This window comes from Argopecten irradians, chromosome 4 (assembly GCF_041381155.1).
Source record: "Argopecten irradians isolate NY chromosome 4, Ai_NY, whole genome shotgun sequence".
Classification (NCBI taxonomy): domain Eukaryota; kingdom Metazoa; phylum Mollusca; class Bivalvia; order Pectinida; family Pectinidae; genus Argopecten; species Argopecten irradians.
In genome coordinates this window covers 16,748,554-16,808,962 of record NC_091137.1, presented here as the reverse complement: position 1 = coordinate 16,808,962, position 60,409 = coordinate 16,748,554, and the positions used below count along the sequence as shown (strand labels likewise).

The following is a 60,409-nucleotide window of genomic DNA, read 5'->3' as shown; positions in this document are numbered from 1 at the left end:
ATGGAATAAAACCTGAGTACCCGAACAGAAATCACCAGCAGTCATCACCTAGCAATTGCCAAACATGGATTCAAACTCATGACCCAGAGGTGGAATGTTTTTTGAAATATGTCGTGTCATCTAAACTGCTGAACTTCGAGGCTCGTCTACAGACTCGTTACATAAAATACAATGAGAAATAAAGCAGGGAAACTCATAAATTGTTTCGACAATTCTTCTTTGTATTGATTGATATTAGCGTGACACTTGATTAGCAGAGTACTTCTTCATTTCGTTTTAGTAAGAGTGTTGATATCCCTTCTATGGTAACAATGGTATATATAGACATATTCATATATCTGTTATTGAGTAATATTCTGTGTCAGGATATAGGATGACCCCTTGTAGGGCACAAGAAAATATCTTAAACATATAAAGACATGTCTCATAGTAAATATTCTCTATACAAACTTCAAGTGGTCTGTTCTTATGACAAATATTTAACCAAATTTGGTAGAGCTCCAAAGACGTAAGTTGTTTAACCTTGAGTCCTACTGTACATGCATTGGCTTAAAGGCGTTATCTGACTCATACGGGATATTAGTAATGACGGCGGAAAACGGAATTAGTCTGTACATGTACTTAATTATTTTTTGACGTTTTAAGTTTTGCGTTGGATTCTTTTAAATGTTTTTTTTTTAATTAAATCATTTAACATTTGTGATAAGTTATATACAGATTATTGAATTGGACTATTCTTGTAGATAATATTACAAATAAAAACCACACATTCATTATAAAATATACATATTTAAAGATACTGAATTTTATTATTTCGTAGTTGTCACGCAACAAATGCAATATTGATACACCACGATCATCAACGGGTTAAATCTGACAGATACTCCAAATGCCTGAAATTAAAGATCCTTATCATTTATCAAGTATCTGACTGATTTTGTGATCTGGAAAACTTGTTTATGTTATATGAATGATGATTTCCAAACCTGATCTGTGAAACGATTCCAACGAAAAACGTGTTGATGTTATAAGATCAATTTCAGATTATGTGTAATTTGATATGTACAGACACAAAAGCCATCATCATGTTTAATACTGACCGTTTCACCTGTGTCGGAGTTTCACCCCAAACCCACCTTGACCGTCCGGTAAATAACCTGCTGTTTACATACATGTACATTGTCCTCCATGAAACGTATCATTCGCAAAATAGCTGTTTTAGGTGAAACCCTTTTAAATGAATTTGACAAGGTTATTCGTATTGAATTTTATTTATCTTAGGTAAATCACCCAGACTTAATTATATTCTGATCTCTCTTTCTCACACTATTTATCATGAATTCAATGTGGCGTGTAGTCTTTTCCATGTAGATGTTTACTGATTTTTATTAAAGCTTGTTTATATAAAACCTACACGGGTTCAATCATCGTTATTCAACATAGTTATAAAATGAATATGTATTCCTTTTTATACTGTTTTCTGGTTTTGTTGCAAAATATTTCCATTAAATCTCTTCTCCGCATCCCGTCTTTGTCATAGAATCCCCAAGTGATTCAATCGTGACTCATCGCCTGGTACGGAAGCTGTTCCATTTATATGATTTAACGCCAAAGGTGACATCATGTCATTTCATCAACATTTAAAAATTGACTTCCATCATATTAAACGCAATTTGAAATCATTTTTCAAAGTGCGTTATTTTTCAAGGTTGACTTTAATACACTATTTTCATCACCAGCCAGTATTGATACCACGTCATTTCATCACCAAGCAACATTGGGTTGATATGAAAAAGGTGTATTTCAACCTCGGAATCACAAAATGTTGTAAAGCCCGAGGCCTAACGATTTGTTACCTTTGGTTAGAAAATCTCTACCCTTCATATCCACATATAAATGAGTAATACATGGCAAACTAAAACAACCACGAAATCTTACTAGTGTGTATAAAATAAAGAAAAGAAAGCGCAAACAAATCACGCCAATTCACAATTGATAACTGGTTTATGAATTACTATTCTATTACAACGATGAATAATTGTTGATCTTCATATGGATGTTTAAGGTTTCCATATTAATCAATATAACCTCGGAAAGTATGAAGATAAGTAAACATCAACAAAGGCTACCACATATTAAACTTCAATATCAACAATTCAATAAAAATAAATATGGCCAGTTTAAGCGTTATGCCGAGAAAAACACGTTTTATCAATAAAAGTTCTAATACATGGTGTACAAATTAGGCAATATTTCAGTACATGCGTATGAATTACTAAATATGCAAAAATATTTAGTAATACTTGTTAGCCTTTCCGTGGAGCTAGGTCACTGCACCCAGGTATCGCAAGTAAGATCAAACTACTGGGTCTTTTCAAATTTAAATGACAATATATGAAAACAGACATGACGAGACAACGAGTATTGTTAACTTTCATTTGGAAATATATAGTATGAGTAGTTGTCATGCAATTACTCCCCGTGTAGAAAACTAACTTCCTAACTTCAACCACCCTAATCGGGAACATTTATTTTCCGTACAGATACATGTGTATTGCAGACAACGCCCCGGTACTATTGTAAAATGGAGACTGTACAGTAAGGTGGTAAAAACACCATGCTTTCTACTTCAGGGCCATCAACCCTTACCTTTTAAGGGTTAATGACGTCAGATAGACACGTCACAGAGAACTATAAAAAGGCAGATCATTCTTGATCGTTAGGTCTTCGAAATAAATTTGGGAGTAATATTTTCAGGAACTGACGATGTCGCGTTTCCTGGAGGTTGTGTTGGCGTTGGCCATCACAGTGACTTTTACCAATGGCCAGTACTTTAGCCAGACTAACACCACTAACAATTTCCCCCAGGACATCTATACAAAAGGAATTATGAATTTCGCCACGTCCATTTCGTCAGGTTTGAATTTCTCTAGCAATATAAAGGATTCGTTTTCATTCCTGAATAGGACATCGAACATTTTAGACCAGATAGATTTCGATACAATTTTACAACTACTGGAGTTCGCTCAATCTAAGAATGTCACAATTCCTGGAGTAGAAGGTGCAGATTTGGATATGTTATACAATGTTCTAAAGTTTCTCCAGTTTCTGTCTTCATTGGGCGATTCATCAATATCATCACCTGCCGTTGAGGGGCTCCTGACGGGGATGGGTGCGGGATTTACAGATGTCACCAGACCGATTATAGATAATATTCTTCAAAATCTCACTTTAACTGCGGGTGAAGATGTCACAGACATCCTCACTGAAATCCTCGGTAACGGTCCCGCTGACCTTCAAGCTTTCCTGGAAACAGCCAACTTAAGCAATATGACAGTTGACCCCGCTGCCATGATAGCATCCCTCGGTGTGTCCCCCCTCTGTCTCCAGGATCTCGGATTAATGATGACGTCACTTACACAAGGCTCGATGACAGCTATACAAAGTAAGCCCATTAAATATCATTCTAACACACAAATTGTTTGGAATGTTTATAGGTCTTGAGTCTTCGAGAATGAAAAAGAGGGAATACGATGTGTAATAAAGTAATGATTTAGGTTGAACATACAAAAATAAGCAACTTATTCGGTATAGTACACAATTGTCATAAATATATTGTTGTCGCGAAAACCACAGAGACAAATATATCTTCAAGGACACGAAATCCACGAATAATATTAATTCTCAGTTATTAATTTTTGAGGCTTCCATTTGTCACTTCATATTTTTCAAAGTGAACCTAACATAATCTTATTCTTTGAAAAAAAGCTCAATTAAAAAAGCAAATAAGGAAATATTGAAACCTATGAATCATATCAATATATCTGTAGTAGAGACACACATAATCAAAGAATGATGTTTTCAATATTCTAAAGACTTGTGGCCAGAGTACTATATACCTACTATATCGGATGATGAAGTAAATGCTAATCCATACAATATATTCCATGTTCATTTCAATATATGTGCTTGATATTTCTCGGTTTAAGGTCAATTCCTATTGAAATATAAAGACAGTATATTCTATAATGCATTCTGATGACAACAAATGAAAAAGAAGACGAAAAAAAAACTTTATTAAAATAAATAATTTAACGCAACAGTATAAAAAATATGAAATATACGTCCCTAAATAGTACAGTATACATTGTCAGTGTTTGCCATAAAAGTGTTATGGATGTGTTTGTTACACAATATGATTGTTCCAAAAACAAACGTTTCTATTAATGTATGTACTGTCCCTACTTTGCAGTGCTAGACAGCATGGGAAAGCTCCGGGCGGGCATCCTCGACGGTAATGTGTATTTCCCTGGTAGATATGACCAGTGTCTTAACATTGAAGCCTCCGAGTTCACCACTAGGTACTGCCTAGTCAGTGTCCCGGCATCAATACAGGTAGGGATTGATTGAAATCATGGAATGAATGATAAAATAAACAAAACAAATTTTTGATATTAATTGATAGTAATACAATGTATCCCATTATTATGATATTTGTGATTTTTTAACCCGGCGCATAAATAATGAAAAATACGGTATTTATTTATTAATTTATTAATTAAAAGATTAACTGATTGATTGATTTAATTAATAAATGAATGAATGAATGAATGAATCAATCAATGAATCAATCAATCAATTAATCAATCAATCAATCAATTAATCAACAATCAATAAATGAATGCATGAATGAATGAAATAAGTTGCTTTAAAGCACTTCGACACTCTGAAAAAACCCCACATATTTTGACATTTTGCATGATATGTCATATGATTTACATTACAGGGATTCCCACTTATTATGAAGGAAGGTCTTTGTGTTCCAGCTACGTGTGGCGAATATGATATGATTACACTTATCAATGCATGTAAGTGATATAATTAATATGAAATGTCATTGACTTCGATGTAACAGCTCCAGATCACATATTTTCTGTATCCAGTAAGGAGGTAAACTACTGTTGAGTTAACGCGCTTGCGGCAAACGCGTAATTCTCATCTAAAAAAATAAAACAATGTACGTGTATATATATGTAGAAACGTCACTAAGGGTGTTTATATAATGTACGATTTTGTTGAAAAGACGATCAGCTAAAGTTTCACCACTTTTGTCTGTTTGAGCTTAGCTAAGATGTATTTTCTCTTTCCGTGAATCATTAAGAACATAGCATACGCATATAGAATGTGCATTAAATGTAGTGTACAGATTACTTAGACTTTAATATTAATTTGCATACTTACAAAATGTATTTTCAAGTCTCATTATATTTTTAATTATAGAATTTCCGTATAAATGTTTTTATATTATTGATGTTATAAGGAATAACCGCCATTTTATCAGCCTATATTACCCCATGACGTAATATATGATATGGTATCATTTTCTTTCTTTTGTGACGTCATCAAGTGGCTTCCAATATTTCGAAACAGTCAGAATATTGTTATTTTTCATAAGTAACTATGTACCATTATAATACGATTAAATCAATCATAACTAAAAATAAAAATCTTTATAAATCGTTAACAAAGCTGAAACGTGAATCTCTGCCTGTGGCCATGGAGATTATTTTGATACCATTCAATGTCAGTAAGGCATTGGCGCGTTCTATATTCACATGGGTCACTTGATCATGATTTAGAGTGAAATGTCAATATCGCCTTTGTCAATTTCTCCTTCTCCCATATGATGAATCTGCTATGTTCTTTTCTATAAGTGTGGCAACTCTTGTTCAACGCATGCGCCTGTTTTATACTGGGTAACTTTGTTTGCACTTCGCGGCCGTGAATTATATGCTTATGTAAATGAGTATATATAACGCCTACAGCTAGTGTACAAGGAGTGTTAATATAAAGTTGTATAGTTAGCTTTGAATTTCAAAGACACACCTGTGAATGTTTGATAATATGAGATGATTATAAGCGATATAACATGCTTGTTTTTGTAGTGTTGTCATCAATTCCCGCCGGCGATACCCCTATATACGCATCACAAGCATCCTGCAGCCCCACTGAAACTGCATATGACACAAAGGCTATCATTGCATTGTAAGTTTCAAATTATGCAATGAAATACAGCACTTTATGTAAAAGGGAAAGGGAAAATGCAAAGTAATAAACAAGGCTGAAGATTAATTAAAGATGCTCCACCGCTGACGAATGGTATTGTTTCTCTATCAAAACAGCAGCAAATGAATTAGTAATTTTCTTCAGTAACAAAAGCTACTTATTTTAATTCAAGATAAGAATATAAAATCATTATTTCCGTCCCGATAAAAAATCCATGGTATCATGCCCTATATGGAATGAAATACTGATTACGCATTTAATTATTTAATGTGTAATTTTGTGTAAATTAGACACGTATATACACGATTAAATATCAGTTATTGGTCAAATCAAGAGAATCGATTAAGCTCTGTCAGTGGTGGAGCATCTTCATCCTTTGGCGAACACATAGATATAGGTCAAACTTATGTCAAATCACAATCTATTACGACTGTTCGACGAAAATCTACCCCTGTTTTATAAAATAAGAGGGTTGAAGACATGCATTGAAATATTCATTCTAAACCTACGTGTAACTCTCTTCCTTCTCCTTCTTTTAAATACTTCATAAGAGACATATAATCTAAGAGATGCGATATTCAAAAATAAAAAGGAAATTATCCATTTAAGGTTCTTTTTAATTTTTTTTCACCTTTTTATTTACTGCCTACTCACTTTTGTCGAGAAAACTGACAAGTCATTTAAGTGTAAACATATTTTATTAAAGCAAAGGAATGCGAACAATTAATTAACCGTAAGATATTTCTATGTAAACTGTACCGTAATTACTTAATCATTGTATCCTGTTACTTGTAGGAGTATTTGCGGATTTTTTGCATTCCTGATGGTAATTTCGACGGCTTTTGACATACTACGAAGTCAATGCCGGAGCAACAAAAAGACCACAGAAAAATGCCAAGAAATCCCGAAGACAATTCATGACGTTCGAGCTCCGATACCTGAGATCAGTGAAGGTGAAAAAAAGACGGAATTTCCCTCCATTATCTATTCAATTGACTCCGAAGAGTACAAAAAGTCTGCAATGACCGACCACGTTCCGAAGATATACCCGACCGCTCCTACCGAAGACCCTGAAACTGCCCCACCAAAACAAAAAGAACAAAACTGCAGCGATGGTTAGCTTACACAATTATTTTTTTCTGTCTTTTGTTTTATTTGTCGACGGTAATGAACTTAAAGTATGAAGTACCGCTTATACATGATGTTTCTTGAATGTACACATGTATATAACATGTAAGAATACCTTAGGAATTGATATTGCTCACGTCAACAATGCAAAGTAACAAATAGTCGCCGGTTTTTGAAATATATTAAACAGTGACATAACATATAGCGATGTACCCAAGCTTTTGTTACAACAGAACCATTTAGAGGTATTATATTCTAACAATGATATTGTGGATACCCTGTACTTTCCAATATAGATTTAGAAACATTATAATTCGAGCATTGTTTTTATCCTCTCTTTTTCTAGAAATATTACAATCAAATCCATTTTCGCAGCATCTAAGATTTACGAAAATATCAATACTTGAACTCGACTTAAAAGAAAATTACATCCGGTTACTGATACTATACGCTATCGGGTTGGCTATTTTATTTTTACGAATAATTGTATCCGAGGAATTCTTTATATTGTTTAATTATGTCGTTTTTCATCTATTTTAAACTTATTCAATCGTTGTTTTTAGCTTATCATATTCAGTAAGCTGTGTGTAATGGCAAATATATGAAAGCCCCAATACAAAATGGCAAATAATGTCAGCAATATGTATTTATACTGCAAAAAAACATTAATCATTGAAGTGTCATTTTGCTATTTAGGAATCCTGGTGAAACTACTTTTATCCTTCTCCGTGTGGACCAATGGGAAAAAGCTGTTAAATACCGAACAAGGAGGTGCCCTCGGGGCCATTAATGGAATACGTTTCCTCAGCATGGCCTGGGTCATTCTCGGACACACGTATTCATTTACCGCCGTCTATATCCGTAAGTCTTCAAGGATTCTGCTATCAAAATACCTCGAAAAAATCACATTATGTTGTATTTGTCTAGCTTTATGTAGCTCAATGAAATTATTGTATCTTTCTAAAAAAAATATACAAAAGTTTGTCTTATCAAATAACCTCGATCGTTAGAACATAAATGAAACGTAAAGTTGATATTTGAAAACAACAAAATAAAGATAAACTTTTACCATCCATGCATATTATTTTGAGAAATAAAGTGTATATTAAACCCTTTTTTGGAATTTTATGAAACTCATTTGAATTGCTTGCCAAATTTTGCGCAGATTACAAATTACCAATCGACATATTATTTGAAATCACAAAGATTTTAAATTAAAATACCATATTGTGTCACAAAGATTTCTTCAGTACTATTACAAATACGGTTGAAAAAATATGTACAAAAACTTCCCCTTTAAATTTACATTGTATTTGTTCTGTATTTGTGAATTTGTACAGAAACCTTCCCCTAACTTTGTTCTGTGTTTGTGAATTTGTACAGAAACCTTCCCCTTATTTTGTTCTGTATTTGTGAATGTGCACAGAAACCTTCCCCTAATTTTGTTCTGTATTTGTGAATGTGCACAGAAACCTTTCCATAATAATGTTCTGAATTCTGAATGCGCACAGAAAACTTTTCCTATTTCTACTCTGTGGTATCCCGCTGGACCTTCATGGTGATACTCAATGGCTTGATGTCCGTCGATACTTTCTTCACTATGAGGTAAGCGTTCTTGCATAATCTTCATTTTTCCTGTCATATTCAAATTTTCTGTATATTTCAGCAAGTTCTTCTATAAAGGAGTTCCGCTGTGAAGTTTTCAATGATCAAAATTAATCTATAGAAACCTTATTGACGTCAAACCTGCAGCTGTTTTGTTTATTTAAAGATTAAAATCTGATTGTACTCTAAATAAACCGCAAAGCCGTTTATGATGAGAGCACACTCAGATATTTGTGTTATATCTCCATAACATAACAAATTTATTCAAATTAATCCTTATAATCAAATTTACTATAGATAATCTCTTCAATACTCAAAATTCATTTTGGGACTCTTTTGTCTATGAAATCATTACGCCGTCATTTTTCCTTTAAGGGCTGATAATTAAAGTATTAAATTTTTAAGCCAATGAAAATGCTCGTAACAAGCAAAATTGAATTATAAAGGAATGAGATATGTTGTAAGAAAAAATTAACACAACAATGTCATTATATTCCCTGCTTTTCTTTTATCCAATGTGACTTTAACGTTTGACATGAATTCTATACAGCGGCCTACTCGTGGCGTATGTGTTCATGAAAGAGATGACGAAAGAAAAGGGAAGGATTAACTGGTTCTTGTTCTACTTTCATCGATTTTGGAGGTAGGCCTTTTATCAAATTGATTATTGAAATAATAATTATCAGCTTATGATCTTTTTAACGAATATATGCAATGGAATGGATGCTAATTTGTTGTTCATTGTTCTTCGTTATTTCATTTAATCTGTTTTTCTCATAGACTTACCCCGGCTTACATGCTGATATTGATGATCAGTGCCACGCTAACTCGTTACCTTGGCGACGGACCTGAATGGCCGAAAGACGGATTTGAGATCGATTCCTGTTCAACCACGTGGTGGACAAACCTTCTGTATGTGAATAACTTTGTTCACTCTGATAAAATGGTAAGTACGGAAAATAATTAATTCTCTTTCGGAAAGTTGTGATTATTTTCGATGCAAATAATGTATTCTCACCTATTCCAATGAAATGACTACTTGATTTTCAGGTGGGTGTAGTTATTCTTTTCGATTACTTAGTAACCACGATTCATATTACATGTATATTGAATTGTTGTCTCGTTGTAATTTTCCTTCCTTGGTGTATAAGAAAATTCTCATCAAACTTTTAAATGTTAATGAAATGCTATCGATGTTATATCGTTGTTTGAGATATAACATAGTATCCGGGTAAACCTTTTATTTGTAATGGCTTGATGTGACGGTTTCAGTGCCTGGGAGTAACTTGGTATCTAGCCAATGATATGCAGTTTTACATAGTGAGTCCGTTGCTGCTTGTTCCTCTGTATTTGTAAGTACAATCTAAACGAAACTAACCTTCCTGGCTCTCATTTAAATATTCGAATAAGGTTTATTGGTAATTAAAAGTTTAATATTGTCATTACCAAACAGTTAGATAAATAGGAACAGTAATGATTGTATCATTTTAAAACAGAATGGCTTTGTTGTTCGGTGAATTTGTTCACATAATATCTTACGAACGTGACTCATAAAATATTGGATATTATGAAAAGGTAATAGATCTAGCAAAGATACACAAATATTCTAGACGTACATAATCTGTCGTTTTAGTCCTAAAGATGGCGAAAGACCATGGTTATGTTTAAAAAAAACTACAGTGACGTCGCGCACAATGTTCGGTCACTTTTATGTAACGTTATTGAATGTAAAAGATGTCATTATCTTATAACATGACGAGCGCAATTGACGTCATTTCCGACATTCGGCAAACCTGCAAGACAAAGAAAAAACGCAATTTTTCGAATACTTTTTTGAATTTTCAGTAGAGATTTCGCACACGTATATTTGAGCAAAAACGTATTTTTTTATTCTGAATAGAAAACATACTTCCTAATATAAAGTCATTTTTCAACGTCGTGAACTTGCGTGATAGAACAGTCAATCTAAAAATTTCATTTTGTGTCATTTCTGCAAGACAAAGGTTTTGTTCGATAAAAAAGTAGAACGACGTCGCAGTCTATATTTTCTGACATGTTATTAAAATAGAAGAAAAACGTATTTTTATATTAACAATTCATGTCTCTATCTCATGTATTAGTACCGTTTTGTACTGTGTGTATTTGTGTTTTTTCACTTTATTATCTTTTCTCTTCGGATCTGTCGATCGGCAAGTCTACAAACAAAGTCCACCATTTTGAAGTATGACGTCACAATTCATTATAACGAAATGACATTATGATAGTTCGTGTTTGGGGAATCTCTTTGTCAAATTTTACCGCCATGTGGTGTTCAGTATGACCACAGTGACACTTTAACTGAAACCGCATACAGGTGCGTGTTACATCTGTCGCGCCAAAAAACGTCATTTTCTCAACAAAAACACATCAATAGAAAAATAAATATTACAAATATTTTGATAAAAGTCCTCCCGTAATTGAATAAATATATCCTTTCTGTTTTTCAATTTAAAAAAATAGTATTGCGCTTATATTATTTTACTGTTCAACGCTTTTTCCAATGAAATTCCGGCGTGACGTAAAAGTGACCGAACATTGTGCGTTATGTCAGTGTATCATAACACTGGTATAGGACTTTTCGTAGGAAAATAGAATGGATTCAATTATTTTGTATTGGCTTCATTCAGCCATGTCATAAGTATTACGGTAAAGCCGGCCATTTTCGTGATATTTTTACGAAATCGCGGGTCTTGGGCATGGTCGCGAAAATCTGATCCGTAAAATAACATGCAATAATTGATATATAACATGACGCTACCCAATTTGGAACGCTACCCGAAATGGATCACTTTTAAAATATGTGATACAGAATTTTCAGTTTACAATCTAAACTAACAATAACTGTCCTGAACAAAAATTAAGGTGCTGGCTAATAACTGTGACAAATTTAATATGTCATTTTCTTTCCAGTTGCTTACTGTATGTTTTTAAAAATGAAAATAATGGAATTTTGAAACACTCCAGGAAACGACGTTGTGCGACAACCCTAAAAACACCATATATTTTAAATTAGAAAAATAATTTCTAAATGAAATATTTTAGAAAGACATGTGATTTGAATAAACTAAAAAAATGTTTGAACTTTCTAATATGAATTCAAACATTTTTACCTGGACATTTATTAATCAAACGTAATTTACGAGGTGTTTCATTTTGGATACTCAAACTTGCTGAAACACAGGGCTGGACCGGGCATGCTTTCAAGCTCTGTATTTATAAATATATGCATTGCTGACAAATAAGCAAATCATGAAATTAAACATAAAAGCATCTTTTTGTGGAATATTAAGGAAAAAATCTGGATTAAAGCACAAGTAAGAATTTTTTTACAATTATCTTCAAAAAATGTTTCAATTAGGGTAGCGCCACGTTACATGCTCTTGATCGCGAAGGTTGGTTTGCTAAAATTTAATATTCGGTCATAATCGCCAAAAATAGAAAAAAGTCTGACCCGCGAAACAAGTCGAATATACGGTATTTTACAATAGCGAATTTGTTTTTACTTGTAGTTTTAAGAAGATAGGGGTCCTTGTGGTCGCTGTGGCCCTGCTTGGCGTGACTGTTACCACTGCTGTCATATCGGCTACAAACGATCTGCCCATCACAGTCGTCGACATGGTGTAAGTGTATCGTCATAACATCTAATACAAGCGATCTGACAAGCTTAGTGGTAGAATTTATGTGTGTTAATCTTTATTTCTACTAATAAAAAAGTTATACCGAATATAGCCATGTACGGCACGGCACAAATGCAAGTAAATATTACTATTTACTATAAAATATACATTTGTGATTATCAAAAATTGTCCACAATACACTAGTATAGTACTTTTATTTATCACATACATTAACATAAAATATGGCTTTATTACACAAGTCATATTCCCAGAAGAGTAGTCTGTTTTAGAACAATTTAGTTAACAATCGAAATAAATTAGGCAAAAATCTTTCAGAACAGACATGTAGTATGAACATTTGAGTGTCTTTAATCATAAACTAGTTTCCTAAAACTAATTTTATAATGATAATATTACAGGTCTGGATCTGCCGAGTACATGGAATTGTATTACATCAAGCCATACTGCCGGATGGGACCATACATTGTTGGGATGCTCACTGGATACTTTCTCCATCAAAAGGGACTGAACGTAAAAATTAACAAGGTGGGTTATAAATAACTATCTCAGTTACAGAACGGAAACCTTATACATGTACTTTATACAGATAATTAGTTTTAGACTCATCAATGCATTTAATTCCAAAATTACCTACGCAAAAAATATTCAATTTATTAATAAGTTGAAATGCAATAATGTTGTCACGAAAAAGAGTTCCAGTTGAATTTCTGGTAAATAACGGTAATAGTCGAGAAGTTCCTAACTTACAAAGCATGATCTGTGCATCATATCTTTGTAAGAAAAACATGTTTACGATTTTTGGGATCGGGGCTAGTGTAAACGTAAATGTTATCTATAAAAATTTGATAACGAAACATCAGGTTAATTAACCACGGGTATATGGAATTCAGATATAAATCCATGTAAATGTCATTCAAAAATATGATATAGAACCATGTGTTCCAGAGGAGTGTACGGTCTTTGTATGTTAACTATAACAACCCCCTAGTGACAACAACACATCCATAAAGAATATCAAGAATTAATGTAAATGTCTGGCCTCCTATCACAAAATGAAAATAGAATTCCAATGATATTATCATGCCAATATTAGAACTTCCTTGCAGTCGTGATATACTTCATTCTATACTGCTAATATTATCGTTATTAGCCGACATTCGTTGGAAAACACGAACAACCAAATTACCTTATACACACAAAAATGTTGTAAGCAACATGGCATTATCTGTGGACACGCATGTTTGATTGTAACAAAGACAGCAAACTATATTAAAATTTGATCAAACCTCAAACAGAAAATATATTCTAATAATTTTAACGTTATAATTGAAACAAAACAATTCTTTTATATTGGTCATAAATATTTAGTTAATGGATAATGATTATTGCATGAATCATATGAATTCAACAAAATGTAATATAAAACTTCTTTTACTTTAAGTATTGTATACGTTCGTCATATGTGAAATGTAATTTTATTTTCAGTATGTGAATTTCTTCATCTGGGTGGTAGCTACAGTTGTGGCTTGCCTAATTGTGTATGGTATTTATGATGCTGCAAACGGAGACCGCGTTGATGTGGGAGTAGCCGCCCTTTATAATTCCACTTCCAGGACTTTGTGGGGAGCGTGTGTTAGCTGGGTGATATTCGCATGCGCCACCGGAAATGGAGGTAAACCGAATCTTTATTTCATTGAAAATCATATGTTCGTTATCTTGATCTTATGGAAGACATATTTGCAATATAAAGAAAGAGAGAAAGTATTTTTTAGATTAAATTATTTATTTATTCATTTATTAATTTATCTATCTATTAATAATAATCATAATATATCTTTGATAGGTTTTGTGAACACTATTCTATCGTGGAAACCGTTTATACCACTCGGTAGACTAACCTACTGTGCCTATCTGATCCATATGCTTATTATGATGATGAACCTTTTGTCTCTACGAGAGCACGTCTTCGCGTCCGACACAGCTTTCGTAAGTACAGCAAACCTCAGCACAGCCATTGTGACCATTGTGTCCGAACTATAAACGTAAAAAGATATTATAATATCGTCGAACACGAGCTTTATTATAGCATTTAAATAATGTCATATTTTGAAAATTCATTTATTTGGTAAATATATAAGTAAATAATTTCCTGATCGTTCTCTATAGCTATTCATTAAAGATAAATATTAGATACAATGTATGCTCTGATTTTCCACTATTTTTAATTGGCTAATACATGGTCACGTGACTTTCATTATATAGCATATCGACTCGGTATTTCCATTTTTAGAAACACAGAGTTAATATTCCTTTGTGAAGAAATGACATATCTAGTATAAAAAGTTAAGGACCTTTGTATCGGTCCAATTTAAAATAATGGCCTCGGGCTACGACCTCGGTCATTATAAGACTGAAGAATGCAGCATTTGGCTATGCAGTTCGCAAAGGGTTATTAGCATTTTTAGAAACACCGAGTCAATATGCTATATATTGAACGTCACGTGACCAAGTATTAGCCAATAAAAATAGTGGAAAATCAGAGCATATCTAATATATTTAATCAATTACAGATCTATTGCTTCCTTGGTGTTATCGAATGCATCTATATTTAATTAGTTACATATGTATCTGTTCCTTGGCTATATGTTATATTTAATTAATTACAGATTTATCTGTTCCCCTACTATATGTTAAATCTATATACAAATTGTATTTGATTAATTACAGATTTATCTGTTCCCCTACTATATGTTAAATCTATATATTTAGTTAATTACAGATTTATTTGTTCATCTACTATATGTTAAATCTATATATTTAGTTAATTACAGATTTATCTGTTCCTCTACTATATGTTAAATCTATATATTTAATTGATTACAGATTTATCTGTTCCTCTACTATATGTTAAATCTATATATTTAATTGATTACAGATTTATCTGTTCCTCTACTATATGTTAAATCTATATATTTAGTTAATTACAGATTTATCTGTTCCCCTACTATATGTTAAATCTATATACAAATTGTATTTGATTAATTACAGATTTATCTGTTCCTCTACTATATGTTAAATCTATATATTTAGTTAATTACATATTTATCTGTTCCTCTACTATATGTTAAATCTATATATTTAGTTAATTACAGATTTATCTGTTCCTCTACTATATGTTAAATCTATATATTTAGTTAATTACAGATTTATCTGTTCCTCTACTATATGTTAAATCTATATATTTAGTTAATTACAGATTATCTGTCTATATATTATCATCTGTTCCTCTATATAGTAATCTATTATTATTATACAATTTATCTGTTCTCTACTATATGTTAAATCTATATATTTAGTTAATTACAGATTTATCTGTTCCCCTACTATGTGATAAATCTATATATTTAATTAATTACAGATTTATCTGTTCCCCTACTATATGTTAAATCTATATATTTAATTAATTACAGATTTATCTGTTCCTCTACTATATGTTAAATCTATATATTTAATTAATTACAGATTTATCTGTTCCTCTACTATTTATAATCAGATTATTATAATACAATTTATCGATTTCCTCTACTATATGATAAATCTATATATTTAATTAATTACAGATTTATCTGTTCCTCTACTATGTGATAAATCTATATATTTAATTAATTACAGATTTATCTGTTCCTCTACTATGTGATAAATCTATATATTTAATTAATTACAGATTTATCTGTTCCTCTACTATGTGATAAATCTATATATTTAATTAATTACAGATTTATCTGTTCCTCTACTATATGATAACTCTATATACATAATTAATTACAGATTTATCTGTTCCTCTACTATGTGATAAATCTATATATTTAATTAATTACAGATTTATCTGTTCCTCTACTATATGTTAAATCTATATATTTAATTAATTACAGATTTATCTGTTCCTCTACTATATGATAAATCTATATATTTAATTAATTACAGATTTATCTGTTCCTCTACTATGTGATAAATCTATATATTTAATTAATTACAGATTTATCTCTTCCTCGGCTACATGATTATGTCCTACATGGTTGCCTTCGTCCTCTCCTTGGCGTTTGAAGCCCCAATGATGGCGTTAGAAAAAGTCATATTTCGACGAGGAGGTCAACGTAAAAATGCGAAAGCTAAACCTAAAAAATGAAACCGTGCCCTTGAGTCATGAACGCGAAGAAAAATTGTTACACATTCATTATCTTTGAGATATATAAGTTCGTCATGTTACATCTTCTAAATCGAGTTAAACAGTATTCCATGTTCCGATTCGGTTAATTCAGAATGTTTTACATTTTGTGAGGCTAAAGTTGGCTTATTACAATATAATTTCCTGTGATTCCAATTGTATCTGAATGACTGTCGTAATTATATTTCATATGTTTATCATTACGTTGCTTTCATGTAAGCAATGACTTAAAGATATCGTGATATGTTGTTTTTGTACTAAGAATTTAATAAAATATGCTGTTTCATATGTTTATCATCACGTTGCATACATTTAAGCATTGACTTTAGAATATCGTGATATGTTGTTTTTGTACGAAGAATTTGATAAAATATTCTGTCATTTTCCTGATAAATTAATTAATTTCAACAAAATTGTATTGATGTACATACATCAAATGGATTTGACATCGGGCTACGCCTACTCAAGGCCATTCCAATATTAACATCATTATATACACTCTGCATTCATTAAACATTGTATTATCAACTATATATACAAATAAGATATTTCATTTTTTAAGTAAGAATTTAAGCAAATGTTTTGTGATTAACTTAATCTATTATTTTAAAATGGATTGGACATCACGTTACGCCAAAGTATTTCAAATCAGTTATCAGCATTATTATATACACTCAACATTCATTATATTATCAACAATATGTACAAATAAAATAAGAAACAATACACTAATCAATAGCTAAAAAGGGACAACTCCAACTTCATTTTTAGTATAATATATATTGAGTTTAATTCAAGCAATTTATTATTGAAAAGTACAGAACATCAGAATGATTTCCCAGTACATTATTAAATCGAACAGAACATCAGAATGATTCCCGCGTACATTATTGAATCTTACAGAACATGAGAATAATCTTGGGTACATTATTGAGTTCGTACAGATCATCAGAATGATTCTCGCGTACATTATTGAATCTTAGAGAACATGAAAATGATCTTGGGTACATTTTTGAATTGTTCAGAACATGGGAATGATTTCCTAATACATTATTGAATCATACAGAACATCAGAAAGGTTATCAGGTACATTATTGACTCGTTCAGAACATCAGAAAGATTCCCGGGTACATTATTAAATCCTCCAGAACATCAGAATGATATCCAATTACATTATTGAAGCGTAAAAATCATCAGAATGATTCCGAGTACATTAATGAATCGTACAGAGAAAATGAATTTACATATATTTTTCGATTTTTTTCTTCTTTCACATTTTAACATAAACTATAAAAATTGTGTTTGCAAACTGTGTGAATCCGCGTAGTAGTTTCTCACAAAAGTTTCCAAACAAAATTTATTTCATAACCCGATGAAGTTACAAAATAGTTACATCAATGCTTATTACTATTTTTCAGACTACTTGGTAACATAAAAAAAAGTTTTAAATTACGATTCCATTGATTTTCAAATGGATAATATTTTTCTAAAACAATACGCAACGTCGATGGCTCTATTGTGACGTCAGGATAAGTCGGGTTTTCGTGACATTCTATGAATATATATTTGCCACCCAGATTGCAATCTAACAAAGTAAAACAGAATGAACGTTTGAATTTCCCGCTTAAGCCATTTAACCTGAACAGCCAAGATCTATGTGATAAAAAAATGTCCCCAGTATAAAAAATTGAAAGGACAACAAAAACCCATTGTTTTTCCATAGCTTTTCAGTTTCCTACTAAAAATACAGACATATAACAGTTTTTTTATAGTTTCAAACAAACTGGTTCATTCAACTACAATGTCAAATTTCCTGCGCGAACTAACTTGGTGTTAATAAACAGATCTCCCATTCTTGCACATACAGTAAGAGTTAATAAACCAATTAGTCTGGGCTGCATGTGTTGACTCGCAGTGCAGATCTTGATAATCATTAGAGCAATGAGAGTATCTATGGTAATAAGTAAATATTTATAAATGTATGTACTGCTGGTACGTTAACAAATAACAAATCATGAAAATAAAACTAAAGGCATGTATTTGTTGAATGTTAAGAGACAAAACTGGATTCAAGCACACGTTACAAAATTTGGATTAAAAAGTGTACTAATTTAATTAGTGATCTAACAGCTACCACACCTGACAATTGTACCTTGTGTCCAATTTATGTGCATGTCTTGCAGCCAAATCAGTATCACATAACTCAACATTTGGACATGTCTTACTTAAGTATGGCAAAGACAGTATCACATAAATCAACATTTGGACATGTCTTACTTAAGTATGGCATAGTCAGTATCACATAACTCAACATTTGGACATGTCATACTTAAGTATGGCAAAGTCAATATCACATAAATCAACATTTGGACATGTCTTACTTAAGTATGGCAAAGACAGTATCACATAAATCAACATTTGGACATGTCTTACTTAAGTATGGCAAAGACAGTATCACATAAATCAACATTTGGACATGTCTTACTTAAGTATGGCAAAGACAGTATCACATAAATCAACATTTGGACATGTCTTACTTAAGTATGGTAAAGACAGTATCACATAAATCAACATTTGGACATGTCTTACTTAAGTATGGCAAAGACAGTATCACATAAATCAACATTTGGACATGTCTTACTTAAGTATGGCAAAGACAGTATCACATAAATCAACATTTGGACATGTCTTACTTAAGTATGGCAAAGTCAGTATCACATAAATCAACATTTGGACATGTCTTACTAGTACAAATATGGCAAAGTCAGTATCACATAAATCAACATTTGGACATGTCTTACTTAAGTATGGCAAAGACAGTATCACATAAATCAACATTTGGACATGTCTTACTTAAGTATGGCAAAGTCAGTATCACATAAAACATTTGGACATGTCTTACTATTTGGACATGTCACTTAAGTATGCAAAGCAGTATCATATCACATTGGTTTATATGGCAAGCAGTATCAAACAACATTTGACAGTACTTAAGTATGGCAAAGTCAGTATCATAAATCACATTTGGACATGTCTTACCTAAGTATGGCAAAGACAGTATCACATTAATCAACATTTGGACATGTCTTACTTAAGTATGGCAAAGACAGTATCACATAACTCAACATTTGGACATGTCTTACTTAAGTATGGCAAAGACAGTATCACATAAATCAACATTTGGACATGTCTTACTTAAGTATGGTAAAGTCAGTATCACATTAATCAACATTTGGACATGTCTTACTTAAGTATGGTAAAGTCAGTATCACATAACTCAACATTTGGACATGTCTTACTTAAGTATGGCAAAGACAGTATCACATTAATCAACATTTGGACATGTCTTACTTAAGTATGGCAAAGTCAGTATCACATAACTCAACATTTAGACATGTCTTACTTAAGTATGGCAAAGTCAGTATCATATAAATCAACATTTAGACATCTATTAAGGGCAAAGTCACACATAAATACATTTGGACATACTCACATAAATCAACATTTGGACATGTCTTACTAAGTCTTACTTAAGTATGGCAAAGACAGTATCACATAAATCAACATTTGGACATGTCTTACTTAAGTATGGTAAAGACAGTAACATAAATCAACATTTGGACATGTCTTACTAAGTATGGTAAACAGTGGACATGTCTTACTTAAGTATGGTAAAGACAGTATCACATAAATCAACATTTGGACATGTCTTACTTAAGTATGGTAAAGACAGTATCACATAACTCAACATTTGGACATGTCTTACTTAAGTATGGTAAAGTCAATATCACATTAATCAACATTTGGACAGTCTTACTTAGTATGGCAAAGTCAGTATCATATAAATCAACATTTGGACATGTGTTACTTAAGTATGGCAAAGACAGTATCACATTAATCAACATTTGGACATGTCTTACTTAAGTATGGGAAAGACAGTATCACATAACTCAACATTTGGACATGTCTTACTTAAGTATGGCAAAGACAGTATCACATAACTCAACATTTGGACATGTCTTACTTAAGTATGGTAAAGTCAGTATCACATTAATCAACATTTGGACATGTCTTACTTAAGTATGGCAAAGACAGTATCACATAAATCAACATTTAGACATGTCTTACTTAAGTATGGCAAAGTCAGTATCATATAAATCAACATTTGGACATGTCTTACTTAAGTATGGCAAAGACAGTATCACATTAATCAACATTTAGACATGTCTTACTTAAGTATGGCAAAGTCAGTATCATATAAATCAACATTTGGACATGTCTTACTTAAGTATGGCAAAGTCAGTATCACATAAATCAACATTTGGACATGTCTTACTTAAGTATGGCAAAGACAGTATCACATAAATCAACATTTGGACATGTCTTACTTAAGTATGGCAAAGACAGTATCACATAAATCAACATTTGGACAAGTCTTACTTAAGTATGGCAAAGACAGTATCACATAAATCAACATTTGGACATGTCTTACTTAAGTATGGTAAAGACAGTATCACATAAATCAACATTTGGACATGTCTTACTAGTTGATATATGTAACAACAAACAAATATTTTGAAGGTAGTCGGATATATTGCTATGCTTATGTGTCGGGCCATATCATACTTCGAGCTAAGCCTCTTTTATCTCTTATGCGTTTGAAATGCCAGATATGTCTCAAAATAAAATATATATGTATATCTATGCTTCATATCCTGGCCTGAATAGAATTCAAGCAGGAAATACAATAATAGATTGGGTTTTTTTTATTTTTAATTAGGAAATATATACAATACTTTCACTTCACAAAATCAGCTGGAAATGTTACTTGTCTAATAAAATATTCTGATTGGGCGTTCCTGATTCGTAATCTATCCGCCTCCAGATCTAAATCCCTGAGCGTGATACAGAGCGTATAGACAATTTACGGGATCGGGCAGGGTCAGACCAGATCGGAGTATTTCATGGTCGTTAAAATGAAAGTTTTGAATTGAATTAAAGTTAAAATAGGTATACTAAATTGTGACCAAATAGTATAAAAATAATATTTTCTTGCATGATCAGCTATTTGTTATCTGGGTACTTATTCTAACTAAACTATATCTTAGAGATGGTCCACTGCTGACAGATAGTATTAAACAGGAGCAGACGATTTAGTATTTTTCTTCAGTTACAAAGGTTACTTACTTTACACCATTACTGCCATTAAAAAGTTTGAGCTTCTAATTTTGCTTCAAGATAAAAAAAAATTAAAAATAATTGATTGCATCCCGAAAAATTTCAATGGCACTATGTCCTACATTGAATGAAATACTGATTGCGCATGCACCAAAAGCAAAATAAATTATTTTTTATTGTTTTTTTGTTAATTAGACATATACATTTTTGTATATAGACGATCAAACACCAATTATTGTTCAAATGATGTGTATCGTTTATGCTCTGTCGGCAGTGAAGCATCTTTAACTAATTAATAATGACTAGGATCTTGATAAAGTACTACGATACAAAGCACTGTGGTCAGATTTCGACCAAAATTGCGTCATCTGGCCATCAGTCTTCATTTTGATTTCGTTCAATCAGTATGTAATATATTGGTATTATGTATGTCCATATATTGGTTTGGTTTCGTATGACTAGCCAAACGTCATGTTAACAGCTATATGAGGCCGTATCAAATTTGTACGTGGAGGAAACCCGAAAATCCGGACACAAACCAACGACTTGCGGTTAGTACCTGACCGCTGCCCCTCATGGGATTCAAAATGGCGATCCAGAGGAGGGGGCCTTGTGGTTCGTTATATATTGTAGGATACTGCACATTCACTGAAACTTTTTTAGCTTGAGTTCTTGTTCATTGTGTGTTTTAAGTTTCTGCAGAATACTTCCAATAGGAGTAACAAATGTTTTCTTATTCAAAAAGCCGATTGCAATACCAAGGCAGGCATCTGGGTAAGGATATCCTTGGTCTTTCCTAATAACAAAAACAGCTGACCCGGAGTCTCCATGTTCGAAAAATTGCTTTCTGTTATATTCACTTATGACATACTGGTTTTTGAAAATGTACTTATCGGCGATAAGATCGGTATGAAACCTAACCTGACCAACTTCACATGTAAGTATACCAACAGACAAACCAGAACTTGCTCCGAGCTTCATACATTTAACCGGACGCTCCACATCAGCTAGAACGAAACGTGAACATGTGAGTTTTTGAACATATTGCACTAAGCCCTTTAACCGTATAGGATAGATTTGATGGCATTGATGCTAGGTTCTTCGTATAATCTTCTCTATTATTTGAGCAAGTGCCCTTCAGCTGATTCTTAACTTGATTAATCATTAAATGTTTAATATGATTTGTTAACATTCTGAAGCTTTTAATCTTAAAAGCAAATCATACCTGATATTGAAGAGTGCATTATTGACAAAATGAGATATGTTATTATACGAGTTTCTGAAAACTACTCACCTATAGAACTAATGTATCTCTCATCAGCAGGTTTCCCAGATGTGAATGTAGGTGGATGTATCCGGCGAAAGCCTAAAAAACCCGGAATATATTTTTACCGATTATTTTACAATTGTACACTTTATGGCAATCCGATTAAGTCAAAAATAAAAACAGCATGTAAATCACCATCACTTCTATCTACTGGACGTTAATTATAAAGGGCTGGTCGGAGCCTCCTATACTTTTGATTTATTCTTTATATTTTCACAAGAGTCTGCTTCGAGACTTTCTGCATATTTAACTATTTTATTTATTTCATGAAGAATTGGAACATACGGCTATATAAAACTATTTCCTTTTTCCATAGCTACATATATATTTTTTTTTACCTTTCCTGATAATAAGACGTTTGGATGTAACTTAAAAATCCTTAATCTATGGTCGCATATTTCTGCCATTGTGTTATTTTAGCCGACATAATTATCTCAGTTTTGCCGAGATAATTATGTCGAAAAATGAGTGACTTGTTGAAATATTTATGTGAGACATTTATCTTAACCAGTTGACTTAAAGATGCTCCACCGCCGACAGAGCATAAATGATATTCATCATTCGAACAATAATTTGTGTTTAATCGTGTATATATATGCCTAACTAACACAAAAAAATAATAATAGATATTTTATTTCGCCTTTGGTAATTCATTTCATATAGAATATAGTGCCACGGATTTTTTTCGGGATGCAATTAATTATTTTTCATATTATTAACTTGAAGTAAAATTAGAAGCTCAAACTTTATAATGGTGGTAATGGTGTAAAGTTTAACTTTTGTAACAGAAGAAAAATACTAAATCGTCTGCTCCTGTTTTTGAAGTGAAAAAATATCATTTGTCAGCGGTAGAGCATCTTTAAATTATTACGACGAGATTCATTATGATATTGAATGATATTATAACTAACTTTCCAAGATGATTACATACATGTATATGAACAAGTCGTTTTAATACTCGACTGGTAGACATAATCATCTGTACATAACACGATGCCAGAAATATGCCACAATTGAAATACATTTTTGGGCAACCAACATAAAACGCATTAAACGATGATCTAAGAGTCCCATTATGCTTTCACAAAACTTTGCTTAAATCTACATTTACATCCCTTATGAAACGTACTTCATTTTGGTTTGTTTCTAATGAGGATAATTACATTGATAATAAAAGAATTCTTAAAATAGAACGGGTTGATTCCCATACATAGGGTAAGCGAGTAAGCGGTTAGTACTATAACTGTTTAAACGTTTGACACTCATTTTTCCACATATATCGACTGTGGCTCCTAAAATGTTTATTGTGCTTCATTAACAGCTAATACTAAAAGTGAACTAATCAAGAAATGTTGTGTATTAATTGTGAAATGCATTCATTGGGCCACAAAGTGGGATATTTTAGCGTTCATGTAAAACCGCTTCAATAACGTTCGGTATCAGTAAGTTGTCTTTTCTCTGGCTGAAACTTGCTCACAAGTTCGTAGCTTATATTCCTATACACAATAGATCTACACATTTAAAAATACGATATATTCATGATATACATGATTAAAAAATATTCTTCTATACAACCAGAATAGTAGTAATGTTACAAAAGTATTTATTAATTACCATATACAGTATGTTTATTTCGAATATGAAATATACAATATACACGGCACGAATTTACCTCTTCAAAGATTAGAGACTCGTATTGACGATAAATACTGACGCTTATTCACCAAAGTTAATAGTATAGTAAGTGCAATACAAGACATACAATAAGATATTACAACTGGAGCTACGAATGAAGTACCCAGTGCTTCAAAATGATGTTACACAAAATTTAAGTTTGTTAATCAGAAGTGACAATGTTTAATAATTTAACATGTACTTGTATACATTGTACACTTCATATCTGTAAAATGACTATTTCTAAGGATGTATTGTTAATAATTTCAACATGCGCAACCCAGACATGTAATTCAAAATTGGAGAATTAATGGTAGCCTTAAAGCTAATAAGCTTAAATAGACCGAAAATCAGGCAAGTAAATAATGATATAAATTTTTAAAAAGCCTCAACACATTATTTTAATTGTTTCTGATACAGTATACAGATTAATATTGACTGGCGGTTTGATGGTCGTGCTAAGTCCAAGTGTAGACAGTGTACACGATAGACTGTTGTGTTATTTTACTCGTATTCAGTGAGTTTTAGGCTAATTTCGGAATCTGTCATGTAATCGTGACGTCTGTTTGGGAAATTCCACTTTTTCTGGCTGTGAATGCGAACTCGATATGTTTAGCTCTGTTTATACTCTGTAGCAATGAGTCGGAATACTCCATCTGTTACGAGAGTTTTTCTATTGTTTTTGAAATACATGGAAGCGTTGGGCATTTTTCATTACCGGATATTTTCATAAGGATAAATGTCTGTCATTGAGCAAAGTTTGGTATTTTATGCCGATATTTTTCCCCAAAAAAACATAACGGGACTTTAACGCCGCCAAAAGTAGGATTCACTAGTGGCAGCGTACTATTGGCCATATAAATATTGCATATGTGTCTACCAAACTCTGCGACTCGTTCAACCACTCTGTTTTTACCGCCGGGATAATCATTCATATATATTTCAGCCACGACTTCTATCCTCAAATCCGTTGTAAAGTAAAAATCGAGCTGCACGTATTTCATGTTTGCTTATAAGATGAACAGTACCTTAGTATTAATTACACACGGGGGTAAGAGAAGTAACTCAAACAGAAATAAATTCCAAACTATTTATATTGCAAGTTATGCTAATAACGATGAGAATGCGTTTTAAATTCGAAAGCGATTTAAAATATAATTATCTATAAAATGTCGATGATTGTAATATACTTGTTTGTATATTCTTTTCAATGCATTATTTAATAATTTCCTCAATTATCTTACTGTACGTAGGTCAAAACATTAATTAAGTTAAAAACGCCCTTACAGAACAGTATGTTGAACTCAAAAAGTATTCAAACTACTTAGGCCACTTATTCCATTGACACAGTGGTTTCAAGGAGACGCACGCCAGCCATTAACTGTAATTACTGGAAAATAACTGTGGGAACATATCTCATATAGAATTCAGGAAGCATATATTTTACCTGCATTTCGGAGATGGGTGTTTTTGATGTTATCAAAGGCTCCATCTTTCGGCACTCTTGATGGATCGATCTCTATAAGAGCTGCATCAATACCAGTTTCCAATGTTGAATCCAATACGGCTCGAACTAGTGTTCCACACTCCCAGTAGATACTATGTAAAATAAGACACAATGTTATGAATCTCTTTATATCACGGACAACATTATAACCTTTGACTGTTTCGGGGCCTAAAATCAATTAAGATTCCAGTGTAAAATGTTAAGCGTAGAAAACAGATAGCGATAAAAAAATGTATTAATACCGAGTCAATTTGATCAAATTGATGCAATATTTGTTATACAGTAGATATAGCGCATATTTTAGTGGAGATTTATCACGTAGATGTTTATAAAAATCGAGAACAGGTACGTTATAAATAAAATAAGTTAACTAACTTGTTTGCTATATTAATATCAACTTCAGCCACAGGTTCATCATCTACCTCCATTGGTTCTATCTTCCGTATAACTTCTTCTTCAAAGTGATCCAGCGGGGCAATGACGGCAGCTCCGTGTCTTCCATGTGAATTTGGGAAATATATCTGATTCCTCCCTGTACGAATATCGTCCTTATAGAATAGATGAGCACATGTTACGAATCCCGTTTTATCTTCATCCATGTCAACAAAAATTCCTAGTGTGCCCTCATCAGGATAGTCATTTGCACCCTCGGATTTGCATAAATGCATTCCTACTTTCAAAGGAACATGTTCTTTTGTTGCCATCGGGTATCGTCTACCTACTGCTATCGTGACGTTAGCTGTTCGATCACTCGTCTCGGGCAAGTTATGTTCCGTTTCATCGCCCACTGATGCACCTGCTCCATCTGTGTCTAAATCCTTCCCCACTGATGTATTCGATGTCCCCACTGCATCTCCCGTGACTGGTTCTCTCTGTGTTTCTGTGTTTTCATCTGTAGGATTCTTTTTGCATCGCGAACCCGAAGAATGATCAATAGGGCCAAGTCTAAATTCTCCCTCCAGAACAGCCACAGGCATGGTTCTATTTTGACACATTAATTCAGGTGGAAAAGGCATACTTTCAAGTGGAATAAAGCCTTTGTGTGAACAATGTAAAATGATGTGCCCCGTTGGTGTCATATCAGGATGACTAATTCTGGCAATACTTCCAGCAGAGATAGCATTTAGATTGGAATAATGATCCCAAAGATAATCTGCCCAATGATGAATGATTTCTTTTGAAAGAGTTCTCTCATCTTCTGTCATTTCGGTGTCTTCTCTCCAAACAGTTTCAGGAGAAATCTCCTTATTGATAATGTCGACCTGTACACCACTGATGTGTCCGTTATCTTCTATACCACACACATGTTCAGAAAATCCCAGACAAACTCTCTGAATCGGTTTCCCTACACGGGCTGTGTACGTAGGCTGAAACCTAGATCCGATACTTTGATACTTTCTTTCGGCTTCCTTACAGACTGCTTCAAGCAATGTCCTTTCCACCGACATTCCATATGAAAGCTTAATACAGGAGTCGATAGCGAGATGCCATGGGTAACTTTCAACCAACATCTGAACGATGGCTTCAAGATTAAACCGAGTTGCAAGAATAAACGAGGATATTTCTATGTGCAGATTTTCATCCCAGTTTCCACAAACAAATGCTGGAAGACATTTTGCCACGTCGGACGTTGGAGTAGCTCCTCTGTCAAGCAATATCTCCACCATTTCTTTGTCTCCCATGAGAATAGCAAGGTTTAATGGCGTCCATCCAGCTCCATCCTTGGTGTTTACATCACAGCTGTCTAGAGTTTTAGTCAACTCACTGACTTGTTGTTGAAGAATGTAATGATGGAGCGAATCCCCGTCTGTTCATTTAAATTGACATATTATATAATTTCATTAATCGCCTGATCAATTAACACATTTGCTATATGCTTTACTTTCCAAATACTGACAATTTTAAAAAATGGTAAATAAAAAAGAGAAACAATATTCATAAAAAGTTATATGCCCTTTTTAACTGGTTTTGGAATTTCATTCATTATATTCCATTAGGACGATAAACATAATATATATGGAAATATCTATGTCACATGTCAAAACAGTGCGAGGAGTCAATATCAGGGCTTAAACGAGAGGTCAGATATTAGTTCTGAACTTATCGATATGACATGTGATTTAGATTTTTTTCCATATTTATTCTGTTTATCCTCTCAGTGGAATATATACAATTATAAAACCCTATATGTGCATACTAACTGTTACTTACCGTAAGGTGAGGTCATCTCCACTTTGAAATGTTGTTTGAAATTAAGATTATAGGCGGTTTTGGCCTCTAGTGACGTTTCTGTCAGGAATGTGTTTGTGTACAGATGCATGAATTGTATTGGCCAATCTTCAATGATGCCACGAGCTTCGTGTATCATGTGTTGAGCTGCAAGTGCTATCACTTTCTGAACACAACGTTCGTTTTTTGACGACGAAACGACTACAACATTTTCTTTTGACTTCATCAGGTGTTCTTTCTGAAAAAGTTTTTTTATGAAAACTTGATAAACAGGCTGTCTGAGTAAGGCTGAAGCATCGCGTTATTACACAGACTTCTACCCCATCGGACAGAGATATCTGCAATTCCGGTGAGGGTATGATTTCTCTGAGCGTGCACGCGTAGAACATATTCGCGTGATAAACCTGAAGTTGTAAGACGTCATATGCAAATATGAAAGTAACCTGTGCAGTAATTGGAAAATCAATATCACATTCGACCTCGAGCTGGTACTTCACGCGCGTGCTGAACTTTGACCTTATGATCATCGCGATAGGAAGTTCACATATTTTGTTGAAGTTTATCCGGTTAAAAGACTTATTTAACTGGTCTTCATACTTTATTTGTTAATATTGCTATGATTTCGAATTTTGTGGAAAATTAGTCTTAATTACTTATCCGTATCTATGCCGTATCTATGCATTTTAACACAATGAAATCAATCGTTTCACAACTTTCAAATTAAAATTATGTGAAAAAGGTAATAAATATATAATTATACATTTATTTTCAATACATGTGCAAAGTTTTATAAAATTTAGATATATTTTACCATTTATACACTTGGTATAAGTGTAATAATCAATATGTATATGTTTATGTATAATAATATATGTAATCATTATCTTATACATTATATATATATACCTTGGCTGATCAATTTCATCAAATTACCTTCTTTAGATTCATCTTTTAGATAAACTTCAAGTAAATGGACAATATACTAAGTATATATGTCTTTAAAAGTATCTAACTACTATGGCTATTTATAACTAGGGCCGTTCTGACGCAATTATTGCACTAGGGCCGTTTTAACTTGGGAAAAATACTATTAATTAATCTATTATCTAACATTAATCTTTGTAATTGACCCGTTAAACTCAAAGTCGATCCCGGGTTGTGCTACATCATAAGGTATGATCGTATGAACTTCTGACCCCAAATTAAATTACAAACTCTGTTACATTATGAGATACCATTAAATCAAATATCAATTAAATCCTTCAATCCTATCATCTAAAAATCAAGAGATGCTCCACCGCTGACAAATATATTTTTCTCAATAAAAACGAGCAGACGAATTAGTATTTACAAAAGTGTCTTACTTTACACCATTACCACCATCAAAAAGTTTGAGCTTCTAATTTTGCTTTAAATTAAATATATCAAAAATAATTATTTGGGTCCCCAAAAAATTTCGTGGCACTGTTTAATATAGAATGGAGTACTGATGGAGTACTGATTGGTCATGCACCAAAGGCAAGATAAATCATTGTATGTGTTAATTAAACATATATTGTATATAAATTAAACACCAATTATTGTTCAAATGATGAGTTTCATTTATGCTTTGTCGTTTCACATTTGTGTGTGTAATTCAGTGTTTCGTGTAAATGACCATGCAATCTTACAAATGTTATCTGCTAATTATGTATTGTTTACTGTTACGTGGCACATTTTCCTGTAAACATGATAATTCGTAATTCTCGTTAGTTGCACCGTTGCCTTTATTCACATTTTGCCTTTGAATCTTTAGCTTTGGGTTCAGATTTTGTTTTTGGAATGCCCCAATGTCTCCAGTAGATGGATGAAACAATGGTGGTTAACAGTTAAACACAACCTTAAATGTAGCATAGGCTTACCTTTCCTCTTGACAGAAGAAACTGGTCATCATCTACTTCTTCGAAATGGATAATCTGCATATGGTCACTCGATGAAGCAGAGATATCTAAACATATGCAACAAAACGTGTCAATTATGGCATAATTGAAAGCTTTGGTAGAGAACAAAATATAAGAAATCGTCAATACACAGTGTGTCTTCATATTCAGTCAGTTACTAAGTGATTAACACGAGATATCACTGGATATAGAACGCACTTACCTTCGACACCATTCGTTGATATATCATTGCCAGTGGAACATTCTACTTGGGTACTGGCCCGCTCAAGTTCATTCGACGGAGTGCTCGCAACTAAGAGACCCCTCTCTTTCAGACATTGATGAAGGCGATGACTGCCAGTTACCCTCACATAGCTGAGCAATCGCTTGATTGTATCACAGGTGTCTAAAGCACACAAAGACGATATATCGCCGTTTTCCTGTAAGATATCGACAAGTGCTCCGATATCTCCTGTTGAATCAACACAGTCAATAACTGATAAATCATGTTTATTGGCTTTTGAATTCCTGCTCCGCACAGCACGCAGAAGTGATTTTGTCATCCCAAGCATGTGACTAACCTGGACGGCGTTCTTACCGCGAAATGGTCCATTTGATACAAACTTTATTCCGACGTTTGCTCCTCTTTCTATAAGATGACAAACAACTGTCTGTTTGTTGAAAGATCTCCCGAATGCATATTCAAGAGGACATTTTTCGTATTTGTCAACAGCATTTATGTCGGCGTTAAACTCCAGTAGAAGATCAATCATTTTACCACTATTTTCTATTTGGACTGCGCGATGCAAAGGTTGCAATCCATATCGATCGGGGAGATCAGTTTTGGCACCCAATTGTAAGAGTAGTCTACAAATTTCGGGGTTTCCATTTCTCAATGCTATATGAAGAGCTGTTTCACGATCTGCGTTTTTAGCATTGATAATCTCATCTGCCGAACTTTGTTTCAGAAGTGCAAGGGTGAACTGCAAATAACCTTTGCTAGATGCAAAATGCAGTAACGGAAATTGGCCAAATATATGTATCAAATTCGCTCCCTTGTTAAGAGCCCAAATTCCCAGATTTTCATGTTGGTGCAGTAGTGCATATCTTAGAATAGTATTCAAATGATCTTTTAACTTTCCTAAACGGTGAAGGTATTTTAGGTCCTTGTGCTTATTATGCTTTGTAGCATAGATGACTATTTTTTTTGTTTGAGGCCATAATCCGTTTTTTTGCTCTTTGTATTCATCCAGTTTGCGTTGGTAGCTCTCATTATCTATGATGTTCGAAGAGGAGCTGTTTCGTTTTTGTTTTACATCCTTTGATTTAGCTTTACAATGTCGTTTTTTGTGCGATTTTGGCTTTCGACTTGGATCCATATTATGATCATATGAAGTATGATGTCTGAAAATGTAACAATATTGTGTAAAATGTTCTAATCATCTGCGTCAATATAACCAATATGTTTGACAAAGAAATAATGCTCAAGTAATCGATTTGACTCATTCACAGTGCAATTTAATGATAATACGACATGGTTCCATATGTGTTATATATGAAGAAACAAACTACTTAAGTACCAAACGCCCTATTGTCGACAACAAACGTCCGCAATGGATTTGTAAACATACACTCTCTCAAGGCTGCGTATCGTGTAGGAAGGACCCTGATAGAAAAAGTACCCGGCGTCATTATAAACATTTAATCAATAAAGAGCTTTTGTTTTGAATATTTAGGTCTCTGTTAATTTACTATGAGTATATATCAATATTAGAAATTATGACGCATTTTAATGTCCCTTTATAAAGACTTCTACAGTGTAGTGCACTGCTTTCATGTTGTATCGGAGATATGAGTATCCCAGTAATGTGACACATTATATATATATACAAACAAAACCTAACATCAGGGGTCGATGTATAGAGTTGTCTTTCTCTCTGACAAAGCGACCAAATCACAAAATGGGATTATCTAACTCAGACATTACGTGTTTGGGTGTGTAGGATGATGTGTTGTTTGTTATGTGTTATATGTATGATTTAAACAAGCGAACATTATAAACACGACTTACCATCAGTGTTATCTCTGTACCGGCCAGGTTAGAGTGAACATAAGGTATTAAACTTCCTTGTTGAAGTTGATTATTTGTGTGGTAACAAACGTGCTATAAATAGCTAAATTGCTAACGTCAGTGCATATCATACGCCCTTAGTTCAGTTATGATAACGTTGGTGTTTGTTAAGTGATCACAGCGGTATAACTTGGCAATTCTGTTGTACACGTTATAATATAACTTAATGGGACAGCTAGCTAAATACAAAAACAGATTTATGAATATCAAGTATAAATGTACGAAATGTCTACATTATTAAAGCATACAATCCATGTCCGCTTGTATCAAAATATCAAAACGTGTAAATAGTACATTATTGTATCGAGCTGAATTTGATCCAGTTAAGAATAAGAATAAGGAAATGTGTTAGTAGATTGTGTCAACGGTAAATACGAAGCAAATGTAAACATTGACTTAATTAAATGTAAATTGACTGATTCCATAATTTAGTACTATTATTATGTCGATTCATGAACATGGGCATTGCAGTTGCGTATTCCAATATATGAGCGTTATAACTATCTGGAATGAGTGACTGCTACGATATATACTCCTTGTGGTGCAGGTGCCCTTTAGCTAGGATGACTGCTGCATTGTGTACCACTATGCATGACCTCTATTCATTTCTCACCTTGCAATTGGTGTCTACAGCAGGTTGCGTTTCGTAATACAGTTGTGATGCGGGGGTATTGGACATTGGTGATCATGTAACGATCATTTCTATTTGCCAATATACCATCTTACGATTCATGACCACTGCAATAGATTTCTTCCTGAGAATGAAGTAGCCTTTTCCAACATCAAACATATGATCACTTCCTCGTGTAATCACCAAGTATTAGGGATTGGTTGTCATTTGTGTTGCTTGCATTGACTGATGAAGAAAGTTAATCTCGTGAAAATAAAGTGAACTGCGAGGCAGTTCATATACCATTGGCACGAGATTAACTTTCTTAATCATGTAATGTAAGAAACAAAATTGATAATCAATCCTTATATTTACGTTAACCACTTTAAAAATCCCGCTGTTCAAAAAAAATCAAATTATTTATATTCGATATAAGATATATACAAATTTGCAACATTGTACAAGTAATCGTACATGTATGTACAGCTACGGAACTGCCGCTAGTCAAATGTTCTCATCACACAAAATGTAGTTCCGGAAATAACTTCATTCTTTGTGCGTTGTTACGAGTAAAAGCAACGATTTTGAAATATTGTTTTTACGTACAAGAATTAATGGCTTAAATCTTCTCATACAAACATTATTATGTTGATTTAATACAAAAATTGCTGCGCAGTACTAGCAGTGCAGTCAATGTGTAATCCGGTTGCTGGAATTAGCAGTGGTCCGGATTTAAAGAAAATGACGATTGTGGTGAAAATGCTGAACAGTTGGTATCTAAATATAATTAAACTAAATGCTGTATTTTCGTCTGGTAATTATTTGTACCTGACATTTGAATGTTTATTAACTAAACCTGTTGTTAAATCCAACCCCTGTGTCCATGGTATGCGATGCAGTCCAATAACAAAATCCTTCCGGGGCTCACTAAAACGTGTTAAAATGTAGGATTTAGTCGAAATCACTAGAAGACTTCCGTGTTATTCTTGAAATCTGAGAACTTCGCTGGAGTTTTGGGATCAAAATTCTGTATAAATTATGTAGAGAAACATTTATTTGAAATGTTGGCAGTTTCTAACGACCCTCCAATACCGTGGTTTTTGACATTCACAGAATCGTTTCGTTAGGTTTAATGTCACTGAAATCAGACTGTTTGCTATTTGAGCGTATTTTCATGGAATCTATCGCTTCTAAACTAGAGTACACATTATCGTAACTATTTGCGTTCGATCATGTCTACTTGCGATGATTGGTGAACCTCACTGCCTTCGTTAGCCTATATAATTGTATGCTCAGTATTTTTCCGGGCCTTGAGCCTAAGTCAGTGTTTCATCGAAACACATGTAAAATATCTGTATAATAATATGCTACAGACAATTTCTTATCTTATCTTTGTCAAGCATTTCTGTCTGTGTTTCTTAAAGTACAACGATAGGCCACATCGCAGAAAGTTCATGCAAAGCTGAAGCGGCATAAAACAACGTCAAAATGTAAACAATGTCAAAATGTATTCTCACGCCAGTCAGTGGGAAATGAAGTGATCGGAGTATACTAGTTTCGTTGAGGCGGAGCGAAGTGAAAAGGTAAATATATCGTTATAAAGGTCAAAAAGGGGATCACGTATCAATCAGTAGGCAATGGTCTGCCGTTTTTGGTTAAGTAACGAAACAATTAATAGAGCCATTCAGGTTGGCGTCACACTGGTCAAAACAATAGATTAGGCCTCGCTCACTGGTGTCCTAAATTGGCTTGGGTTTGATAGAGACATATAGTAAGACAAATACAGGTAAGTTGATAACAAAAGCCTGGTTACAGGAATAAAATGTTTTTATTCAGTGATACAAGACACTAACAATAACATATAAACAAAGTCAATAACAACTTATTTTATATACATGTACCATATACTTCATACAAGTCTAAATGACTCTCTGAGTGGGTACAAAGTATATTATTTGATGATTCAAACATTTCATACATGAAGTTACATAACAGAAATATCTATAGGAACACACAATGATAAATAATAATTTCCATTCTCACACCATCACTTTTGAAGTAAACACCAGAGTTGTTCCTACGACAACCTTTTTCGATTATCTAATTCTGTGTTAAAATACAATAAATATATTAAAGATATTCATAATACGTGAATTTACTTCACATGCTCATAAACAAGTAATAAAATAATAAATATCTTCATTGAACTTATAACGGTATGAATGCATGCCTTATTAATTGTTTAATCACATAAAGCTGCAAGTTCCTATGCATTTTGTGTTCCATATATAAATGCGCACTGAAACACATATTTATGGGAAAATGCAAACTTAGCATTACTGATTAAACTTTAACCTACGAGTGTAGAACTTGGTTATCTCTCATCACAACTATCTAAGCAATCAACAAAAGGATTAGTACTCGGTAAAACTTGAGGTTCACTTATGGAGAAATGACCTACAATCGCAGCGTTCTTAGAACATATTACTATATACATATAATATTATTTCAAAATGACGGGGTATTTTACTAAATATGAAGGATACGGACATTATACCTTGGGATCAAGCCTCGGTTTTATCAAATTGTGTGACCCTCGATAAGAATATCACTATTGATCACATACTATTTCTAGCTTCTAAATATTATCGGTAAATATCAATTCGAAATTGGGCTCTATAATTTCTTAGACAAAAGCTATCAAAACGCCAAAAATGACAATTTTTCTTTTAAACTTCGCTGAATTTATGTATACATGTATCTCGGATGGTAAGCATGACAACTAAAGGTGCAAAAATTAGAAATGTTCCATTACAATTAAATCAGGGGTGAACTAAATACGTGTATCGCAAAAACAACTAAATAACACATTCAATGAACTTTGGGAGCCAAAAATACACGAAAGCCTGTTAGTGTCACATTGAATAATGAAACAAGTTTCTCGTTAAAACGTGATATTTATTTCGTTACACGTTAAAGATGCTCCACCGCTGACAAATGGTATTTTTTCACTATCAAAAACAGCAGCAGACGATTTAGTATTTTTCTTCAGTAACAAAAGTTACTTACTTTATACCATTATCACCGTTGAAATCCCGAAAATATTCCGTGGCACTATATCCTATATGGAATGAAGTACTGATTGCGCATGACCCAAAGGTAAAATAAATTATTTTATATTATTTTTGTTAATTAGACTTATGTATACATGATTAAACACTAATTATTGTTCAAATGATGAATATCATGTATGCTCTGTCGGCGGTGGAGCATCTTTAAAGAGACAATTCACTCAGGCAAATTCTTTTACATAACCAATAAGCAAACTATAGCATAAATGTATTGTTCTACATTTCTTATGAAACATATAACGTAAAACATTGACAAATTCCACAACATTGTTAAGTATTTTAATTAATATCGTTGAAATATCAAATCGTTGATCAATACGATTAAGCAGGTACAATATTAACTCTGTACCCATACCCGAGCCAAAGTCACGCACGTTAAACAAATGAACTACATAACCACTCAGAAGGTGATAAAATGATTTTTAGGCAAGACAATTCACCTAATAAGGTAAACACACTACTGTCAGAGCGATTTGAGCAGTTCTAGCCATAAGTTGCATTACTTTACGAGCAAGGGACAGGGTTCGGCATACAAGAAGTTCGACCACAGTGTGTAATGGCGGACAGCGAGCAAGTTTAAATATTTCACACACGTGTCACCACCATAGGCGTTTCAGGCATATCACAGTAAAACCGACTGATCTAATTTCCATTAGAAGTTGTTTTATCTGATATATATACAAATTTGTTCTCTTAGACTGAATTGTCCCTTTAAGTATCCCGTTTTAACGTGTTAGTTATCTCTTTAAAACGAGATCGAGATAATTAACGCGTTAAACGAGATAATTAACGCGATTAAACTAGATAACTAACACATTAAAACGAGAAATTTTATTGCGTTTCAACGAGATAATGATCGCGTTTAACGAGAAAAGTATTTCATTTAATTTTTCAAAGTGATACTAATAGGCTTTTGTACCAAAATGACCCAAACCATACGTAGTTTTTTTTCCCTTTCAAAACGAAGAAAAACCCAGTAGCTCTCTTGTCATACTTGTTAAGACACAAGGGTATAGAAATATGAAGTGAAACGATATTCCATACTGTTAGTCAGGAACAATAATATATTTGGTTGTATACAATATATGATTATTTGGCAAAGACCGATTCCGCTATCATACAGAATCACCCGAGACGTTAATTGTTAGAAGATTGATTTAGAGGTGACAGGGGAAGGAATCCCTATCACAGCATGGCCCCTATAAGGGCCGATATCGTCATCACCACCATCAGGGTGACGTAATCAGCTACAGTGGAAGTGGCTGATGAAACATCCTCTGGCAGAATTCCGTGTACAGCACCCCACTCACCATCGTTTGGACTGGGATTGATCCCCAGCATGTAACACATGACCTGGTAGATATGGATGTTTGAGAACCCTTTAAGTACCACGTTCTGGGCGACATCTGGAAAGACCAATAACAAATGATATTAACAAATAATTAGATATAATGTTTATCATAATAAAATTTAACATCAGACATAGCCTATCTTAGTCCTGTATAACGATGTATGCATGTCAGTAGGAAAAGATATCAGACAAAGCCAAATATGATATTATAAAAGAATAATTTACGTATACAGGTTATGACACGATCAGTAAAACTTGGAGTAAAAACTTAACATGTAATAACAGAAAATGAAGATAATAGATTACAATATCATAAACGTAAGTAAATCCGTCATATTTATTCATACGCTCGAGTGAGGAAACACCTAATTTGGAAAGTTACTAGAGTTTTTTAGTGACAGTACTTCGCTATCATACAATACTAATTGCTTTGTTTTGTTGTTTCTTTAATGTTTCTTGAATTGATTAATATTACTCATGACAACAGCCATGTGGCAAAAATACGTTAGAACATTATACTCGAGTTATATAAACGGGTGTATTACCTGGTCCCGTGGCTAGAAATATACCCCTCATGTCGATCTCAAAATTATCAAATCCATGTGTTCCCTGCATCGGTCCAGACCCGAAGTACGAATAATATTGTGGGAGTAATGGCTGAAATGAAATTTTTAATGATAATGTTGAGTTCAAAATACTTCGATATCTTGATTGCAAAAACAATAAATTGGAAATAAAACCTATAAAAAACTTATATTATTGATACAATAATTGATTTTTATTTGTTTTCATACTAAATCCTACTTTCTGATTTGCAGATTTTTTTTCCTTCATACACTATGAAGAAAAAAAGCCGAGAATGGCGCGGAAACCCAATAAAGACGTCGACGTTGCGTATTGATTTAGAAAGACAATCTACTGGAAAAAAATAATGGAATCGTTCGTTTATTTTTAAATTACCAAGTAGCTACGCGAATACACACAGTTTGCAAACAAAATTTAGTTCATACCCCGCTGAAGTTAAAAAAATAGTGACATCAATGCTTAACTCAAGAGAACATTCGATGTAATTAAATGTCTCAGAAAGAATAATATTTCGATCCTAAATAAGATAAATCAGGTAGTCATAACATACATTATTAGTGTATCAAGGGAGATAACTCATATAATATTGTACCTACCGTTGTAATATACCAGCCACTCTCGGCCACCAGTAGTATAGGGGAAGTCCTATAATGGTTACGGTAATACCATTTGTCAGGAATGTCTTCCTTCTTCAGGACGGTCAAGTGGGGGTTGTCCATAGCGACCAGATCGTTATACACCTGGTAGACATCAAGGTATCACAAAATTTGGTAACTAGATTTCTCCATACAAGCATGGCATAGTACAAACATGTGCAAATAACAATTTAATTTAGAAAAAAAAGTACTTCTCAACTTTCGACGTTAGATTTTAAATTGATTAAGCCATATCTACATTCAATTCTTTTTAATGTGCATCAAATAACAAACTACCTTGTGTCATTATATATTCAAGGTGTCGCACACAGATCCTTCACCTGAAGAATGACGACACCCTCGATACTCCAGGGGTTACTATCAATGACGTCATATCCATCCTGGTCTATATCATAGTAAAACTGAAGGCAGTTCAGGAGACACAAGTAATTTTATTCTTTCATGTACATCATAACAAATTAAGTAACGGAACACTGTGGTTGACATGTTGCTTTAAAGCTATCTCTGTATTCTTCAAATTGATTTCATACAGACCTGTAATTGGTCAGTTTTAATTTCTATCCTGAACTGCCTCGAGTTTTAATATTAGATAGCCTAGGGGTGGATACTACGTCAGTGGTATCCTGGATTATCGAGGATAGCGATAGTGTGTCCTAGGGGTCGAAGATGGGATAGCGATAGTGTTTCCTGGGGATCGAGGATGGGACAGCAATAGTGTGTCCTGGGAATCGAGGATGGGATAGCGATAATGTGTCCTGGGGATCGAGGATGGGATAGCGATAGTGTGTCCTGGGGATCGAGGATGGGATAGCGATAGTGTGTCCTGGGGATCGAGGATGGGATAGCGATAGTGTGTCCTGGGGATCGAGGATGGGATAGCGATAGTGTGTCCTGGGGATCGAGGATGGGATAGCGATAGTGTGTCCTGGGGATCGAGGATGGGATAGCGATAGTGTTTCCTGGGGACTGAGGATAGGATAGCAATAGTGTGTCCTGGGGACTGAGGAAGGGATAGCGATAGTGTTTCCTGGGGATGGAGGATGTGATAGCGATAGCGATAGTGTGTCCTGGGGATCGAGGATGGGATAGCGATAGTGTTTCCTGGGGATGGAGGATGTGATAGCGATAGCGATAGTGTGTCCTGGGGATCGAGGATGGGATAGCGATAGTGTGTCCTGGGGATCGAGGATGGGATAGCGATAGTGTGTCCTGGGGATCGAGGAAGGGATAGCGATAGTGTTTCCTGGGGATGGAGGATGGGATAGCGATAGCGATAGTGTGTCCTGGGGATCGAGGATGGGATAGCGATAGCGATGTGTGTCCTGGGGATCGAGGATGGGATAGCGATAGTGTGTCCTGGGGATCGAGGATAGGATAGCGATAATGTGTCCTGGGGATTGAGGATGGGATAGCGATAATGTGTCCTGGGGATCGAGGATGGGATAGCGATAGTGTGTCCTGAGGATCGAGGATGGGATAGCGATAGTGTGTCCTGGGGATCGAGGATGGGATAGCGATAGTGTGTCCTGGGGATCGAGGATGGGATAGCGATAATGTGTCCTGAGGATCGAGGATGTGATAGAGATAGTGTGTCCTGGGCATAGAGGATGGGATAGCGATAGTGTGCCCTGCATCATCGAGGATGGGATAGCGATAGTGTGTCCTGGGGATCGAGGATGGGATACCGATAATGTGTCCTGAGAATCGAGGATGGCATAACGATAGTGTGTCCTGGGGATCGAGGATGGGATAGCGATAGTGTGTCTTGCGGATCGAGGATGGCATAAAGATAGTGTGTCCTGGGGATCGAGGATGGGGTAGCGATAGTGTGTCCTTTGGATTTAGGATGGGATAGCGATAATGTGTCCTGGGGATCAAGGATAGGATAGCAATTGTGTGTTCTGGGGATCGAAGAGGGGATAGCGATATTGTGTCCTGGGGATCGAGGATGGGATAGCGATAGTGTGTCCTGTGGATCGAGGATGGGATAGTGATAGTGTGTCCTGGGGATCGAGGAAAGGATAGCGAAAGTGTGTCCAGGGAATCGAGGATGGGATAGCGATAGTGTGTCCTGGGGATCGAGGATGGGATAGCGATAGTGTTTCCTGGGGATCGAGGATGGAATAGCAATAGTGTGTCCTGGGGACTGAGGATTGGATAGCAATAGTGTGTCCTGGGGATCGAGGATGGGATAGCAATAGTGTGTCCTGGGGATCGAGGATGGGATAGCGATAGTGTGTCCTGGGGACTGAGGATGGGATAGCGATAGTGTGTCCTGGGAATCGAGGATGGGATAGCGATAGCGTGTTCTGGGGATCGAGGATTGGATAGCAATAGTGTGTCCTGGGGATCGAGGATGGGATAGCGATAATGTTCCCTAGGGATCGAGGATGGGATAGCGATAGTGTGTTCTGGGGATCGAGGATGGGATAGCAATAGTGTGTACTGGGAATCGAGGATGGGATAGCAATAGTGTGTCCTGGGGATCGAGGATAGGATAACGATAGTGTGTCCTGGGGATCGAGGATGGGATAGCGATAGTGTGTCCTGTGGATCGAGGATGGGATAGCGATAGTGTGTCCTGGGGATCGAGAATGGGATAGCGATAGTGTGCCCTAAGGATTGAGGATGGGATAGCGATAGTGTGTCCTTGGGATCGAGGATGGAATAGCGATAGTGTGTCCTGAGGATCGAGGACGGGGTAGCGATAGTGTGTCCTTGGGATCGAGGATGGGATAGCGATAGTGTGTTCTGGGGATCGAGGATGGGATAGCGATAGTGTGTCTTTGGGATCGAGGATAGGATAGCGATAGTTGTTTCCTGGGGACTGAGGATGGGATAGCAATAGTGTGTACTGGGGATCGAGGATGGGATTGTGATAGTGTGTCCTAGGGATCGAGGATGTGATAGCGATAATGTGTTCTGGGGATCGATGATGGGATAGCAATAGTGTGTCCTGGGGATCGAGGATGGGATTGTGATAGTGTGTCCTAGGGATCGAGGATGGGATAGCGATAGTGTGTCCTGGGGATCGAGGATGGGATAGCGATAGTGTGTCCTGGGGATCGAGGATGGGATAGCGATAGTGTGTCCTGGGGATCGAGGATGGGATAGCGATAGTGTGTCCTGGGGATCGAGGATGGGATAGCGATAATGTGTCCTGGGGATCGAGGATGGTATAGCGATAATGTCCTTGGGATCGAAGATGGGATATCGATAGTGTGTCGTGGGGATCGAGGATGGGATAGCGATAGAGTACCCTGGGGATCGAGGATGGTATAGCAATAGTGTGTCCTGGGGATCGAGGATGTGATAGCGATAGTGTGTCGTGGGGATCGAGGATGGGATAGCGATAATGTGTCCTGGGGATCGAGGATGGAATAGCGATAGTGTGTCCTGGGGATCGAGGATGGGATAGCGATAATGTGTCCTGGGGATCGAGGATGGAATAGCGATAGTGTGTCCTGGGGATCGAGGATGGGATAGCGATAGTGTGTCCTGGGGATCGAGGATGGGATAGCGATAGTGTGTCCTGGGGATCGAGGATGGGATAGCGATAGTGTGTCCTGGGGATCGAGGATGGGATAGCGATAATGTGTGCCTGGGGATCGAGGATGGTATAGCGATAATGTCCTTGGGATCGAAGATGGGATATCGATAGTGTGTCGTGGGGATCGAGGATGGGATAGCGATAGAGTACCCTGGGGATCGAGGATGGTATAGCAATAGTGTGTCCTGGGGATCGAGGATGTGATAGCGATAGTGTGTCGTGGGGATCGAGGATGGGATAGCGATAGAGTACCCTGGGGATCGAGGATGGGGTAGCAATAGTGTTTCCTGGGGATGGAGGATGTGATAGCGATAATGTGTTCTGGGGATCGAGGATGGGATAGCGATAATGTCTCCTGGGGACTGAGGATGGGATAGCATTAGTGTGTCCTGAGGATCGAGGATGATATAGCGATCGTGTGTCCTGGGGACTGAGGATAGGATAGCAATAGTGTGTCCTGAGGATCAAGGGATAGCGAAAGTGTGTCCCGGGGATCGAGGATGATATAGCGATAGTGTGTTCAGGGGATCGAGGATGGGATAGCGATAGTGTGTCCTGAGGATCAAGGGATAGCGAAAGTGTGTCCTGGGGATCGAGGATTATATAGTGATAATGTGTTCAGGGGATCGAGGATGGGATAGCAATAGTGTGTCCTGGGGATCGAGGATGTGATAGCGATAGTGTGTCCTGGGGATCGAGGATGGGATAGCGATAATGTGTCCTTGGGATCGAGGATGGGATATCGATAGTGTGTCGTGGGGATCGAGGATGGGATAGCGATAGAGTGTGCCGTGGGGATCGAGGATGGGATAGCGATAGTGTGTCCTGGGGATCGAGGATGGGATAGCGATAGTGTGTCCTGGGGATCGAGGATGGGATAGCGATAGTGTGTCCTGGGGATCGAGGATGGGATAGCGATAGTGTGTCCTGGGATGATAGCATAGTGTGTCCTGGGGATCGAGGATGGGTAGCGATAGTGTGTCCTGGGGATCGAGGATGGGATAGCGATAGTGTGTCCTGGGGATCGAGGATGATAGCATGTGTGTCCTGGATGAGAGTAGCGATAGTGTGTCCTGGGGATCGAGGATGGGATAGCGATAGTGTGTCCTGGGGATCGAGGATGGGATAGCAATAGTGTGTCCTGGGGATCGAGGATGGGATAGCGATAGTGTGTCCTGGGGATCGAGGATGGGATAGCGATAGTGTGTCCTGGGGATCGAGGATGGGATAGCGATAGTGTGTCCTGGGGATCGAGGATGGGATAGCGATAGTGTGTCCTGGGGATCGAGGATGGGGTAGCGATAATGTGTTCTGGGGATCGAGGATGGGATAGCGATAGTGTGTCCTGATGATCGAGGACGGAATAGCGATAGTGTGTCCTAGGGATCGAGGATGGGGTAGCGATAGAGTACCCTGAGGATCGAGGATGATATAGCGATCGTGTGTCCTGGGGACTGAGGATAGGATAGCAATAGTGTGTCCTGAGAATTAAGGGATAGCGAAAGTGTGTCCCGGGGATCGAGGATGATATAGCGATAGTGTGTTCAGGGGATCGAGGATGATATAGCGATAGTGTGTTCAGGGGATCGAGGATGGGATAGCGATTATGTGTCCTGAGGATCGAGGACGGGATTCCTCTTGAGAATTGTCTGCTTTTTAATCGACGACCACAGAAGGATGTGAAGTAAACATAGCTGAAACCTTTTCATGAAGCTTTTTGGATATTCTCGTATGGACTGTTCTTTGTGATTCGGCTATGTACTATACCTAATAGATACATATAATATTAAGTGAAATATCATATCTTACCTTATCCAGTTTTCCAGGATTGGGCCATATATAAACGTTCGCCCCTGCATCTAGTACTACCCGGAGATCATCTGTGTCTATGTAGTCTGTGATGTTAATAACTCTGTTCGGACTCACTTCGGTCATCCCATGGTCGGAGAAGATCATCACATTGACCTCATCTCTCAGGTGACGCGTCTCAAGCTCGTCCAATAACTTTCCCATCTCTGCGTCGATTTCCTCCAATTTCTGATTGAGTTGTTGTGATGAAGGTCCATATTTGTGTCCGTATTTGTCAGGCAGTTCAACGTATATACCTGTCCAAAGGATAACAACATATGCCATTGCCAGTCGGTACATTTATATGCTAAAGAAAGTGTGCTTGTCTTGCATAAATAATTATTTAAATATACAAATTTGTATCGTAAATTTTGACGTATTTAGATTTAGCGTTGTCATGCGCCTATTGTAGCTACATACGTACACCTTTTCACACAATTCATTTTAAAATAACTTCATGCCAATTAGCCAAGATATGTACACATCCAAATTATCCTAATTTACGGTGTCATATGGGTTGCATATTTTTAGTAATTACTTGTATAACTTGTATTAGTGTAAAACAAGTAAGCAACGGGAAACAGATGGATGAGGTAGCTAGTCAAAATACAAAGAACACTGGGGAAAGGAACTTTGGGGAAAAAACTTAGAATGAAATGACGCTTTCAATAAAGGATTGATTGTCAATGTTGTTGTTGTCTTTGGCTGATAAAGAAAGCGTAAATAAAGTGAACTGCAAAATAAATGTAAAGAAAATAATAAATGTAAAAAACCATGTGTAGGAAGCGTTAATAAATAGCATTATTTTAGTTTGTAGATATCACAAGATACTAATATTTGGGGAGAGGAGAACTAACACCAAAATTTCTTTATTTGATAGTTGCTTTTGATACATTGTAACAGACCTACCTACGACATTTGATAGTTGTCTTTAATACATTGTAACAGACCTACCTACGACATTTGATAGTTGCTTTTGATACATTGTAACAGACCTACCTACGACATTTGATAGTTGCTTTTGATACATTGTAACAGACCTACCTACGACATTTGATAGTTGCCTTTAATACATTGTAACAGACCTACCTACGACATTTGATAGTTGCCTTTGATACATTGTAACAGACCTACCTACGACATTTGATAGTTGTCTTTAATACATTGTAACAGACCTACCTACGACATTTGATAGTTGTCTTTAATACATTGTAACAGACCTACCTACGACATTTGATAGTTGCCTTTAATACATTCTAACAGACCTACCTACGACATTTGATAGTTGTCTTTAATACATTGTAACAGGCCTACCTACGACATTTGATAGTTGTCTTTAATACATTGTAACAGACCTACCTACGACATTTGATAGTTGCCTTTAATATATTGTAACAGACCTACCTACGACATTTGATAGTTGTCTTTAATACATTGTAACAGACCTACCTACGACATTTGATAGTTGTCTTTAATTCATTGTAACAAACCTACCTACGACATTTGATAGTCGCCTTTAATACATTGTAACAGACCTACCTACGACATTTGATATTTGTCTTTAATACATTGTAACAGACCTACCTACGACATTTGATAGTTGTCTTTAATACATTGTAACAGACCTACCTACGACATTTGATAGTTGCTTTTGATACATTCTAACAGACCTACCTACGACATTTGATAGTTGCTTTTGATACATTGTAACAGACCTACCTACGACATTTGATAGTTGCCTTTAATACATTGTAACAGACCTACCTACGACATTTGATAGTTGCCTTTGATACATTGTAACAGACCTACCTACGACATTTGATAGTTGCCTTTGATACATTGTAACAGACCTACCTATGACATTTGATAGTTTTCTGTAATGTATTGTAACAGACCTACGACATTTGATAGTTTGGTATGTTAAATTTGTAACAGACCTACGACATTTGTTAGTTTGTTATGATAAATTGTAACAGAACAGACCTACGACATTTGATAGTTTCCTGTAATGTATTGTAACAGACCTACGACATTTGATAGTTTGTTATGATAAATTGTAACTGAACAGACCTACGACATTTGATAGTTTCCTGTAATGTATTGTAACAGACCTACGACATTTGATAGTTTGTTATGATAAATTGTAACTGAACAGACCTACGACATTTGATAGTTTCCTGTAATGTATTGAAACAGACCTACGACATTTGATAGTTTGTTATGATAAATTGTAACAGAACAGACCTACGACATTTGATAGTTTTCTGTAATGTATTGTAACAGACCTACGACATTTGATAGTTTGGTATGTTAAATTTGTAACAGACCTACTACATTTGATAGTTTGTTATGATAAATTGTAACAGAACAGACCTACTACATTTGATAGTTTGTTATGATAAATTGTAACAGAACAGACCTACGACATTTGATAGTTTCCTGTAATGTATTATAACAGACCTACGACCTTTGATAGTTTGTTATGATAAATTGTCACAGAACAGACCTACTACATTTGATAGTTTCCTGTAATGTATTGTAACAGACCTAAGACATTTGATAGTTTGGTATGTTAAATTTGTAACAGACCTACGACATTTGATAGTTTGTTATGATAAATTATAACAGACCTACGACATTTCATCGTTTGTTATGATAAATTGTAACAGACCTACGACATTTGATAGTTTCATGTGATACATTGTAACATACCTACGACATTTGATAGTTTGGTATGTTAAATTTGTAACAGTCCTACGACATTTGATAGTTTCGTGTGATACATAGTAACAGACCTACGACATTTGATTATTGTAATGATACATTGTAACAGACCTACCTACGACATTTGACAGTTTTTCATGATATATTGTAACAGACCTACGACATTTGCTAGTTTCTATGATACATTGTAACATATCTACGACATTTGATAGCTGTCTGTGATACATTGTAACAGACCTACGACATTTTACAGTTTTTTTTTATACATTGTAACAGACCTACGACATTTGACAGTTTTTATGAAACATTCTATTAGAACTACGACATTTGATAGTTTCCTGTGATACTTTGTACCAGATCTACGATATTTGATAGTTTCGTGTGATACATTGTACCAGACCTACAACATTTGATAGTTTTCTGTGATACACATTGTAACAGACCTACGACATTTGACAGTTTTTCATGATACATTGTAACAGACCTACGACATTTGCTAGTTCCTATGATACATTCTAACAGAACTACGACATTTGTTTTTTCCTGTTATACCTTGTAACATACCTACGACATTTGATAGTTTTCCTGTGATGCATTGTAACATACCTACGACATTTGATAGTTTTTTATGATACATTATAACAGACCTATGACATTTGATGGTTCCGTGAGATAAATTGTAACAGACCTCCGACATTTGTTGATTTGTAGTGATACATTGTAACAGACCTCCGACATTTGTTGATTTGTAGTGATACATTATAACAGACCTACGACATTTGTTTTTCCTGTCATACCTTGTAACAGACCTATGACATTTGATAGTTTGTTATGATACATTGTAATAGACCTACGACATTTGACAGTTTGTTATGATACATTGTAATAGACCTACGATATTTGATAGTTTCCTGTGATACGCATTGTTACAGAACTACGATATTTCATGGTTTGTAATGATACATTGTTACAGTTCTACGACCTTTGATAGTTTCCTGTGATACATTGTAAAAGACCTACAAATGTACGACATTTGACTGTTTTTTATGATATATCATAACAGACCTACGACATTTGACAGTTTGTTACGATACATTGTAACATACCTACGACAGTTGATAGTTTTTTAAGATTCATTGTAACAGACCTACGACATTTGATAGTTTGTTATGATACATTGTAACAGACCTACGACTTCTGCAGATCCATTGGAGAAGAGTTCCAAACCCTCTGATATAGCATTCTGCATGTCCTTCAGTTTGGGGTAGCCCAGTATCGGGTATTTCAGACAGTAGGTAGGCTTTACGCCACGAATGGTAACCTCACAACCTGGCCAGTGGTAGAAATACGTCCGCTTTCCCTGAAATACATTTCAATTGCTACCGAATGATTTCGAAATAGAAGATCTTACATGAGTGGCTATGTGATATGAAATTTATCAAACGATATGCCATGAGCGTTAAGGAGAGTGGCTTATCAGATTATTAAACGAGTTTGATAAATCCCATATCACATTGTCACGAGACACTCCATCACCCACCAGCAGTGATATAGTTACCTGTTTCTCAGCTGTGACCCACAGAGGTTCCCCATCACCCACCAGCAGTGATATAGATACCTGTTTCTCAGCTGTGACCCACAGAGGTTCTCCATCACCCACCAGCAGTGATATAGTTACCTGTTTCTCAGCTGTGACCCACAGAGGTTCTCCATTATCCCGCTAGCAGTGATATAGTACCTGTTTCTCAGCTGTGACCCACAGGGGTTCTCCATCATTTCACTAACAGTGATATAGTAATCTGTTTCTCAGCTGTGACCCACAGAGGTTCTCCATCATCCAACTGGCAGTGATATAGTTCCCTGTTTCTCAGCTGTGACCTACAGAGGTTCTCCATCACCCACCAGCAGTGATATAGTTACCTGTTTCTCAGCTGTGTCCCACAGAGGTTCTCCATCACCCACCAGCAGTGATATAGTTACCTGTTTCTCAGCTGTGACCCACAGAGGTTCTCCATCACTAACAGTGATATAGTAACCTGTTTCTCAGCTGTGACCCACATAGGTTCTCCATCATCCAACTGGCAGTGATATAGTTTCCTGTTTCTCAGCTGTGACCCACAGAGGTTCTCCATCACCCCACCAGCAATGATATAGTTACCTGATTCTCAGCTGTGACCCACAGAGGTTCTCCATCATCCCACCAGCAGTGATATATAGTTACCTGTTTCTCAGCTGTGACCCACAGAGGTTCTCCATCACTAACAGTGATATAGTTTCCTGTTTCTCAGCTGTGACCCACAAAGGTTCTCCATCATCCAACTGGCAGTGATATAGTTTCCTGTTTCTCAGCTGTGACCCACAGAGGTTCTCCATCACCCCACCAGCAATGATATAGTTACCTGTTTCTCAGCTGTGACCCACAGAGGTTCTCCATCATCCCACCAGCAGTGATATATAGTTACCTGTTTCTCAGCTGTGACCCACATAGGTTCTCCATCATCCAACTGGCAGTGATATAGTTCCCTGTTTCTCAGCTGTGACCCACAGAGGTTCTCCATCACCCCACCAGCAATGATATAGTTACCTGTTTCTCAGCTGTGACCCACAGAGGTTCTCCATCATCCCATGAGCAGTGATATATAGTTACCTGTTTCTCAGCTGTGACCCACAGAGGTTCTCTATCATCCAACCAGCAGTGATATAGTTACCTGTTTCTCAGCTGTGACCCACAGAGGTTCCCCATCACCCACCAGCAGTGATATAGTTACCTGTTTCTCAGCTGTGACCCACAGAGGTTCTCCATCATCCCGCTAGCAGTGATATATTAAACTGTTTCTCAGCTGTGACCCACAGAGGTTCTCCATCATCCCACCAGCAGTGATATATAGTTACCTGTTTCTCAGCTGTGACCCACATAGGTTCTCCATCATCCAACTGGCAGTGATATAGTTCCCTGTTTCTCAGCTGTGACCCACAGAGGTTCTCCATCACCCCACCAGCAATGATATAGTTACCTGTTTCTCAGCTGTGACCCACAGAGGTTCTCCATCATCCCATGAGCAGTGATATATAGTTACCTGTTTCTCAGCTGTGACCCACAGAGGTTCTCCATCATCCAACCAGCAGTGATATATAGTTACCTGTTTCTCAGCTGTGACCCACAGAGGTTCCCCATCACCCACCAGCAGTGATATAGTTACCTGTTTCTCAGCTGTGACCCACAGAGGTTCTCCATCATCCCGCTAGCAGTGATATATTAAACTGTTTCTCAGCTGTGACCCACAGAGGTTCTCCATCATTTCACTAACAGTGATATAGTAACCTGTTTCTCAGCTGTGACCCACATAGGCTCTCCATCCTCCAACTGGCAGTGATATAGTTACCTGTTTCTCAGCTGTGACCCACAGAGGTTCTCCATCATCCCGCTAGCAGTGATATATTAAACTGTTTCTCAGCTGTGACCCACAGATGTTCTCCATCATTTCACTAACAGTGATATAGTAACCTGTTTCTCAGCTGTGACCCACATAGGTTCTCCATCCTCCAACTGGCAGTGATATAGTTCCCTGTTTCTCAGCTGTGACCCACAGAGATTCTCCATCACCCCACCAGCAATGATATAGTTACCTGTTTCTCAGCTGTGACCCACAGAGGTTCTCCATCATCCCACCAGCAGTGATATATAGTTACCTGTTTCTCAGCTGTGACCCACAGAGGTTCTCCATCATCCAACCAGCAGTGATATAGTTACCTGTTTCTCAGCTGTGACCTACAGAGGTTCCCCATCACCCACCAGCAGTGATATAGTTACCTGTTTCTCAGCTGTGACCCACAGAGGTTCTCCATCATCCCACTAGCAGTGATATAATAACCTGTTTCTCAGCTGTGACCCACAGAGGTTCCCCATCACCCACCAGCACTGATATATAGTTACCTGTTTCTCAGCTGTGACCCACAGGGGTTCTCCATCATCCCACTAGCAGTGATATAGTTCCCTGTTTCTCAGCTGTGACTCACAGAGGTTCTCCATCACCCCACCAGCAGTGATATAGTTACCTGTTTCTCAGCTGTGACCCACAGAGGTTCTCCATCATCCCACCAGCAGTGATATATAGTTACCTGTTTCTCAGCTGTGACCCACAGAGGTTCTCCATCATCCCACCAATACGAGTGGTATTGTGCCTTGTTAATCCCTATCAGGAAAGACTCATTGTGTTTTGTATCAAACATGTAGTTCCCAACCATTCCATGATCTTCACAGTGTAAACCTGAAGAAACCAACAAATATCAGAGGAAATGGAATAGCTCCCGAGATAATGCACATGTCCTATTTCACAGACATTTGATTTTAAACGTTTCCTTGGGAAATACCTGGTGTCATTTTCAACAAAATTAGAAGAAAATTAATATTTTCTCGTATATCTATGCTAGAGATTAAGAAAATAAGAATGTATTGATTAGTCATAAAAATGTTTTATTGAAATAATCACAATCAAATTAATAATTGGAGTATACAAAGGAGTGGTTCGCGGTTTAAAACAAAAAAATGAAAATTTCAAACAAATAGATTCTAAAAGTTAAAACAAGTAAATTTCAAAATTAAAAAAAAAAGTTTAAAAATGTCAAAGTCTAATACAGAAAACATGACATCAATACAAACACTGACGCACCTTTACACAACACATATAGTCACGTTAGTCTAGATGTAACTGTAAGACTTAATGATATACACTTGTACACACAATGTATCATAATATATAAAATATGTCCCAAGGGGATGACTGACCTCCTGCTGAACAATATGCTATTTATACTGGTCTAACTAGGTAACTTAAACACGAATCACAATATACACTATAGAGATAGTATCTTATTCTGCTCCTCCATCTTACCTTTACAGACAATGAATGAATGTATGAGGCAGAAAAGGTCATGAAATATTTGTTATACACTGTCAATTCGTAAACGTAAAAAATGAAGACACTCAAATTTAAACTTACATAGCTAACATTAACAATAAAATTACGAGCTATATCCGAACGGTTGACGAGTAGATACAAGATCACTTTGTAATTATTTCATACGTTCTTTTTCTCGTTCTATTTATTTTAAAACTTACATGTACACGATCAGATGTCAGCCATCAATTATGAAAAGTTTGAAATAGCGATGTTTCCACCGTTCAGAGTTTGTTACTTTGAAATCATTTTTACGTTATCATATAGCTTGTTTTTTGTTCCGAATATAAATAAAAATGAATACATTCCTTTCCGAATTGGACATTGATATATGAATCCGTAATTAACCCAATCTAGATTTGATAAATTATTTGAAGATGACATTTAATAATTGATAACGTGGATACGAATCTGTTTAATCGCTCCTTACCTGTCATGATAGAGTAGTAGTTAGGGTAGGAGAGAGAAGGGAAGTCTGGGACAAGATACTCCGCCTTTGATCCCTCCCTGATCATTCTTTGGAAACCAGGTAAGTTGAGTTCCTTTCGATCAAAATAATCCCACCGGAATCCGTCCATCAAAAACAGCAGAAGTTTGTTATCCTTACGAATGGAATGCATTGAGACAAACCCAAATAAAGCACTAATTAGGAGCAGATGACACATAGGTAAATAATTAAATTTTCCCAGCATTGTGTCTTAAAGTGTGGTAGTATCTCTCACTGGATCACCAAGCTTTGTAGTGTAAAAACCAGGTAGCATACGCTCGGCTTATTCGATGTTAGACACTTGATACGTTAGCTATACCATATAACGTAGATATATAGATAGTGATTGCCCTAAAGGAGACTTCCTGCTTCTAGTTTGTAGCACCACGGAGTAAATTGTCCGAACGTCCCGGGGGCACGGGTCGCCTTGTATATCCAATTAACAGGTTCACACGTACGTAACTGTCCATTCGAGTTTCGATTAATTTCAGCAAAATAATTTTTTATACCATATCCACTTGCTGAAAAATTATGTTTTACAAAAGGAGAGAGTATCTTTGTACTAATTATCGCACATGCCCAAAACAACCATTTTTAAAACTTAATTTCAATTGGTTGTGGCTTTGGCACTAAGTTTGCATTAATTCAGTACGCATGCGCCACATCCGTTTTTCTTTTTGAACTAAATTGTAGAGAGAAAAAAATTAAAGAAACCCAACTTTTTTTTTTTTTTTTTTTTTTTAACATAAAATAATTTTTTATTGTATAATTTATGTATTAGGTACTGTATAATTCTAAATAAATTATTATATTATTATTATCAATCGTAATAACTAAAAAAAAAGGAATCCTACAATGAATTATTTCAAATCGTTGGAAATTTAGATATATCCGTTATAAATCAAGAAATGAGACGACCATTTTGAGTTGTCTACCTTTGTACGATCATTTTCATTTTCCACAAACACACTAGTTTTTTTTTTTTTTTTTTTTTTTTTTTTTTTTTCCCACTCAGAGTTGAGAATATTAATTTTTTGAGCATTTTCTTTTATTCTTTTCATTTTCATAAAAATACCGATTCATGCAATATACACACATACATACATACATACATACATACATACATACATACATACATACATACATACATACATACATACATACATACATACATACATACATACATACATACATACATACATACATACATACATACATACATACATACATACATACATACATACATACATACATACATACATACATACATACATACATACATACATACATACATACATACATACATACATACATACATACATACATACATACATACATACATACATACACAAATACACACACACACACTCACATACATACTTACATACCTACACACACACACCATCACACACACACACACACACACACACACACACACACACACACATACATACATACATACATACATACATACATATTGTACACATTTATTATCTACATCTAAATACCTTTTGTAACATTTGAAAATAATCACTCATTCATCAAATAATATAATTGATTAGTTTAATTTGCTCACTTAATATTCTCGTTTCATCATAGTGGTTGAACGATTATTATTTTATTTACATATTTTTCAAATATTGATAAGTAAAGAAATAAATACAATTCATCCATCATGGATGCTGATAAGTAATGTAAGCATATAACGAAAGCAGGCGAAGGCGCGCGGAGCCTGATCAATTGCACAGAGAGCCAAATTTCCGTGTTGGTCATATCAACTCTAGCCACATCGATCTGGCTATCTGTACAATTGACCAGGCCTTTTGTAATTACTTAGTATATTATATTGATATTATTTTGGTAAGTAAGTAAGTAAGTAGAAGACGGTCAGAGAAAAAAGTACATTGATAGAAAATCCGGATATAATACACCTTTCCGGATCCATAGCAAAACTTATTAGGTAGTACCACATAACATCCGGTTCAAAAACACGAGGTCCTGGATTATACTAACGCTGAATAAAATGGTAAATATATCCACATTTGTATCATATTATCATGTCTTACATATTACACATTCGTCAAAGTATTTTGATTGTCTGTGATTATGAAAAATTAGAAAAATTGGAAACTATAGGCAGTGTTACATAATTATCAGCTGATTATGTCAGAATGTTTTTGAGTTCGGAGTATTTTTCTAGGAGGGTTGAAATTTTGGTTCCAGTCAAGTGCACTCTATTATTAACTTGTAAAAATAAGTGAAGGTTTTCTGATAGGACCGCTTTAAATATTTTGAAGGCTGATAAGGGTGTCTGTCGTTTGTTTTGATATTTAATTATATTTCTAACTTTCCATATGACCCATTTAAAAGTGAAAGTTATTGTACTGACAAACGGATTTTCATCGTCGTCTACACCAATCAAAATGTCCTTGTCTTCTAAACGTGCGTGTGTCGATCAAATTTGCTAATAAATCACATATTAACTGAAATAACTGTGTTGCGAACGGGCAGTGGTAGAACATGTGACTTTGTGTTTCTATCTGGTTATTACACATGTGACATTTACCATTGGATCTGTTCATGATTCTTAATTTATATTCAGTGTATATAATTTTGTGCAAACATTTCCAGTTAAATTCTTTTATCTTGTTGTTTGTTGCTGTCATTTTACCTAAACTGTTTGTCCAAATTATTTTCCAATTAAATGTTCTTTGAAATTCAGTTTCCCATTTAGATTCTGCTTTTGGTCTATTGTTTTGTAACAGGACCTGTTGTACCAGTTGGATTTCAAATCTTTTGAATTCATTGTTTTAGTGTTACATTTCTGTCTAAGTAGCAGTTCAAAATTGTTGTTAATGGATATAACTTGTTTGGGATTTGATGCTTGAGTATCTACAATCTCTTGGTTATCTTCTTTTAGAATTCTAATAAAAAATTTTGGAATTGATTTTTTTATCTGAGCATACTCAGCTATCCAGTTTCTCCTAGATACAAGTTTTTCGAAAAGTCTCTCACTTACTATGAAATCATTATTTTCAATATCCCAAATATCTGAAACATTTTTCATGCCACTTTTTAGAAAAGAAGTGAAGTAAAGCGGTTTACCCTGATATTGAATATGAATATTACCAAAGAGATTTTGGTTAAGTACATCAGTTTTACTGTATACCTGTATTTGTACTTGACTTAAAAATTTGGACCATGCCTTTAGACAGTTTAAATAAAAATTTAGAAATTGTTTGTTCATTGATTATGCCTTTTAGATCTGAGCAGGAGCACAGAAAGTATTCATAACCAAACTCGTCCAATTTTCTTAAAAAATGTTTACCAATAATACTCCATTTATCCATATTTGAATGGAGTATTTTGAAAATTGTTTTTAACTGTTTACACTGTATGAAGGTTTCAATGTCTATCATTCCCATACCTCCATACTCTATATTACTACAACATATCTTTCTATCTAATTGATGTGTTTTCCAATCCCACAGAAAGTTCCAAATGAGGCTGTTCAATTCTTGTACATATTTCTGGGGAATTCCTCGAGCTTCAATTTCATATCCTATCATAGATATTATAAAGGTTTTGATAATAAGTATTTTTCCTTTGAATGTAAGATTTCTTGTCTTCCAGATATGTATACAATTTTCTAGTTTTGTAATTTTTGTTCTCCATATTTTATCATCATCAATATCATACCCGTGATGGACTCCCAGAGTTTTGACATTTGTTTTAGTCCATTTAATTAAGTCAAAAGTTGGATTTTTATTTCTGGAAGCCCCAATGTATAAACCTTCAGTTTTTTTCGTAGTTTATTTTTGCACCAGACGCCTTTTCATATAATTTCAAAATTTCAAAGGCATGTGTGATGGATTGGTCATTTTCATTATAAAGTTGTGTATCATCTGCAAACATGGTAATTTTTGCTTCTCTATTTTCATGGCTTGGTAGCTTAACACCTTTTATATTTTGATTGGCTCTAATTGCACAGGCAAGAGGTTCGGCTTGAATTATATACAAGAGCGGGGCAATTGGGCAGCCCTGTCGTGCAGATCTTGAAATATCGAAATATTTTGAAATAAATCCATTTGTTTCAATGCAAGTTTTCGAATTTTTTAGAAGCATATATATCCATCCACAGAAAGTGTTCCCAAAATTAAATTTTTTCAAGCAATGCATGACCCATTCCCATTCCATTCTATCAAATGCCTTTTGCTGATCTAAAAAAATAATTGAGCCATTTTGATTTTCCATATCAGAGTATTCTATAATATCTTGAATCATTCTATTAGCTTCCATTATATTTCTTCCAGGAACAAAACCAAATTGATCGGGATGAATTAGTTTTTTAAGAACTGGTTTTAGTCTGTTAGCAAATATTTTAGCAATAATTTTGTAATCAACATTAAGTAATGTAATAGGTCGCCAAAAGAAACCCAACTTGATTTGTTTGTGAGACAGGTAACGTACTGTTATTTGTGTCTTTTTTTAAGTATTTTAATAGAATGACAAATCGCCCTATAATGTGGGTTGTTTGATAACGTGTTACAGGCGAAACCATCCCATTAACCTTTCCATTAAATCCGTATTAACCTGGGTAAATTGACGAGGTACTCTCGAGCTCGTTTTGTACATATCACAGTGGCTCTGCCGCAGGTACAGGAGAGAATGATGTAGCTAATTAAAATGTTATCAGGCTTCTCACAGTCTAGAGCTAGGTCATTTCTCAAAATAAATTCTAAATACTACGTCAGTGTGTACACATCATACCAGACTGTAAAATAACACTCCTGGTACTTACTGTATTCCAACTTTCTCTGGCGGCAACTAAATTTCGCGATTAAGTTCGGCAAGTTCATCTTTTGCGAATTTACTTGGATCGTGAAATTCGCGAAAGTAAATCGCACTCGAAAATGGTTGGTTCACAGTATTGTTGCACGATAAACCATATACCATTTAAAACAAAGCTATCTCGTCCAAAAGGATCAAAGAATACTATATTGATTAATGATATACTTTAACTAGATTCAAATCGACACAGCTGAAAAAGGAGAAAATAGATTATACAAAACAAAGGGGAAAATCTATAAAGAAAGCAGAAGTTGATACAGAGAAATGGCCATTGCATTTCTAATGAAACATTGTATTTTTGCGCAAAGTGGATGATGAATATTTACAAGCCAATTATAAGAGGAGCAATATAAAAAGGCTTTTAAGTCATTCAATATTCAGATTTTGTCAAAAAGCTTATCAATGATAAATAGAAAACTGAAGTAGTTTGATAAATACAATATCTTTAAGGCCCACTACCTTTTCGAAATGGCTTTCGGTATTTTTAAATAGGAATGTAAAACGAGATTGATAATTTTGTAGATTCGCATAATTTATCAACTCAAAGTTATATGTGCAGTAACTTGGCGAACATACATTGTAAATGACATGTTATTTTTTTCTTCAGTAATCTATTAAAAGTCTCTAGATTTGATTTATTAAACTGCGATCATCATTCTATGGACAGACACACATTTTTGATGCCTTGTAAATTCGTTTTATGGCTTATGTGTGTTTAGTAGGAAACATACATGCATTTCTTTACAGTTGCTTAAAACACTGTTAAATGTGACATGGAATTGTAGACCACAAATGATCAGGCCGTATGTACCGCCATTTTGTTGTGACTGTAAACAACCACGCTTCAGTCGGCCGATTTTCCGTGAATTAAACAATTTTACGATTGATCATGTATCTGGTACGTTATTATTTTTATCTTTATTATATTTTCATCACATATTTTATATTTAAACACTTTTACAGTGATTTTTTCGATGTAGAACTTTACTAAACCGCCATTGTGTTGTGACTGACAACCACGCTTCAGTCGGCCGATTTGCCATGAATTAAACAATTTTACGAATGAACATGCATCTGATACGTGATTATTTTCATCTTTAATATATTTTCATTGCATATTTTATCTTTTAAACACTTTTTACAGTGATTTGGTCGATGTATAACTTTACAAAACTGGCGAGTAAAACTAAAGATTTTCACATGTGAATCACGACGTAATCATGCAAAAACACGGTCAGATTTTTGTTTTCGTCCACGGATAAGCCGCACTGATGTATAAGCCGCACTACCGATTTTCAGGTAAAAAAGTAGCGGCTTATACTCCGGAAAATACGGTACTCATTTCACTGCAATGTAGAGTCTGTTATTTCCAGCTCTTATTTGTACTTGTAAAATTAAAACATATGCATTATAAGTATAGAAATTCTCATAATGCTGGTAAGTTTTGAAGGTGAGTAATATATTCAAAACTCCTAAACAGTTTAAAATATTTTTCATAATGCGGGTCGTGTTATGTTTCGCATGAGATTTTCGCAAAAAATAAAAACTAGGTAAGTAACATAAATATACATTTCATATGAGATTTTATTGAATGAGACTTAGAAGCCTTGATGAGCAAAACTGAAGAATTCGAGACGATTTCATAAAGTTTCTTATGAAATGGACACAAATTTAACAAACTTTTATCAACTGGCAATTCTAAGAATCACCCGCCAAGATATACATAGCAAATATCCAGCAGAGGCTACCGTTTTGCTCCGCCCGCCATCCTCGAAATTCTGACTAACTATGACATCTGCAAATATTCTAAGCTGTAGACTTCATAGGGTTTTGTTAAATATTTTTGTCACATAACTGGCTATGTCATACGTCCATGTCATCAATATCGTAATAACATATCGGTGACATTAAAAACAATCCTAACGTGATGATCTATAAATGACGTCACGTGTTTGTCGCGATAGAATAAACATCATTTTCTAGCCGGATTCCATTACCACTCTATTTGTATAGAAGCATAATGGAAAGTTAAGGTTGCATTTACATTAGTATTTAAGTTATGTGATAAAGATAATCTTACACTCGCGGCTACTCGCCGTAATATTAAATTGATCCAACTCGTTATATAATTCGACAAGTCACTCCCCTAAAGGCTCGTAGCAAATGAAATTATTGGATTCCCTTATTAACTTCACTCATTTAAGATTCTGTATAAGTGTCACGGACGTAAAGACCATTGTAGTTTTGTCCTTGGTCAATGTTCTCGCGGCATAATTCATGTAGGTTATGCATGTACGTTAACAAAGTTTTAATTCTATGCTATTGTTTCAGCCGATCAGTGGGCATAAACAGCGAAATTCTAAACCAAAATTAAGAATAGCAACATGTAAAGTACATATTCATCAATTGATGCATATATGTCACCTTTCACAAGATCTAGGTCTGCGATAGACAAGTTTTCGTAATAGATATGTCTTCTTTACAAAAGTATTATGACCTTGACATCTCTGTAATACTTGTTTATAATTAGGACACTAAGGCACACAAAACAGCAACAGTGTTTTTCCATCTTCCCAAATAAAAATGTGTTTTCCTGACCTCCCATGACCAGTCCTTTGTCTCCTTGATGATGCACTGGTTAAGCTCCATAACAAGTTACCCTGTTTATACTCGAGTTAGAAGGATTATCTCCCTTCTGATCGGCGGACCATATCACATAAAGGTTTTTGTTTATTGTTATATGGAACAACATTAAGGATGCTGTAGAGTTGGGTGGTTTTTTTTTTAGAATTTTATTCGAAAAAACAAAAAATATGTTATTTTGAACATTGATAACAAGGCGATTGCAGACAACAAGGTCAAAGGTTACATTTTTCGGAGTCTGTTAAGCAAGCTTTCATGAAAGAAACATTAATTACCCAGCTCCAGACGTCTCTTCTTAAACATTATCAGTCATTAGCATCTTATTGAAATCCATATTTAATTACTCAAA

The 60,409-nt window shown here is 35.2% G+C and overlaps 3 protein-coding genes across 4 annotated transcripts; 1 reads left to right on the top strand and 2 right to left on the bottom strand.

Moving 5' to 3' along the window:
• The first annotated feature begins 2,692 nt into the window (after nucleotides 1-2,692).
• LOC138320786 (O-acyltransferase like protein-like) lies at nucleotides 2,693-16,898 on the top strand. Its single transcript, XM_069264000.1, has 15 exons — nucleotides 2,693-3,445; nucleotides 4,253-4,395; nucleotides 4,787-4,868; nucleotides 5,946-6,045; nucleotides 6,862-7,181; nucleotides 7,891-8,055; nucleotides 8,706-8,799; nucleotides 9,350-9,442; nucleotides 9,580-9,745; nucleotides 10,072-10,151; nucleotides 12,348-12,458; nucleotides 12,875-13,001; nucleotides 13,962-14,148; nucleotides 14,320-14,462; nucleotides 16,513-16,898. The coding sequence occupies exons 1-15, from the start codon at nucleotides 2,767-2,769 to the stop codon at nucleotides 16,660-16,662; spliced, it is 2,640 nt and encodes an 879-aa protein (XP_069120101.1). The 5' UTR covers nucleotides 2,693-2,766; the 3' UTR covers nucleotides 16,663-16,898.
• A 3,671-nt stretch (nucleotides 16,899-20,569) lies between these two features.
• On the bottom strand, nucleotides 20,570-32,672 carry LOC138320785 (uncharacterized). 2 transcript variants are annotated; one of them, XM_069263998.1, is made up of 8 exons: nucleotides 32,607-32,672; nucleotides 30,759-31,939; nucleotides 30,518-30,603; nucleotides 28,599-28,854; nucleotides 26,763-28,194; nucleotides 26,328-26,479; nucleotides 23,174-23,245; nucleotides 20,572-22,886 (listed from the first exon to the last, which is right to left on the bottom strand). In XM_069263998.1, exons 2-8 carry the CDS (start codon nucleotides 31,912-31,914, stop codon nucleotides 22,525-22,527), a joined length of 3,516 nt encoding a protein of 1,171 aa, XP_069120099.1. In that variant the 5' UTR covers nucleotides 31,915-31,939; nucleotides 32,607-32,672; the 3' UTR covers nucleotides 20,572-22,524. The 2 variants fall into 2 exon arrangements, with proteins under 2 accessions (XP_069120100.1, XP_069120099.1); XM_069263999.1 differs by lacking the exon at nucleotides 23,174-23,245 and having other exon boundaries at nucleotides 20,570-22,886.
• A 2,413-nt stretch (nucleotides 32,673-35,085) lies between these two features.
• LOC138320784 (glycerophosphocholine cholinephosphodiesterase ENPP6-like) lies at nucleotides 35,086-53,290 on the bottom strand. Its single transcript, XM_069263997.1, has 7 exons — nucleotides 52,510-53,290; nucleotides 51,241-51,389; nucleotides 48,310-48,481; nucleotides 44,359-44,654; nucleotides 38,940-39,083; nucleotides 38,304-38,415; nucleotides 35,086-37,813 (listed from the first exon to the last, which is right to left on the bottom strand). The coding sequence occupies exons 1-7, from the start codon at nucleotides 52,769-52,771 to the stop codon at nucleotides 37,593-37,595; spliced, it is 1,356 nt and encodes a 451-aa protein (XP_069120098.1). The 5' UTR covers nucleotides 52,772-53,290; the 3' UTR covers nucleotides 35,086-37,592.
• Nucleotides 53,291-60,409: the final 7,119 nt, after the last annotated feature.

What these genes read in the sequence shown, in the direction of transcription:
- LOC138320786 (XM_069264000.1), top strand. Translation starts at nt 2,767, where the DNA reads ATGTCGCGTTTCCTGGAGGTTGTGTTGGCGTTGGCCATCACAGTGACT. An exon ending in CTCGATGACAGCTATACAAA is followed by an intron (nt 3,446 to 4,252) that starts GTAAGCCCATTA and finishes CCTACTTTGCAG; the next exon opens with TGCTAGACAGCATGGGAAAG. An exon ending in GATTACACTTATCAATGCAT is followed by an intron (nt 4,869 to 5,945) that starts GTAAGTGATATA and finishes TTGTTTTTGTAG; the next exon opens with TGTTGTCATCAATTCCCGCC.
- LOC138320785 (XM_069263998.1), bottom strand. Translation starts at nt 31,914, where the DNA reads ATGGATCCAAGTCGAAAGCCAAAATCGCACAAAAAACGACATTGTAAA. An exon ending in GATATTAATATAGCAAACAA is followed by an intron (nt 26,480 to 26,762) that starts GTTAGTTAACTT and finishes TATTTTACATAG; the next exon opens with TATCTACTGGGAGTGTGGAA. An exon ending in GAGATACATTAGTTCTATAG is followed by an intron (nt 22,887 to 23,173) that starts GTGAGTAGTTTT and finishes GTTTCGTTCTAG; the next exon opens with CTGATGTGGAGCGTCCGGTT.
- LOC138320784 (XM_069263997.1), bottom strand. Translation starts at nt 52,771, where the DNA reads ATGCTGGGAAAATTTAATTATTTACCTATGTGTCATCTGCTCCTAATT. An exon ending in CTACTACTCTATCATGACAG is followed by an intron (nt 51,390 to 52,509) that starts GTAAGGAGCGAT and finishes TGGTTTCTTCAG; the next exon opens with GTTTACACTGTGAAGATCAT. An exon ending in ATCCTGGAAAACTGGATAAG is followed by an intron (nt 39,084 to 44,358) that starts GTAAGATATGAT and finishes GATGTCTACCAG; the next exon opens with GTGTATAACGATCTGGTCGC.